Here is a 72,089-nt window from a genome sequence, read left to right as displayed (position 1 = left end):
GCGCCGGTCACTGACCTTGAGCCCTAGATCTGTCTCGGCCGTGGAGGTCAAGACGCGCCGCAGCCCTCTCGCGTCACTCCGGTCGCTACAGTTGGCGCCGACTCTTGCCGCCCTTCCGAGCCCCTTCCTTCGATCACTGAGCAGAGCCCCTTCTTCTCCTCTTCCGAGCACGGATTAGCCGACCAAGTTCCTTTGCCCTGGACCTGCCGAAGCCCTCCAAGCCGTGCCCTAGTTTTGTTTGGGGTGTTTCCGGCCAAGAGCAAGAAGGATTTAAATTCGATGTTTCTTCCTCATGCCCTAGCTGTTTCCTGTGGATACCCATTACATTGCCTCCTCACCGGATCTTGGACCAGGGGAGGACTCTTTTCTCTACATGGCTACATTTCTAGGCATCAAATTAAGAGGAAGCAAGGGATCATTGTTTTGTGGACCTCCTCTGTTATCGATCACTATCTGCTACCAATTCTTGAAGCTGTGAAGGTTTTGGGGTGAGGAGGTAAGGTTCTGTTGAGATGAGCTTTGGTATTTTAAATTAAAGTTTCAGTCAATCTTTTACTATATAATTGGATTTATGGATTGAGCTTCTCGGCAGGGATTGGTAGGGTTGCTGATCTACTGGAGTTGTGGTCATACCTCAAGGTCAGTGCTTTTCTAGTGATGTACCTTGGGTAATCTATTAGTATGTTGCTAAATTTAGTTTCTAAAGGATGGTAGAGTTTGTGATTGATGATATGGTTGATAGGTTGATTGGATTGAAGTGAAGGATTGTGGATTTAGTTAAACCTAATTAGATTATGAAATTAGGTTAATTGTTGCGATTAGGGTTTTCCCTAATTTGATTGGGGAGTTTATTTAGTTATTTACTGTATAAGTAATTAACTAAATACAGTATGTGATTTCAGGACTTTGTTTCGAGGCGAGCGTCTCGACGCGGGATAGCTTATCACGATCGACAGATTTTAAGGCGGGTACCTCTTGACTTATCTTTTATGATATTGTCATTGGATATGTATAGTATTTTATAACTACATGCAATGAACATGTTTGCCTTTGGTATGTCACTGTTTGATATCCATAGCATGTAGGATTTGTCACCTGTGATGTATCCGTGATTATATCTCGTGATTTGTTGCCATGATTATCTTGTTACCATGAGTATCTTAGTTTCTAGAGTGACATACCATGCTTACTGAGGTTAGGACTAGGATTTGGATTGTTGTTTCTGGCCTGTGTATCTAGATTATCTGATACTTAGGTTTTTGTGCTATATCAGATTTGTGTACCTCTATTTGTATATCATATATGATTCGGGTGTTTAGACCCTGATTCTTTGATCTGTGTATATTGTTGGTACATATGCTATGGAAGAGGGATATGATTTGGGTCTAGGTTGTTATACCTTAGAGGACTTGTATACCATAGATCCGTGGATTTGACTTACTGATACTGTGGTACCCATATTATGTATATATGGATTTTTCTATGCTGATCAGGATATTCCATACTTATTATGTTCAGGACATAGGGTTTTTGATATTCTATCTGACCTGTGTACTATAGATTTTGGTATGTGACCATCGATTTTACAGTACCCATTTTGTATATATGGATATGGTTATGTTGATCAGTTTTTGTTATGCATAGTGACATGCATCATGATTGCATGCTGTGCGATAGTCGACTCCATTGTTGTTGAGCACATCGCCAGTTACATGGATCTGCACACACCACCACTCATGGGTTAGTGGTCGATTCAGGCAGTGTGTGTTGCAGCAGGGACTTTGTTTGGCTACGTTGGTCCGCTCATGGGTAGTGTGACACAACGTGTTAGCCGGCAGGGATTCCTCCCCGTCATCGTGTACCGGGAGTTGAGAGCATTGAGCTCCCCCATTTATGATTTGGGGTCACAGGACAGGAGTACTCCGACAGCATCCCGTCCACTCGGTCACTCATCAGGAGCAGTGACGACAGAGTGCACGGTTGTCACAGCCCTACCCACTCGGTCTCGCCATTTGTGTGTGAGATGACTGATTGGCGTCAGGGGTGACCAGGACACATCATTGGCATCATATGCATTGATGCATTTATTTCTTGTGATTGTGTTTGCTGCATTTATTTGTTGCATTTGGTTGGATGCATATGTTTGACATGCATACAGGATTTAGGGCACTTTCGGTTTGACGACCCTTTTGTCTGGATAGGAGTTCCTGGTGAGTACAGCTTCCTTAGTTACCTTTCAGTTTTGCATCTTTCCTAGATATATGATTAGGAAGCTGTATTCCATGTTTATTGCTGTTAGATATATCTTACTAGGCATGTCTATTGGTATTCGCTGAGTTGTTGAACTCACCCCTGTGGACTCTATATTTTTCAGGTACTAGGTTATTTATGGTATCGCTTGGAGCATCCTGTCTGCTGGTCCCCACGTCACATCAGAAGACATATCGGTTTCACGTATGTTTTATTTGTTTATGTATCAGTTTGTTTAGCTCTATACTCCGGTTTTGTTTTTGGAGTGTTGATGTTGTTATGTGGTGTTTTGTATTTGTTATTGGTTGTGTAAGCCTAGCCGGCTAGCAGTTTTGTGTTTTGGTTTTGGTACAGCCGAGTGGGCTGCTTTATTTTTTTTACTGCGTGGTTGTGTCAGCCAGAGGCTGAATTTGATATTAACTGCGTGGTGTTTGTTTTCTTTTATTGTTATTATTCCAGCCGCATGTGGCTGAGGTATATAGTGCTTGTAGAAAAGTTTCAGATTGTCCGCCGTACAGGGGAGATGCTGCCGAAATTTCTTCGGACAGAGACTCCTCCGGGGCGTGACACGACGTCTGAGGTTAGAAGAGGAATACGGTAGAAGACCTAGAGGTTTTTGCTTGCAAAAGAAAAGGTATACTAGTATTTAATTTCCGCATCATACTAGTTTTATTTCTTTGTAAAAAATACCAAATACAAGAGGCATTGTGTTCGTTTATTTTTCTTTTCCTTGTGATTTGATTGTTCCTTTTGGTTGACCTAAAGTTATTTAAGGAAATTAAATATTAACTTTCCTTAAAAGGCTTTGTCTAGGCGGTGGTGGTTTTTCCCATATCCAAGAAGGCCATGTGCCTCACCATGCAGGCCTGGAAGCCAATTTTGGAAATTAATATTTAATGAAATTAATAACCTAGGTGATTTGGATCGAACGTGTTAAGTTCCGCAGGAGATCCAAGTCTAAACCTAAAAGAACAAATAAATTAAACTTAGGATCAAACGTGTTAAGTTCCGCAAGCGATCCAAGTTTAATTTAAAAGAACACATGGTAGCTAGGAAAAGGTTCAGACCTTTGTACAAAATTTTTGTACAGTGGAACCGTTAGGTTTTCCGAGTAGCAACCAACATCCCCTTCATCGACGCTCATTTCGGAAGAGCTTGACTCACAGTCGTCGTCTTGATGGCTTGCCATTAGAGCAAGTCCGGAGTATGCCTCGACTTCCGACTCCTACGACGTATCGCCCCACGTCTCCTTTAGGGCCTTTTGCCTTTGGATAGGCTTCTTACCCTTCTCCTTGTCCTTGTTCTTCAGCTTGGGGCAGTTGTCCTTGACGTGCCCTTCTTCGTCACAGTGGTAGCAGCGGATCGTCCTTTTCTTTTTCCACTGCGGATGGTTAGTAGATTTAGATTTACAAAGTTTCTTGAATCTTCTTACCATCATTACCATTTCCTTGTCATCGAGAGAAGATTCCGACTCAAGTTCGTCTCTCGAAACTTTGAGGGCGACGTTGTTCTTGGGTTGCTTCGAACATGCACATTTTGATTTGTACACTTCAAAAGTCGAGAAAAATTCTTCTAATGAAATTTTTTCTAAGTCTTTTGAGATGTAAAAGGCATTTACTAATGATGCCCATTTTGAATTTCTCAGAAATGAATTTAACGTGTACCTTAGCAATTCTTGGTTACTTACCTTTTCTCCGAGATTTGATAGTCCGGTGATTCTTGAGTGCAGATGCGCAACTGTCTCGTCTTCCCCAAGTCGCAGGCAGGTGAGCTGATTGCGAAGTAGATATCTTCTAGCGAGCTTGGCTTCGGACTTTCCTTCATGCAGCTCGAGGAATTTCTCCCAAAGTTCCTTTACTGAGTTGTAGTTGCCGATTTGAGTGACTTCTTGTGGCAGAAGAACGCTTAACAGATGGTATTATGCTTTGCCGTTCGCCACGTATTCAGCCAGCTCCTTTTTTGTCCATTGACATTTTTCCTTGCCCTTTGGAGCTACAAAGCCAAGTTCCATTGTTAAAATTAATTCAAAATCTGTTGTGAAAAATACCTGCATCAGTTTTTTCCAGGTTGCGAAATCCCCCTCATATTTCGGCGGGTGGATGCATGGTCCGACCATTATGTTTGCTTCGATTAGCGGTTAGTCATCCTGAAGCGCCTTGGCTCTGATACCAATTGTAGGACTGTGGCAGCCGGCTAGAAGGGGGGTTGAATAGTCCTGTAAAACAAAAATAAAAATACCCTTCTCGAACTTTCAACAAAACACTTGCATAAAATAAATTGAACAGAAACTAAAGAAAGGAAGAGGATAAAGGATTTACTTGGTTACAACCAAGGAGGTTGTTAATCCAAGGAATGTCGCACTAGTATCTCCATTGGGCGGAGAAGCCTCTTTCAACAGTGAAACCATAAAACAAAGAAGCTAATCTAAAACTGAAGCGTACATGCATTGGAAATGAATTGCTTTGAGTTCGTTCAAAAGCTTCTGGACCAAGGCTATATTTATAGCCTTGGTCGAGGCGCCCTGAGGGATTCGGGTGCCCTGAGGGGATAAAACTTTATCCCTCAATGTTCAGATCGAGTCAAAGCTTGATCTTGTGAAAAAGTCAACTCCGGGCGCTCCGGTACATTCCGGGCGCCTTGGAGGGGTCCGGGCGCCCCCTGGCGGGAAAGTCAACCCCGTTGACTTTTTCAGCCAGGGTCTTCTGCTCCGGTTCAGTTCACATCAGACCGAGTCTTTCGCTCGCTTGGTTGATCTCTGCTATCTGGAATAGGGCTCACCCGAACCCAACTTCCGGGCTTCTCGAGCAGGCTTCCGCTCCGGCTTCTCGTCCCTCGGAATCGTCGCATGGTTCCTTCTCGTCCGCCAGCGTACTCATCCGCAGTCTTCGTCCCTCAGTCGCACCCCATGTCGACCTTCTCGCTAGTTGCGTCTCTTGCTCCTCAAGCAGTCTTCCACTCCGGCTTTGTAACACCCACGAAATTATAAGATAGGTATATGAATATTATATTTCCTTAGAGCATAGAAATGAAAAGAATAAGAGAAAAAGGGAAAATAAGAACAAAAATATAGAATAAGAAGAGGTGAGGTCAAGGATTGAACCTTGAACCTCCCACATATGATGGAGATAAATTGATGCATGATAACCACTAGGATAAGGAGTAATATTTGGATGGAAAGAGATGAGAAATTTAATTAAAGGTGAGAAGGAAATAAAATAAAACTAAACAAAAAAGCAAGAGAAAACCAAGTGGCTTACCTTCTTTTCCTCTTGGTTAAGAAAAGGAGCAAGCAAAAGAAGAATTTTCTACTTCCCTCCCTCTCTCTATTTTCATGGAATTAAAGGAGTGGGGGAAAAGAGGAGTTGAGGGAATGAATGAAGACATGTTTCATTTGGCAAAGGGATAAATAGGTTTAGAGAAGAAAAACACGGGATTAAATTCTTTTTCTTCTTCCTCCTTCTCCCTTCTTCATTCTTCACCGAACCAAGAAACCCTTCCCTCTCCTCATTCCAATAGCTAAGTTAAGTTCTTCTCCAAGAAAGCTAATTTCCGAGAAGAAACCTTCAAGTTCTAGCCCTTCCAAGCAAAGGAAACAAAAAGAGGTACAAGAAGAAGAAGCTTCCTCCTTCCTTGGCACCTAGAACACTTTTCTCACTAAGGAAAACCACAAGCGAAAGGAGGTAAGTTTCCCTCACCTGTGGTACAATAGCTCTTGTTTGTTCTATGAAGATTCGGTTACATAAAAATCTAAGCAAACCTCATGAAGAATTTTGGCCAAGATAAGACCAAAGGAAGGACCTAGGAATTATAAAGATCTAATTTCGACATGCTTGATATGTTCTTGAAATATGTAATTTATGGTAGGGATTTATCCCATGTTTCTATGCTAGAATGTTTAGTAGAACTTAGATCCATGGTCCTAGATTTTCGGCCAAGCAAGAATAAAAGGATTAGGTAAGTTTAAGCCTCAAATTAAAACATGCTCCTTTGTTCTTATGATAGATGCCCTATGATAATGGTATTGTTAACATTTCTCCTACTTGTTATGTGGATTGGAACTTCATCTCAAGCTCATGAATGTTCGGCCATGATAGAACTAAGGGCTTAGAAGAGCTTTAACTTAAAACTAAGCATGCCATGTTTTCCCTAAGATAAGATATGAAGCTATTATGATATGCCCATGATTGTATGTTAAGTTGAACTCTATTTCACGTCTAAGAGGGTTCGGCCATGTTTAGATTTGAAACCTAGGAGAGTTTAAACAAGTCTAAGATACTCATGACCTTCTTGATGAAATGATATGAAAATGTTTTATGTTTATTTGTTGCATGGAAATTTGGTTATATGCTTGATAAGTTTCGGCCACATCATGATTTAGGGCCTAGGAAACTTAGAATCTAACTCAACTATGCTCATGTTATTCCTTGAAATATTTGCTATGAAAGTTGTTTAAGGTTCTCATGTTTTTAGGACACTTGAACCCTAGCTTTAAGTCCTACAAGTTTCGGCCACATCATGTTTAAGGGCTTAGGAAACTTAGAACCTAACTCAACTATGCTCATGTTATTCCTTGATGTAATTGCTATAAAAGTTGTTTAAGGTTCTCATGCTTTTAGGACACTTGAACCCTAGCTTTAAGTCCTACAAGTTTCGGCCATATCATGCTTAAGGGCCTAGGAAACTTAAAACGTAACTTAACTATGCTCATGTTATTTCCTTGAAATGTTTGCTATGGAAGTTGTTTAGGGTTCACAAGCTTGAAGGATAAATTTTTAACCCAATGTATGCTTGATAAGATTCGGCCATGATAAGTTGTAAGCTTAAGAAACCTAGAACTCTACCTAAACCATGATGTTTTCTTATGGTATATGGAATAATACTTGTTTAGGGTTCACATGTTGGTATGGAGGTTTTTACCTAAAACCTAATTTATAGGTTTTGGCCATTATAAGACATTAGGGCTTGAAAGCTAATTATGTTTCCCATGTACCTTGTATACCATGTTTATGAGATTGCTATGCTTCTATGTTTCATTATGCACACTTATGATCTATACATGATGGAAACTCTTATGCTATGCTGTGTGTTATTTATGATGAGCTGTGTGCCCAATTTATGCATGATATATGTGATGAGCTGTGTGCCCAAGTTTACATGCTATTTATGATGAGTTGTGTGCCCAATTTATACATGATATATGTGATTAGCTGTGTGCCCAAGTTTACATGCTATTTATGATGAGCTGTGTGCCCAAACTATGCATGTATTTATGATGTGCTGTGTGCCCAAATTTTACATACCATTATGATGAGCTGAGTGCCCAAAATTCTATATGGTATGATATGATAAGAAATACGATGTGCAAGAAATGATAAGAACCATGATATGTATGACATGCTACTTTACTTTATATGGCTTGTACCAAGGGTGGGCTCCATAAATGCCCCGGGGTCGATGGACTAAGAAACGGGCCTCGTTAGGGATGGGCTCCTAAGTGCCCCTAGGTCGATGGAGTAAGAAACAGGCCTAGTATGTATGCCTTGTAGGGTTCAAGACTTGCTACCTTGGACCTATATAGGACGCGCGCATTTATGTATGTGGTACAAGCCGGGGCCCTAACTATGTTATGATTATGTTTAAGTATGTATGAAATAAGTTTTCAAAGGACATGTTGCATATACTATTGCATGAATCATGTTTTTGAAAGTCATCTTGCATAACACATTATGATTATGTTACGATATACCATGATGCCTATGATTATGTTATGTTATGTTAGGATAAACCTTATGATTACGTTTTGATATGCTATGATCATGATCAAGTTATGATAGAATGCACTTTATGACTTTATGAGGATATGCCATGATACCATATGATTATGTTATGATATGATGCTTCTATACATGTTATGATGAGTTGTCTTTACGCTTTATGCATTGAAACTTTATTTATGCTATACGGTTTTTGTGAGTAGGAAAGGATCTTACTGAGCCTTGAGTGCTCACAGCTTACTTTCCTTGTACCACAGATAAGGGCAAAGAATGAATGTACTAAGGGAGCAGCAGGAGGGGGCAAGAAGGACGTGTGTAGTAGTGACTTGGCTAAAGAGGAAAACTTGCTTTTAATTAATAAGAATTATGTTCATGTTGTTTCCTTTACAACTCTATGACACTTCATCATGCTCTTTAGTATTATGGTTTAAGTTATGTTAAGCATGTTATGTGACTCATATGATAGGTAGTTGATGATGATGTGTTAAAAAAATAAAAGAAAGGTTTTAAAATATATATATATATATATATATATATGCTATAGATAAGACTTCCGCTGTTTTAAGAAGAAAAGATAAGTAACCCCCGTAAGCTTAAGCAGGAAGGGGCGGGGCGTTACAGGCTTCTCGTCCCTCGGAACCACCGCACGCTTCCATCTTGTCCGTCGGTGTACTCTTCTGCAACGCCTCATCCCTCGGACGCACCGTGTGCCGTCCTTCTCGCTAGCTGCGTCTTCCGCTCAACTATCTGTGCTCCTAAGCTCCTGCACACTTAGACACATGGTTAGAAACACATAGGACCTAGCTTAACTTGTTGATCACACAAAAACAACTTTGGGGTTCCAACAGATATGAGAGCCACTGATCATGTCTGCAATTTATTGCAGAGGTTCCAGGAAACCTGACAACTATATAAAGGGATAATCACTGTCTATATGGGCACCGCTGCAAAAGTAGCAGCTGTTGTAGTGGGAGATGTTTATCCTCTGATAGGAATAAGACATGGATTTTGAAAAATTGTCTTTACGTACCAAGTTTAGAAAGAACTAGATTTCAGTTTCTAAACTATTCAAAGAACTTGATATTCTATTTTTTGATAACAAAGTTGTTATTAAGATAAATAGGGAAGTTATCTATTCTGCCACGTGGTTTACAATTTTTAATCCAATAACTCCCACGATGCAACAAACGGTAATTAATAACACATCTTCTAACTCTAATAAGAGAAAGCAACCTATGGAAATGAACCAATCATATCTTTGGCATCTAAGGCTAGGTCATATTAACTTAAGTAGGATTCAAAGGATAATAGTTGATGAACTTTTGGGTTCATTGGTGGTGAAAAACTTTCCAACCTGCAAGTCTTACTTGGAAGGAAAAATGACCAAGAGACTTTTTAAGTCGAAGGGGTAAAGAGCCAAAGAAGTGTTGGAATTGGTTAATTCTGATTTGTGTGGACCTATGACTATCCAAGCAGGAGGTAGTTTCGAATATTTCATCTCTTTTATAGATGACTATTTGAGATACGAGTATATTTACTTGATGCGCTATAAGTTTAAGTGCTTTGATAAGTTTAAAGAGTACAAGACTGATGTGGAGAAATGTCATGGTAAAAGTATCAAGACACTACGGTAAGATTGTAGTGGCGAGTACCTCTTAGGAGAGTTTAGGAGTCACTTATCAGAAGTCGGGATTCAATCCCTATTGACCGCACCTGGTACACCCCAATAGAATGGTGTACTAGAACGAAGGAATAGGACTCTTATGGAAATAGTTAGATCAATGATAAGTTATTTAGAATTACCAAATTCATTTTGAGAATATAATCTGGAAACGGAAGTGAACATAGTACCTTCTAAAGTCAGAACCCTCTACTTCCATAGAATTGTAGAATGAATGTAAGCCTAGTCTGAAGCATATTCGGATTTGGGGTAGTCCAGCATATGTGCTGAAGGGAGACACTGATAAGTTGGACAAGAGTTCACTTGTTTGTGGGTTATCCTAGAGAAATGAAAGGAGGTTTATAGTCCTTAAAAATCAGAAGGTCATGTAAGCATCAATGCTCAATTTTTAGAAGAGGATTGTGTAATGAACCACAAGCCCATAAGTAAATTTGTTCTTAAGGAAATAATAAAGGACAGGTCTAATCTAGTACCAACTGTACAAGATGAAATATCACAAGAAACTGCAACACGTATCACAAATGATACACAATTGCACAAAGTGCCTCGTTGTAGTGGGAGTGTTGTTAGACAACTTGAAAGATTCATGTTTTGGTGAATCTTTGGAATAGATCCTTGGTGAACATGAACCTGATCCCCGGACATATGATGAAGCACTTCAAGATAAAGATGCAGCATCTTGGCAAATAGCAATGAATATAAAAATAGAATCTATGTATTCTAATAAAATCTGGGAGCTTGTAGAACCACTAAATGGTGTAAAAGTCATTAAGTTTAAATAGGTCTACAATAGAAAAAGAAGAACAGACGGGAAGGTGGAAACTTTCAAAGCAAGGCTTGTTGAAAAGGGTAAGGAAACCTTTACATCGGTAGCCATGTTTAAGTCTATCAGAATTCTTTATCTTTTGCCACTCATATGGATTATAAGATTTGGCAAGTGGATGTCAAGACAGCTTTCCTTAATGGAAGTCTTGAAGAAAGCATCCATATAAAGAAACCAGAGGGATTCATTGCAAAGGGCAAAGAGCATCTAATATGTAAGCTCGATCGGTCTATTTATGGACTGAAGCAAAGCTTCAAGGTCTTGGAACATCCGGTAGTAATCCAGTCTTTTTGATTTATTCAATGTACGGATAAATCTTGTGTATACAAGAAATGTGATGGAAACGTGGTAGTATTTCTTGTACTATACGTAGATGACATTTTTGATAGTTGAAAACAATATCATAATGTTGTCAGAAGTAAGGGTATGGTTACCGTCCAAGCAATTTGATATGAAGGACTTAGGTGAATGCGCACATATTCTTGGGATCAAAGTAATAAGGGATCGCAAGAAAAGGATGCTGAGCTTGTCCCAAGCATCATAAATCGATACAATCCTTGCTCGTTTTAGCTTGCAAAACTCCAAGCAAGGTTTTCTACTATTTAAGCATGGAGTAGCTTTATCTAAAGAGATGTCTCCAAAGACATCAAAGGAGATAGAGGACATGAAGGCAGCTCCTTATGCTTCGGCTGTCGGAAGCCTAATGTATGCTATGTTATGCACGAGATCAGATATCTATTTTTCCATGAGCATGGTTAGTAGATATCAAAATAACGCAGGACAGGGACACTGGACTGTCGTAAAGCATATATTAAAGTACCTTAGAGGGACTAGAGGTTATATGCTAGTTTACTAGGCAGATGATTTGCTCCCTATGGGTTACACAGATTCAGACTTCCAATCAGATAGGGATAATAAATAGTAAGTCAACCTCGGGGTTTTTTGTTTACTTTAGGAGGTGAAGCCAAAACAATGGAGGAGTATTAAGCATAGGTGCTTTTCCGGACTCCACCATAGAAGCTGAGTATACGGCAGCCTCTGAGGTGACCATAGAAGTTATATAGCTCAGAAACTTCATAATGGACTAAGACATGATTTCTTGTTTGCCCAAAAATTATTACAATTTATTTTAATAATAGTGGTGCAGTAGCAAACTCGAAGAAACCATAAGTCCATAAGGCAAGTAAACACAATAGAGCGCAAGTACCACCCAATACGATACATCGTATAATGAGGAGAAGTTGTTGCCGCCTAGATTGTATCAGGTGATAACCTAGGAGATCATTTCACTAAGGCCCTTAAGGCAAGAGCTTTTGATGGGCATGTTGAAGGGTTGGGAATTAGATGTATGGCATGGTATATGGCAGCATAGTCTTTTATTAAAAGTGGGATATTGTTAGAATGTATACTAAAAGCCTAGCTTTTTGTATAAACATTTACTTAGAAATAAGAATCATATTGGTCAAATATCTACATTTATAAGCTAAGTGTAGTTGTTCAATTAATTATATTGTAGATAACATAGTGTGTGGTGTCACACACAGAAGATAATGTTATCAATTCCTTATAAATTATAAACAGTAGCTCACGACTGAGATGGAAAGGAACAAACCATTGGAATAGTTATAGTGTAATTATGTATTAGTTTATCTTGACTGATAAATTACACTAGTACACTCTGAGTGTATTGAGCAGGACAATTTAAGGTAAGTTCGTTTTATACTGACTTAATAAAAGAACAAGACCTTTGTTATTATGGAAGTGTGTGCTCTTAATCCTGATATAGTAACAAGCACGTGTACTTAGTATTTATTTCTTTGACTTATCAAAGGGTGTGATTTAGCTCGATAAATCAAGAGGCCCGATAAGTTGGTAAATGATATTATTTATAGTGTGTGTTGTTGATTATAGAAGGAAATTATGTCCTAGGAATGTAGGTTGATAATGTCCCCAAGAGGTGCTCATAAGGATAGTTATGTAAACCTTGCAGGTGGACTTAGTCTGACATGACGATAAGGTTGAGTGGTACTACTCTTGGGGCTAGATATTAATTAAGTGAGTTGTCAGTAACTTATTTAATTAGTGGACATTCGATATCTTAAACACAGGGAGATTAACACACTCATGATATGAAGGAGCCCAAATTGTAATTTGGGATTGGTGCGGTAGTTCAATAATAATTCTTTAGTGGTATGAATTATTATTGATGAAATTAAGTTGAGTGTTTGGGGCGAACACGGGAAACGTAATTTCATTGGGAGACTAAAACTAATTCCTCCTCTCGGTTCCTATCGTAGCCTCTTGTATATAGAGAATTATACCCACCACATACCCACTTCCTACCCACCCTTAGGTGGCCGGCCAAGCAAGCTTAGAGCCCAAGCTTGGGTCGGCCAAAGCCAAGGGATTGAGCCAAGATTAGTGGTCGGCCCTAACTTGGAACCCAAGCTAGGTGTGGCCGGCCACATATAAAATAAAAGGGATTTTATTTAAAATCTTTCCTTATGTGGAACCCATGGTTTTAAAAGAGAGTTTAAATTTAAATCTATCCTTTTATTGTTTTCTTTAAAAGATTAAGAGAAAAGTTTGATATCTTTTCTTATTTGTAGTTAAAAGGAAGATTTTAATTTTTGATAAAACTTTCCTTTTATGAAACCATGTTCATGATTTAAAAGAGAGTTTTAAAATTAAATCTTTCCTATTATAGTTTCTACAAAAGATTAAGAAAAGATTTGATATCTTTCCTTATTTGTAGATTGAAAGGATGATTTTAATTTTAAAGATAACTTTTCTTTTTGAAAATCATCCACATATTTTAATAGACAGATTTTAATTTATAAAATTTTATTTTATAACCAACCATAAAGGAAAAATTATTAGAGAAATTTTATTTTAAAATATCCTGAAACAAATAAGGAAGTTTTAATTTTGTGTTTAAAACTTGTCTTATTTGGAGCTTGTGATGTGGCCGGCCTTGATAAGGGTTAAAAGGAAAGTTTAATTAAATTTTCCTTATTAACCAAAGGTAAGGAATATAAGGGAATTTTAATTATAATTAAATTTCATTATTTGTCATGACCAAAGAATATAAAAGAGGGGGTAGAGGTGCCCCACCTCATAACAACTCTCTTCTATTTTTCTCTCTCTTTTCTTCCTTGTTGGTGGCCGGCCATATCATCTCCTCCTCTTCCTCCTTAGTGGCCGAACCTCATCAATCTCTAGGAGCTTGTTTTGGTGGCCGGATCTAGCTTGGAGAAGAAGAAGAGAAAGGAGATTTTGTTTCCTAGTTTTCCTTGGAGCTTGGTTGGTGGCCGAGACTTATAATCTCTTTGAGAAGGTTGCCTGGCCGAAACTTGGAAGAAGGAAGAAGAAGGGTTTGGGTGGTTCTCATCTCGGTAGATCGTCGCCCACACGACGTTCGAGATAAGAAGAAGAATACGTTAGAAGATCAAGAGGTTGTTGCTTACAAAGAAAGGTATAACTAGTAATTGTTTTCCGCATCATACTAGTTTTTCTTTGTATGAATTCCAAACACAAGAGACATATAATTCTAGGTTTTGAATTTGTGATTTGAGTATGTTTTTTTTTTTTTAGAATTTGTGATTCGATTGTTCCTTTTTGGTTAATCAAGAGTTACAAAAAGGAAATTAAATATTAAATTTCGTTGAAAGGCTTTGTTTAGGAAGTGGTGGTTGCTCCCATATTCAAGAAGGCCTAGTGCCTCACCATGTTTAACCTGGAAGCCAATCTCTGAAATTAATATTTAATTGAATTTGTAACATGTGTGGATTTGGATCAATAACGTTAAGTTTGGTTTGCGATCCAAGTCTAAACCTAAAAGAAAATATATGTTAAATTTGGAATCAATAATGTTAAGTTCCGTTTGTGATTCCAAATTTAATTTCTAAAGAACACAATAGGTTGTTAGGAAAGGTTCGACACTTGTACAAAATCTTTGTACAATGGAACCGATATGATATTTCGCATAGCAACCAACAATTGGTATCAGAGCTAGGGTTTGCCTCTGTGTGTTTGGTTTTCAGTTTAATTATGCACATGTCATACATAATTTAGGCAGGATAATAGTAGGATGTGCTAACTTTATGGTTGCAGGCTCCAACTGTTATGGATTATAGATATTGTGTGTGATTGGACTCTTGGACATGTCAAGGGCATTTTATTGTGTGTGCATGATTGTAATATTAAATACCGTAGTAGCTGTATTAGTTATTAGGATTTTACATTTTTGTTTCGATCCAGATTACATGTAGATTCCTTTGTAGAATATAGGATCGATATATGTAAAATTATATTTTTGTCGCGGATCGTATCCTTGCGAGGCGTGGTACCATTTGTGGACTAAAGGCACAGCGGAAAAAGAAGCAAGATAGATGCGGCGACTAGACCCGATTGCGGTGGCTAAAGATGACATCAGCTAAGGTTGGCTGCACACGGAGGACAGTGATGGAAAAGACCATAATAGTTGAAAAATTAATTTTCAAATTTATTGCTTTTATTTACTATGATGTGTGTGTGAATAGTTTAAAATTCCTCACCTTATATAACTAAGTGAGAGAGGGATTAGTAAATAAATTCCACGGTCTCCATTACTGGTTTGTAAGTGATGCGACAAACATGCGTGTTGGCTATGAGTGCCTCCCTCCCCATCGGATGAGTTTGTTTGTACATCACTAGATCAAACTTTCATTTTGGATGATTATAGGAATTTAATTAGGAGCGTGTGATCTTATCCATCGGAAGGGGCATAATCATATTTAATGGACTAAGTATCAAGTAATGGTATATACACTTAGGCACATTTAATAGTATCCTCCCCATCGGAGTCACTACTATTATTTGTGTGACCGTAGGAAAACCAACTATTAATTTGTCATAAAGATAGGTTGACAAGATAATAAAATTAAAACCCCATTTTACAAATATTGAGATTTTGTATACGTCCACACTATCGTGGAATACAAAATTCACGGTGTTTGGGGTAATTTTATTTGTCAAGTTGACAAGATAATAAAATTAATGGGTAAAACCCCTCTTACAAATGTTTGAATTTGTATACGTCCACATTATCATGGCATACAAAATTCACGGTGTTTGAGGTAATTTTATTTGTTAGGTTGACAAGATAATAAAATTAATGGGTAAAACCCCTCTTACAAATGTTTGGATTTGTATACGTTTACACTATCGTGGCATACAAAATTCACGGTGTTTGAGGTAATTTTATTTGTCATAAAGATAGGTTGACAAGGTTATTAATGGGTAAAACCCTCATCTTACAAATGTTTGAATTTCTCTACGTCCACACATCATGGCATTCAAAATTCACGGTGTTTGAGATGTTGGTGAATTTAAATGATTTTGTTTTGAGGAATCAATATTATTTTAAATTCAAAGTTTTGTCCAAATATTTGATCAAAGACAGACTAACTATTAATTTTATTTTTCATAAAGTTAGGTTGACGAGATAATAAAATTAATGGATAAAATCTCCTCTTAAAGATCGAATTTGTATATGTCCACACTAACGTGGCATACAAAATTCACGGGGATTTTGAGGTGTTGGTCTTGACCAAATATTTTTGTGATTCTTAGGATTTCAAATGTTAGTCAATCCCGTAGTTGTCATACTATAGAATAGACTTAGTAGCCCCAATTATGATTAGAAACAAAACTTGGACTCTAAGGTGGACTGTCCTCTCAGAAATGAGAACAATAAAAGTGTATTTTATTCATTTGTTGTTGAAACATATTTAGTAGTGTTATCTATTGATACCTGGTGTGTAGATACTATAGGACCATGGCAGCCGGCTAGAAGGGGGTTGAATAGCCCTGTAAAACAAAAACAAAAATACCGTTCTCGAACTTTCAACAAAATTCTTGCAGAAAATAAATTGAACAGAAACTAAAGAAAGGAAGAGGCAAAAGGATTTACTAGGTTACAACCAAGGAGGTTGTTAATCCAAGGAATGTCGCACTAGTATCTCCTTTGGGCGGAGAAGCCTCTTACAGTAGTGAAAGCGCAAAACATAGAAGCTAATCTAAAACTGAAGCGTACAAGCGTTGGAAATGAATTGCTCTGAGTTCGTTGAAAAGCTTCTGGACCAGGGCTATATTTATAACCTTGGTCAGGCCGCCCTGAGGGTTCCGGGCGCCCTGTGGCGATAAAACTTTATCCTCCAATGTTTAGATCGAGTCAAAGCTCGATCTTGTGAAAAAGTCAACTCCGGGCGCCCCGGTACGTTTCGGGCGCCTTGGAGGGGTCCAGGTGCCCCGGTACATTCCGGGTGCCCCGGGCGGGAAAGTCAACCCCGTTGACTTTTTCAGCCTGGGTCTTCTGCTCTGGTTCCATTCGGCTCAGATCGAGTCTTTCGCTCGCTTGGGTGATCGCTGCCATATAGAATAGGGCTCACCCGAACCCAACTTCCGGCCTTCTCAAGCAGTCTTTCGCTCTGGCTTCTCATCCCTCGGAATCGCCGCGTGGTTCCTTCTCGTCCGTCAGCGTACGCATCCGCAGTCTTCGTCCCTTAGTCGCACCCCGTGCTGACCTTCTCGCTAGCTGCCTCTCTTGCTCCTCGAGCAGTCTTCCGCTCCGACTTCTCGTCCCTTGGAACCATCACACGCTTCCTTCTCGTCCGCCGGTGTACTCTTCCGCAGCGCCTCGTCCCTCGGATGCACCGCATGTCGTCCTTCTCGCTAGCTACGTCTTTCGCTCGACTACCTGTGCTCCTAAGCTCCTGCACACTTAGACACAAGGTTAAAACACACAGGACCTAACTTAACTTGTTGATCACACCAAAATAACTTTGGGGTTCCAACAATCTCCCCCCTTTTAGTGTGAGCAACCCAAGTTAAGCTTGGGTAAAAATAGACATAATATAAAATTAACTAAATTTACAATAAAGTGCAAAAATAAAACAAGTTAAATTTTAGTCTACCTCCCCCTAGACTTATACTTTTCCTTCTCCCTCTTTGATCGCATAAAAAATAGGGTTCTAAGAAAAAATCTAAGGGTAAAAACTTAGAAAATTTTGAGATCCTTAAAAAATTTTCAATAATAAACAATCTCTGTAAAAAAAATTTTAAGAAAAATTTTCTAAGTGAAATTATAAGAAAAAAAATTCTAACTTAGACAGCTTTGAAAATTCTAATTTAAGTAGAAATTTTTAATTTCAGAACAACTTTTAAATTAAGCAAAAAATATTTTCTGGAAATTTTTAAAAAATGTTTGAAAAACTTTAAAAGCATTAATTAATTCTAATTTTAATGCTTTGACAAAAAGTTAATTAAACATTTATTTCAATATTTTGGCTTCCAGGTCGTGGCAAGGCACTAGGCCTTCTTGGTTATTCGAGCAACAACAACTTCCTTAGACAAAACCTTATAAACAAATTCAATGTCTAATTTTCTCACTGAAACTGCTAATTTCATTTAAAATTTAGAGTAAGCAAGATTTAGGAGCTCAATATAGGTTTAAGGCAGCTGGATTAACTAAATATTTCTTAGATACATATTTTCTTGAAATATTCCTAATTCATCTCTGGTGATATCTATAATACCAATTTAAATTTTTAAATTTTCTAAAATTAGATGAGCATGCATGTTTTTTCAAATTATCTACTTGAATTTTCAGATCTTTATTTTCTGATTTCAATTTCTCATTTTCTAATTTTGATTTGTCTAATTCTTCTAAGGGACAGGACTTAACTAGAATTACTTTTAAATTTTTATTTTCATTTTCTAATTTGCAGCAATCTTTTGTTAGAAGTTTAACGAACTTAAACATTTTGTCGGGAGGAAGAGATCGTACCTGACCTACCTTATTGATCTCGTTGTCCGTTTCTCCCCCTAAACTGCTGCTTTCTTTCGACGTGGTCCCCCTTCATCGATGCTCTCGATGCTTATTTCGGAAGAGCTTGCCTCGCAGTCACCGTCTTGATGGCTTGCCATTAGAGCAAGTCCGGAGAATGCCTCGACTTACGACTCCGACAACGTATCGTCCCACGTCTCCTTTAGGGCCTTTCGCTTTTGGATAGGCTTCTTACCCTTCTCCTTGTCCTTGTTCTTCAGCTTGGGGCAGTTGTCCTTGACGTGCCCTTCTTCGTCGCAGTGGTAGCAACGGATCGTCCTTTTCTTTTTCCCCTACGGATGGTTAGTAGATCTAGATTTACAAAGTTTCTTGAATCTTCTTACTATCATTACCATTTCCTAATCATCGAGAGAAGATTCTGACTCAGGTTCGTCTCTCGAAACTTTGAGGGCGACGTTGTTCTTAGGTTGCTTCGAACCTGCACATCTTGATTTGTGCACTTCAAAAGTAAAAAAAATTCTTCTAATGAAATTTTTTCTAAGTCTTTAGAGATGTAAAAGAGATCTACTAGTGATGCCCATTTTGAATTTCTCGGAAACGAATTTAACGTGTACCTTGGCGAGCTGATTGCATATGCGCAACTTGGTAGTTCTTATGAATTTCCCAATATGTGCCATTTAAGATTAGAATCAATACCTTCAATTTTGGCACATTTTACTCTTCCAAAGAGTAACTCATAATCCTTTTCATTCTCAAAGGTTAATAATAACCTTGAAAATGCTCCTTGAGTGTCAATTTCTTCAAAGTTGGGTTAACTACCCTTCTTCTTAGAGTTGACACTCTCTAACCCATCTATGGGGTAGAGAAGATGCTCCTAGGAACCCAACACCTACCGGTGCTCCTTGGATGCTCTAGGTATTCACTAGGGATGACTTCCCTAGATACCTTCCTAGTGACCTTGTTTGGCTTCTTGGAGGCCTTGGTCACTTTTTCTAGGCCAACTCTAGGGATAGCCTCCCTTGTTACCTTGTTTGTGACTTTCTTAGACTTCTTAGAAGCCTTAGTCACATTTATTGCAAAAATACTCTTAGGGATGACTTCCCTAGTATTCTTGACTTGACCACTAGACCTAGGGTTAGTTCCATAACTATATGGAACCCTATGGTACAAAATTTTATCCTTCTTAGCCTTAGGTTTGTATCCCTAACCTCTATGGCCATTGGATGACTTTGATACTCCTAGACCTAGATTTTGCTCATTTTTCCCTTTAACGATATTTTCCATCCTTTTTAGGGTCTTTTTTAGTTTGTCAAGTCTTGACCTCAAGACTTGATTTTCCATCAGTAAGTCCTTAGATTTTGATTTTTCATTACGTTCATGAGCATTTTGGTTTCTAGGCTTGTAACTATTGTCCTTAGAGTTATTGCCTAGATTTTTGTCTACCTTCCTAAACCTAGGTGTGGTAGTCTTAGCATGATAAACTACATGTTTTTCCTTAACGCTATCATGCTTCCTATTTTCATGGTAAATAGCATTAAAATGATATAAGTTAGAACTATCATGCTTTTTACCATAATTTAAAGGGGTAGACTCAATGAAAGTTACCTTTCTTTTTACCTTGGAGGCTCCCCCTTGACTTGAGCTTCCTCCATGAGCCTTGACCACCTTCTTCCCCTTAGGGCATTGACTTCGGTAATGCCCCTTTTGGTTGCAAGAAAAGCACACAATGTGCTCCTTGCTCTTCTTTGTTCCTGGGATCGTCTCCTTTGGCTTCTCCTTGCCCTTTTTTGTCACTTGGCCCTTCTTCTTGGCCAAGTTGGGACACTTGCTCTTGTAGTGCCCATTCTTCCTACACTCAAAACATATAATATGATTTTTATTATTAATTGAACTATTTATACCTTCTTGTGTAGGGATGACACTTTTTCCTTTGGATCCGGAGGTAGAGGCTTCCTCTTGATCCGCAAATGATTTTCCTCCTATAGATTTAGCTTGACTTGTGGAGGTGGAAGCTTCTTCCTCCACTTCTTCTCTTGACCCGGATGTAGAGGCTTCTCCTTCTTCTTGATCCGGTGTCACCAAGGATTGCTCCCCCTCAATCCTAGATGTGGAGGCTTCACCTTCTTTTTCATCCTCTTGTACATGAAATAAGGAATATACTCCTTCCTTGCTCTTTTGATTGCACACCTTTGAGGATGAAGCTTCGTGGACTTCCTCTTCTTCGGAAGTTGAGCATCTCTCAACTTCGGAGTCTTCCTCCTCTTGTACTTGATCCAATGAGTCACCCTCTTTGGATTCTTCTTGATCTTGTACAGTGGAGGGGATCGCCCCTCCACTAGCTTGGCTTGTTTTGTTTGCCCCTTCCGGCAATGACTCCGGTGAAGAGCGACCTCGCTCTGATACCACTTGTTGGGACCGAAAAGTAGCTAGAGGGGGGGGGGGGTGAATAGCTTGTAGCGTGCTCGGTGCTTAGCGTTGATTGTTTCTTCAAGAATGCACAGCGGAAAATACAGAAACAAAAGCATACAACGCTAACAAGGTTGGTTTACTTGGTATCCACCTCACAAGAGGTGACTAGTCCAAGGATCCACACCTACTCACGCACCCTCCACTAATAAACCCTCCTTTATGGTAACTACCAAAGGCGGAGAAGCCCTGCAAGACTCTCAATACAAGAAGAAAGGGAATGGTAATGAAATACAAGCACAAGCTTACAATGAGTACAAAAACCCTAACCCTAGCTTTCTTCTTCTTTGCTTTTGATCCGCTTCTTGACTTGGAAGACTCCAAGAACCTTCAAGAACTGGCGATCTGGAGCTTGGAGAGAGCTGCGGAGGAGTTGGTGAAGACCTAGGGTCTGTCGTGGAAGCGGTGCCGAAGGAAATGAACGCCTGCGGCTTAAATCGACGCCAACGGTCGAATCCCGATCGATTGGATTGCTCCCAATCGATCGGGGAGGCTTTGGATTGATCCACGGATCGATCCAGAGCGCCTCTGTGCTCTGAAAATTCGCTTGGATCGATCGGCTGATCGATCCAGGGCTTATCGCGACATACAACACCTTCCCAATCGATCCACTGATCGATTGGGATCTCTGAATCGATCGACTGATCGATCCAGAGGCATTCTGTACGCTCGCGACTTCCTCCCAATTGATCCACTGATCGATTGGGACGAAGGCTTCTCGCAGGGACACCCCAATCAATCGACCGATCGATTGGGCTCCAGCCAATCGATTGGCTGATCGATTCGGCTTCTGGTTTTTGCCCAAAACCAAGTCCCAAGCCTCCCAAACCAACACCCGGTCACCCTTGACCTGTTGGTTCATCATGCCTAGCATCCGATCACCCTTGACCTGCTAGGATTCCCTCACCAAGTGTCCGGTCACTCCCTTTGACCCACTTGGACTTCTCTTCATCTTGCCAAGTATCCAGTTACTACCTTGACCTACTTGGACTTTCACCAGATGTCTGGTCACTCCCTGACCCGTCCGGATTTCCCCGTGCCTGGCTTCACTCACCAGGACTTCCAATCTGCCTAGCTTCACTCACCAGGACTTCCAATCTGCCTGGCTTCACTTACCAAGACTTCTCTTCTGCCTGGCTTCACTCACCAGGTCTTTCACCTAGCTTCACCTTCTAGGATTTTCCTTACTGCCTAGCATCCCAGTTAGGACTTCCCAGTCAAGTATCCGGTCATCCTTGACCTACTTGACTCTTCTTCAATCAACCTTGTATTGTCAAACATCGAAACCCAAGACTCAAGCTTGGTCAACAAGGTCAACCTTGACCTGAGAGATGTTGCACCAACAATCTCCCCCTTTTTGATGTTTGACAATACCACAATAATACTTACAATACCACATGTAAGTTAGGTTAATCCCATAGCCTAAACCTTCTTCTTGTCACTTGGTAATGGAAGCATAAGTTAAGCTCTTCATTCTCCCCCTAAGAGGGCAAACTCCCTCTTAGATAATGAGAGCCTAACTTACCCCCTTTCATAAGTCCTTTCATTCTCCCCCTATTGGCACACATCAAACCATGCCCCATTTTTGGGCACACACCAACAAATCCATTGTTGAAAACTCTCCCCCTGAAGAGTTGCTCATCGGTGATCACAACTTCACTCGTTGTGATCAACACGATAATGAAGGTCTCATTCCCTTCATTTTCACCAATGCTCGCTCTGGAGCATTAACAAGGGCTAATGACCCACATGAAGGTCCCATACCCTTCATTTGTCCTTAATCCTACATTCTCCTTCAATTTAGTTAAATTCCCATCCTTGAGCATTATCCACTTGAACAACTTGAACAATGAGGATATCCACTCCCCATTAAAGTTCAAACGCTCAACCTTGAGCATGTTCTGAAAAGAAGGTTAAGCACCTTCCAAGGTTCATGAAAAATAATTTTCATGTCTTTAAAGAGTCCCTCCCCCTAAAAACATGGTGGTAACTTCTGTCATTGCACCAACAATGACTTGGAATCCCTAAACCTTTAGGAAACCCAATTTTTGAAGTTTTGAGGTTCAAATATTCAAAATTCAAAGCAAACCTCAACCTAGACTTCAATTTAGTCTTCCTTAACCAATCCATCCTTGTTTTCAACATGAAAACACCCTTTTTATGTATACAAATGTATTTTGAGGGGTTTGGAATGGTTACCTAGACTAAAATAAGTTCAAAATGCTGAAATCAGGCCTTCCCAGCCAAAATCAGCAACTCGGATCGATTGGAGTTGGGTTCCAATCGATTAAACCATTCTGAATCGATTTACTGATCGATTCAGGAGGGCTGGATCGATCGGTGGATCCATCCAAACGGCTTCTGTTCGCAGAAACCCTGCTCTCAATCGATCGCCCGATCGATTGAGACCCTTCAATCGATCGGGTGATCGATTGAGGTCTGAAAGTTGCTGAAATTCAATTTCAGTCAACTTCAGAAATCCCTAGAAAATTCTATAAAATTCCAAAAATCATAAAAATTTGTGTAGACATTGTTTAGGGCATATATTATTATGGAAAAATAGTTTTCTATGAAAATACTTAATGTTTTCAAAGATTGACACAAGCTTGAAAACTTGCAAAAAAACTTTAGTGTTTTCTTCAAATTTGTGTCTAACTATTCAATGATGATTACTATCAAAAGATAGCCTTCACCAAGGTTTTCCAAATGTTGGGTTTTTCGGGCCGCGAAAACCACTTTTCACGTCGCGGAAACCCCGAATCATCCAAAGCCGTAGATCCATGCAAGGAAAAAATTCGAAGACAATACAAGTACGAGTTTCAAAACTTCTAGATCTACTCCTAGATCTATGTGTTAAGAAGTATACCTTGAAGCGTGCCCTTTCGCGTTCCCGCTCGTCCAAGGAATTGCCGGATCTCTAGACCGTCAAACGTCGGTCCTCTAGAAGTATCCACACGGACACGTAGGTGGAGAAAACCTCACACAAAGGTGTGCTAGCACCTTGGTAAGATTCGGCCAAGCAAGGAGGAGAGGGAGAGGGAGAGCTTGAGAGGAAGAAGGAAGAAGATACACACTTGAATGGAAAAATGAATTCACATTCAAACCAAAAGTGGCCGGCCACTTCCAATAGTGTAACTCCCCATTAAATGCAATTAATGTGAAGTTATTAAGAAAATGGCTTTGTAACTTCCATGAGGTGGCACCCATGATGATGTGGAGTAACATCATTGGTCCACTTCAATGCCAACTCACCAATGAGGTGGCATAAAGTCAAGTCTAACTTGACTTTTAATCTTCCTCTCAAGTCAAGTCAAACTTGACCAAATCTCTTCCATGGTTGATCGAATCCAACCATTTGATTCAAGCCAACTTAATATAATGAATCTAATTCATTTAATTAAATTGATTCAATGAGTCAAAATCTAAATTAGACTCATTGAACACATGAATCAACTTAAGTCGAACTCAAGTTAGCCTAATTAGGATTACTCTTAATCCAATTTGATTCATCAAATGAATCTAATCCTCTTGGTTCATCATATGAACCTAATCCCCATCTAATTGTCCTAAGTGTGTGACCCTATAGGTTCTTGTAACGTTGGCAATGTCCTAAACCCATTTAGAAGCATAAGTAATGAGCGGTATCTAGCAACACATCATTACTACCCAAGTTACAAGAATATCGAGATCCGACATCACCTTGTGACTACTAATTGTGACTCCTCACAATATATGCCAAGTGTCCTTCTATCCTAGACATCTAGATTGATTATTATGAGGCATAGACCGTGTCATCCTCTAATCAATCTAAATCTTGAACTCCAAGTAGACACACTAAATCAAATGAGCTAAATATCCTATATTGACTCATTTGGGCATGGCCATGCACTTCGTGGTCTCACTCTATCAAGAATACTGATGTCACTCCCGTCATATAGGAGGGATAGATCCCATCTACATCACTCACATCCCTCCGCATAATTTGTTACATACCCAGTAATCTCCTTTATAGTCCACCCAGTTACGGGTGACGTTTGACGAAACTAAAGTACATAACTCCTTATGTAGGGATCTACGGTGACTTTAGGTCTAAGGACTAGTAGTCATACTAATAGCCACAAGAGAAAGTATATGACACTCATATAACGATCCATGATACTTTCACATGGCGGGTCATTCAGTATACATTCTCTAATGTATACCCATGTGTCAACTTGATATCTCTATATCCATGACTTGTGAGATCAAGTCATCGAGTTGACCTACATGCTAGTCTTATTGCATTAACATTGTCCCTGAATGTTAATACTCGACTAGGAATGATTAAGAGTAGTGTTCCCTATATCATCTCACTATCGGTTCAACTAACCGATTGATATAGGTGAGAACCATCTACTCAAGGACATTATTATACTTAGTTTATTTGACACCAATACAAGTAAGTATAATAACCAAAATCCAAAAGCCTTTATTAATATACAAGAATATGATCCAATGAGTCCATACAATCATCAAATGATTGGCTATAGAGCTCTAACTAACAATCTCCCACTAGCACTAGTGCCAATCAGTATAGGCTCTAAGGCCTAATGACCTAGTGTGACCATCATGCTTTCTCTGTGCCAAAGCCTTGGTCAAGGGATCTGCGATGTTAGCCTCTGTAGGTACTCTGCAAATCTTCACATCTCCTCTATCGGTAATCTCTCGAATGAGATGGAAGCGCCGTAGTATGTGCTTGGTCCGCTGGTGTGAGCGAGGTTCCTTCGCCTGTGCTATAGCTCCATTGTTGTCACAATAGAGCTCAACTGGGTCAGCGATGCTAGGAACCACCCCAAGTTCAGTGATGAACTTGCGGATCCAAACTGCCTCTGATGCAGCAATGTACTCGGCTTCTGTTGTAGAATCAGCTACTGTATCCTGCTTCGAACTCTTCCAGCTGACAGCACCACCATTAATGCAAAATACGAACCCCGACTGCGATCTATAGTCATCCTGGTCGGTCTGGAAGCTAGCATCACTGTAACCCTTTACAGTTAGCTCATCATTGCCTCCATATATTAAGAAATATTCTTTAGTCCTTCTTAAGTACTTAAGAATATTCTTGACCGCTATCCAGTGACTTTCACCTGGATCTGACTGGTATATGCTCGTCATGCTCAAAGCATACGAGACATCAGGTCGAGTATATAGCATGACGTACATGATCGATCCTATGGCTAAGGCATAAAGGATCTGATCCATGCGGTCTCTCTCCTCTCTAGAAGAGGGACCTTGAGTCTTCGAAAGACTCACGCCATGTGACATTGGCAGAAATCCCTTCTTGGAGTTCTGCATGGCAAATCGAAGGAGTACCTTGTCAATGTATGTACTCTGACTTAGGTCAAGCAATCTCTTAGATCTATCTCTATAGATCTGTATCCCTAGAATACGAGATGCCTCACCTAAGTCCTTCATTGAGAAGCAACTCCCTAGACAGGTCTTGACAGACTGAAGCATAGGGATGTCCTTCCCAATGAGTAGTATGTCATCCACATACAATATGAGGAAGATAACTATATCCCCTACAACCTTCTTGTAGACACAAGGTTCATCTTCATTCTTGATGAAACCAAATTGTTTGATTGCATCATCGAATCGAAGATTCCAGCTCCGAGAAGCTTGCTTTAGTCCATAAATGGACCTATGCAGCTTGCATACTCTACTAGTATGCTGTGGATCTACAAAACCCTCAGGTTGTGTCATGTACACATCCTCGAGCATGGTAGGCTGCAATAGCAAGCATGATCCGAATGGATTTAAACATCGCTACTGGAGAAAAGGTCTCATCATAGTCAATACCATGAATCTGCTTGAAACTTTTAGCTACCAAGTGACCCTTATAAATAAGTCCATCCATGTCAGTCTTTCTCTTAAAGACCCACTTGCACCCTATGGGTTTTACCCCTTCAGGTGGATCAACCAAAGTCCAAACTTGGTTGGTGTACATGGATTCCATTTCGGATCTCATGGCCTCTAGCCATTTCTCGGAATCTGGTCTCATCACAGCTTCCTGATAGGTGGTAGGCTCATCCTCTATGAGCATAACGTCATCATGGTCAGACAAGAGAAATGAATATCTCTCAGGCTGACGACGTACCCTATCAGACCTGCGAAGAGGTATGTCTACTTGAACCGGTTGTTGTTCCTCAACTCCTTGTGGAAAAACATCATCCACAATACTTTGTGGTTCCAGTTCAATTTCCATCGAGGCATCAGTGCTATTGTTCGCATCTTGAACTTCTTCAAGATCGAACGCGCTCCCACTAATCTTTCTAGAAACAAAGTCCCTTTTCTAGAAAGACCCCAGTCTTTGCCACAACTACCTTGTGCTGACTGGGAATGTAGAAGTAATATCCCTTAGTTTCCTTGGGATATCCGATGAAATAGCACTTGTCGGATTTGGGTCCTAATTTGTCTGAGACTTGACGTCGAACATAAGCCTCACAACCCCAAATCCTCATGAAAGACACCTGGGCATCTCTCCCAGTCCATATCCTATATGGTGTCTTTATCACGGCCTTGGATGGAACTCGGTTGAGTATAAAAGCTGTCGTGTCTAGAGCATAGCCCCAAAGGTATGTCGGAAGATCAGTGTGACTCATCATAGATCGTACCATATCTAATAGGGTACGATTGCTTCTTTCGGATACACCATTCCACTGTGGTGTTCCAGGAGGAGTGAGTTGGGATAGAATCCCACACTCAGCTAAATAGTCATGAAACTCATGGCTTAAGTATTCACCACCTCGATCTGATCGAAGTATTTTAATACTCTTGCCAAGCTGGTTCTGTACTTCATTCTTGAATTCTTTGAACTTTTCAAAGGATTCGGACTTATGTGTCATCAAGTACACATAACCATATCTACTGAAGTCATCAGTAAATGTGATGAAGTATCTATAACCGCCTCTAGCAGCGACATTGAAAGGGCCACATACATCACTATGTATGAGTCCTAACAAATCAATCGCTCTCTCGCTGTGCCCACTAAAGGGAGTCTTGGTCATCTTGCCTCGTAGGCATGACTCGCATATCTCATATGATTCAAAATCAAATGAGTCCAGCAAACCATCCTTATGGAGCTGGGATAAGCGCTTATCATTTATATGACCTAAGCGACAGTGCCAGAGATAAGTTTGGTTCAGGTCATTTGACTTGAACTTCTTGGTATTTATGTTATAAATAGGGCTCTCAAGATCTAGAATGTAGAGTCCATTTATCAAAGGTGCACTACAATAGAACATATCGTTTAAATAGACAGAACAACATTTGTTCTTTATTGTAAACGAGAAACCTTTCTTGTCTAAACAAGAAACTGATACAATGTTCTTAGTCAAAGCAGGCACATAACAACATTCATCTAATTCTAATACAAGCCCAGAGGGCAGAGATAAACAGTAAGTCCCTACAGCAACAGCAGCAACCCGTGCTCCATTGCCTACTCGTAGGTCCACCTCGCCCTTTGTCAATGCCCTGCTATTTCTCAGCACCTGCACATCAGTACAAATGTGAGAAGCACATCCAGTATCTAATACCCATGATGTAGAAATAGATAGATTGACTTCTATAACATATATACCTGAAGTGGAAGTCTCACTTTGCTTCTTCTTAAGATCCTCCAAGTATACCTTGCAGTTCCTCTTCCAGTGCCCGGTCTGACCGCAGTGGAAGCAGGTAGCATTCTTGGCGACCCCTCCTTTAGGCTTCAGTGCCTTGCCTTGGGGCTTTCCCTTGCCTTTGGGCTTGCCTTTGCCCCTATGCTTCTGGACCATCAGAATGGGCTTAACCTTCTTAAGGTTAACCTCAGTAGTTCGTAACATACTAAGGAGCTCGGGCAGTGGCTTGTCAATCTCGTTCATGTTATAGTTCAGAACGAATTGACTATAGCTATCCGGTAAGGATTGCAAGATTAAGTCAGTGGTCAGCTCTTGGCCAAGTGGGAACCCCAGTCTTTGTAGGTTCTCTATGTACCCAATCATCTTGAGTACATAAGGACCTACGGGAGCCCCGTCTGACATCTTGCACTGAAACAGTGCCTTAGAGATCTCAAATCTCTCATGCCTCGCTTGTCCCTGATATAGTTGGCGAAGATGCTCAACCATATCATAAGCGCCCATCAACTCGTGTTGCTTCTGAAGCTCAGAGTTCATGGTCGCGAGCATTAGACATGACACATCTAATACGTCATCTTGATGCTTCTTGTAAACATCTTTAGCAGCTCGCGGGGCATTGGCAAGAGGAGCCTCCGGAATGGGCTGCTCTAGAACGTACAGCTTACGTTCCTGAGTGAGAACTATTCTCAGGTTCCTGTACCAGTCCAGGAAGTTTGCTCCGTTGAGCTTGTCCTTCTCAAGGACAGATCGCAGGGAGAAGGTGTTCGTATTTGACGTCATGGTTATCTACAACAGAATAAAAGCAGAAATAAATATCATATTCTTTTAAAATCATTTATTTAGGCCTTTAATTAAATGATGCTCCCACTAAATTCTATAATTCTTGTGGGACAAGATCCACATCATACTAACCCTTGAGTTAGCTTTGGCTAATACGCCCAAGGCTTAGTATGATCGGTAGGTAACGATTACCAATTACATCTCTATGCAACTCTTGTTTATAAAATTAATATCCGCATTTATATTAAAACTCGAGTAAGCTTTGGCTAATACGCCCGAGAGTTAATATAGATGTGATTTTGACCTATCTTTTCCAACCGTTGGAAGAATGCCTATAGTTGACTCGATCTAACCGAGCAACTAGGAATACTCAATCTAATTGAGTTTGTATTCACCCATGCATTGATAGGCGGGACCAAGATTGTCCCTCCGTACCCTACCAAGATAATATGTATTGCTCTGCTTTGGTAGATTCAACAATAAATGTGATCGAGGTAGTGATAGGTATCACGGCACGGTTAGGCATTTAGAGTTGGTTCGATCGAGATCTAATCTAATCGAAAAGGATGCATCTTGTGCACGACTTAGATCTAATCTAATCGCAAGGGTGCATCATGTGCACGACTTAGATCTAATCTAATCGTAAGGCACTAATTAATTAATTACTTATTAAACATGCATCATATACATAAGCAATTAACTAATTAATCTATTTGTGATTTAGTCATGGCCCACTATGATCTTCTCAAGCCAATGAGAAGATCTAATGGTCAACCTAGGGTCAACAGCTTCTCCAAGCTCCTCCCTTTGACCACCTTGTGTTGCTCGTGCCCGCCTTGGAACTCCGTCTCGTGTGGACCCTCCACCGCTCCAATTTGTACATTACAATTTGAAACTCGAGTTACATTCGAGTCTAAATCTAATTTACAACCAGAATATATGAGAAAGGCACGACGCGCAGGTCGCGGAAAAATAAAAACATACAACACGCGCAAACACATAACGGCACGCAGGCCGTATTATGAATTACCACACAATCCAATCATATTGGGTTTTTGGGCCATGACTATCACAAAATTAATATATAATTCAAAATTATATATTTTCATAATTTTCTATAATTTTAAAAATAATTTTTTACAATTTTTACGAGTAAAATTTCCCGGCGGTCCCGTTCAGCGGTTTCGGGCGCAATCGCGGAACGGGGGCAGCGCCCCTACCCGCGATCTAACCATCGCGAGGGTTCCTTTGCGATCCAACAGCACCAAAACTCGCTGTCCCAAAACGATTTGGGTCGAGACATTGCCGTTTCGGAAAAATCTTCCCGGTAGGTTCGTTTTTAGCGATTTCGGGTGCAATCGCGGAGCAAATCCCCTTGCGGGGTTAGGGGCAGTACCCCTACCCATGATCTAACCATCGTGAGTTGCTCCTTTGCGATCTAATGGCACCCAAGCCCGCTGTCCCAAATGAATTTGGGGCAAAATGAAGCCGTTTAAGGAAAAACTTCCCGGTAGCCGAAGCCTACAAGTACCGAGATACTTGTGCTTCGCTTCTACGGAAAAATTACCCATAAAAACATAAAAACTAAATTTTTACAGAAAATCACAGAAGGTTTAGTTTTCATAAAACCCAAAATTAAATTCGTACAAGCCTTGAACGTGGCTTTGATACCACTGTTGGGTTTTTCGGGCCGCGAAAACTGCTTTTCGCGTCGCGGAAACCCCGAATCACCCAAAGCCGTAGATCCGTGCAAGAAAAAAATTCGAAGACAATACAAGTACGAGTTTCAAAACTTCTAGATCTACTCCTAGATCTATGTGTTAAGAAGTATACCTTGAAGCGTGCCCTTTCGCGTTCCCGCTCGTCCAAGGAATTGCCAGATCTCTAGATCGTCAAGCGTCGATCCTCTAGAAGTATCCACACGGACACGTAGGTGGAGAAAACCTCACACAAAGGTGTGCTAGCACCTTGGTAAGATTCGGCCAAGCAAGGAGGAGAGGGAGAGGGAGAGCTTGAGAGGAAGAAGGAAGAAGATACACACTTGAATGGAAAAATGAATTCACATTCAAACCAAAAGTGGCCGGCCACTTCCAATAGTGTAACTCCCCATTAAATGCAATTAATGTGAAGTTATTAAGAAAATGGCTTTGTAACTTCCATGAGGTGGCACCCATGATGATGTGGAGTAACATCATTGGTCCACTTCAATACCAACTCACCAATGAGGTGGCATAAAGTCAAGTCTAACTTGACTTTTAATCTTCCTCTCAAGTCAAGTCAAACTTGACCAAATCTCTTCCATGGTTGATCGAATCCAACCATTTGATTCAAGCCAACTTAATATAATGAATCTAATTCATTTAATTAAATTGATTCAATGAGTCAAAATCTAAATTAGACTCATTGAACACATGAATCAACTTGAGTCGAACTCAAGTTAGCCTAATTAGGATTACTCTTAATCCAATTTGATTCATCAAATGAATCTAATCCTCTTTGTTCATCATATGAACCTAATCTCCATCTAATTGTCCTAAGTGTGTGACCCTATAGGTTCTTGTAACGTTGGCAATGCCCTAAACCAATTTAGGAGCATAAGTAATGAGCGGTATCTAGCAACACATCATTACTACCCAAGTTACAAGAATATCGAGATCCGACATCACCTTGTGACTACTAATTGTGACTCCTCACAATATATGACAAGTGTCCTTCTATCCTAGACATCTAGATTGATTATTATGAGGCATAGACCGTGTCATCCTCTAATCAATCTAAATCTTGAACTCCAAGTAGACACACTAAATCAAATGAGCTAAATATCCTATATTGACTCATTTGGGCATGCCCATGCACTTCGTGGTCTCACTCTATCAAGAATACTGATGTCACTCCCGTCATATAGGAGGGATAGATCCCATCTACATCACTCACATCCCTCCGCATAATTTGTTACATACCCAGTAATCGCCTTTATAGTCCACCCAGTTACGGGTGACGTTTGACAAAACTAAAGTACATAACTCCTTATGTAGGGATCTATGGTGACTTCAGGTCTAAGGACTAGTAGTCATACTAATAGCCACATGAGAAAGTATATGACACTCATATAACGATCCATGATACTTTCTCATGGCGGATCATTCAGTATACATTCTCTAATGTATACCCATGTGTCAACTTGATATCTGTATATCCATGACTTGTGAGATCAAGTCATCGAGTTGACCTACATGCTAGTCTTATTGCATTAACATTGTCCCTGAATGTTAATACTCGACTAGGAATGATTAAGAGTAGTGTTCCCTATATCATCTCACTATCGGTTCAACTAACCGATTGATATAGGTGAGAACCATCTACTCAACGACATTATTATACTTAGTTTATTTGGCACCAATACAAGTAAGTATAATAACCAAAATCTTAATGCCTTTATTAATATACAAGAATATGATACAATGAGTCCATACAATCATCAAATGATTGGCTCTAGGGCTCTAACTAACACCAAAAGCATTTTAAAATCATTTTCAAAACCAATATCCCACCATGTTCCTTGGGCATAATGCACATGATTGGTACATTTGCTTTCCCAATGATGGGAAAACACATAACTATGTGTTTTGATGAAACAAAACATTAAATCAACATCTTGATTTTTGTTCATCATCCTAACATCTCACTTGTATCTAATGTGCACTAAAACACATACAAGTCATCTTATAGGTCTTTGTGAGATGTAAATTTTGGTTTTGCCCTAATCTAGGGATCATGCATATCTATCTAGGCATTTTGCGTGGTGAACATCCACCAAGGATGTTACTTGTTGATTCCACTTGTGTATAAATACCACTTGTTGGTATACAACTTGTTGATATACCACTTGTTGGTATATCTTGTATATAAATGTCATTTGTTTATACCACTTGTTGGTAAACACATTTGTCCTTAATTTTAAGGAAATCAACATAATGCATGATAATGTTATGGCATACATCAAAATAAAATAGCTTTCGAAAGAAGAATTCCTATAACTACATGATGTATGTATGACATGACATGGTATTTTTGTATTTTTCATAATAAAGGAATGAATGCAAAATACAAAACTAAATATGATGTCATGACATATATGGGCAAACAATCATGGCAAGATTTTGCATAAATAAAATGCCTAGATTACCTATCTAGGTGTCCTTAAACTTAGCTAACTTAAAATTAAACTTTAGATTGCCCATAAGTGCTTCAAGAAAATGCCAAAACCTAAATTGGCATTTCTAATTCCCTTGATTAATTTATGCCAATTGAAATTAAGCATATTCCTCAAATGTTGGTATATTTCATTTTTCACAAGAGTAGCCCTTTTAAATTAGGAACATTTCTAAAATGCCTTTAATTTCCTAAGAACATACCAAAATCCCAACTTGGTAGTTCTTATGAATTTCCCAATATGTGCCATTTAAGATTAGAATCAATACCTTCAATTTTGGCACATTTTACTCTTCCAAAGAGTAACTTATAATCCTTTTCATTCTCAAAGGTTAATAATAACCTTGAAAATGCTCCTTGAGTGTCAATTTCTTCAAAGTTGGGTTAACTACCCTTCTTCTTAGAGTTGACACTCTCTAACCCATCTATGGGGTAGAGAAGATGCTCCTAGGAACCCAACACCTACCGGTGCTCCTTGGATGCTCTAGGTATTCACTAGGGATGACTTCGCTAGATACCTTCCTAGTGACCTTGTTTGACTTCTTGGAGGCCTTGGTCACTTTTTCAAGGTCAACTCTAGGGATAGCCTCCATTGTGACATTGTTTGTGACTTTCTTAGACTTCTTAGAAGCCTTAGTCACATTTATTACAAAAATACTCTTAGGGATGACTTCCCTAGTATTCTTGACTTGACCACTAGACCTAGGGTTAGTTCCATAACTATATGGAACCCTATGGTACAAAATTTTATCCTTCTTAGCCTTAGGTTTGTATCCCTAACCTCTATGGCCATTGGATGACTTTGATACTCCTAGACCTAGATTTTGCTCATTTTTCCCTTTAAGGATATTTTCCATCCTTTTTAGGGTCTTTTCTAGTTTGTCAAGTCTTGACCTCAAGACTTGATTTTCCATCAGTAAGTCCTTAGATTTTGATTTTTCATTACGTCCATGAGCATTTTGGTTTCTAGGCTTGTAACTATTGTCCTTAGAGTTATTGCCTAGATTTTTGTCTACCTTCCTAAATTTAGGTGTGGTAGTCTTAGCATGATAAGCTACATGTTTTTCCTTAACGTTATCATGCTTCCTATTTTCATGGTAAATAGCATTAAGATGATATAAGTTAGAACTATCAAGCTTTTTACCATAATTTAAAGGGGTAGACTCAATGAAAGTTACCTTTCTTTTTACCTTGGAGGCTCCCCCTTGACTTGAGCTTCCTCCATGAGCCTTGACCACCTTCTTCCCGTTAGGGCATTGACTTCGGTAATGCCCCTTTTGGTTGCAAGAAAAGCACACAATGTGCTCCTTGCTCTTCTTTGTTCCGGGGATCGTCTCCTTTGGCTTCTCCTTGCCCTTTTTTGTCACTTGGCCCTTCTTCTTGGCCAAGTTGGGACACTTGCTCTTGTAGTGCCCATTCTTCCTATACTCAAAACATATAATATGATTTTTATTATTAATTGAACTATTTATACCTTCTTGTGTAGGGATGACATTTTTTCCTTTGGATCCGGAGGTAGAGGCTTCCTCTTGATCCGCAAATGATTTTCCTCCTATAGATTTAGCTTGACTTGTGGAGGTGGAAGCTTCTTCCTCCACTTCTTCTCTTGACCCGGATGTAGAGGCTTCTCCTTCTTCTTGATCCGGTGTCACCAAGGATTGCTCCCCCTCAATCCTAGATGTGGAGACTTCACCTTCTTCTTCATCCTCTTGTACATGAAACAAGGAATATACTCCTTCCTTGCTCTTTTGATTGCACTCCTTTGAGGATGAAGCTTCGTGGACTTCCTCTTCTTCGGAAGTTGAGCATCTCTCAACTTCGGAGTCTTCCTCCTCTTGTTCTTGATCCAATGAGTCACCCTCTTTGGATTCTTCTTGATCTTGTACAGTGGAGGGGATCGCATGAATCTTTGCCAATTTGCTCCATAGCTCTTTGGCATCTTCAAATTCTCCTATTTTCTCCAAGATGTTGCTCGGCAATATATTGACCAAAAGCTTGGTCATTTTGTCATTGGCCTCACATCTTTGGATTTGGTCTTGGCTCCACTTGCTCCTCTTGAGTACTTTGCCCTTGGAATTTGTGGGAGCTTCAAAACCTTCCATGAGAGCAAACCATTGCTCTATCTCCACCATTAAGAAGTTTTCGATCCTTGATTTCCAAAGATCGAAGCTTGTAGATGAATATAGTGGAGCCACCCTAGTGTCAAATCCAAGTCCATCTTGGAATTGCATCTTGAAGTTTAGCTTGATAAAATCTTGAACTTGAAGACTTTGCTCCAACTTCTTCACCCTCTAGCTTGGCTTGTTTTGTTTGCCCCTTCCGGCGATGACTCCGGTGAAGAGCGACCTCGCTCTGATACCACTTGTTGGGACCGAAAAGTAGCTAGAAGGGGGGAGGGTGAATAGCTTGTAGCGTGCTCGGTGCTTAGCGTTGATTGTTTCTTCAAGAATGCACAGCGGAAAATACAGAAACAAAAGCATACAACACTAACAAGGTTGGTTTACTTGGTATCCACCTCACAAGAGGTGACTAGTCCAAGGATCCACACCTACTCACGCACCCTCCACTAATAAACCCTCCTTTATGGTAACTACCAAAGGCGGAGAAACCCTACAAGACTCTCAATACAAGAAGAAAGGGAAAGGTAATGAAATACAAGCACAAGCTTACAATGAGTACAAAAACCCTAACCCTAGCTTTCTTCTTCTTTGCTTTTGATCCACCTCTTGACTTGGAAGACTCCAAGAACCTTCAAGAACTGGCGATCTGGAGCTTGGAGAGAGCTGTGGAGGATCTGGTGAAGATCTAGGGTCTGTCGTGGAAGCGGTGCCAAAGGAAATGAACGCCTGCGGCTTAAATCGATGCCAACGGTCGGATCCCGATCGATTGGATTGCTCCCAATCGATCGGGGAGGCTTTGGATCGATCCACGGATCGATCCAGAGGGCCTCTGTAAACTGAAAATTCGCCTGGATCAATCGGCTGATCGATCCAGGGCTTATCGCGACATACAGCACCTTCCCAATCGATCCACTGATCAATTGGGAACTCTGAATCGATCGGCTGATCGATCCAGAGGCATTCTGTACGCTCGCGACCTCCTCCCAATCGATCCACTGATCGATTGGGATGAAGGCTTCTCGCAGGGACACCCCAATCGATCGACCGATCGATTGGGCTCCAGCCAATCGATCAGCTGATTGATTCGGCTTCTGGTTTTTGCCCAAAACCAAGTCCCAAGCCTCCCAAACCAACACCCGGTCACCCTTGACCTGTTGGTTCATCATGCCTAGCATCCGGTCACCCTTGACCTGCTAGGATTCCCTCACCAAGTGTCCGGTCACTCCCTTTGACCCACTTGGACTTTTCTTCATCTTGCCAAGTATCCAGTTACTACCTTGACCTACTTGGACTTTCACCAGATGTCTGGTCACTCCCTGACCCATCCGGATTTCCCCGTGCCTGTCTTCACTCACCAGGACTTCCAATCTGCCTAGCTTCACTCACCAGGACTTCCAATCTGCCTGGCTTCACTTACCAGGACTTCTCTTCTGCCTGGCTTCACTCACCAGGTCTTTCACCTAGCTTCACCTACTAGGATTTTCCTTACTGCCTAGCATCCCAGTTAGGACTTCCCAGTCAAGTATCCGGTCATCCTTGACCTACTTGACTCTTCTTCAATCAACCTTGTATTGTCAAACATCGAAACCCAAGACTCAAGCTTGGTCAACCAGGTCAACCTTGACCTGAGAGATGTTGCACCAACAATCTCCCCCTTTTTGATGTTTGACAATACCACAATAATACTTACAATACCACATGTAAGTTAGGCTAATCCCATAGCCTAAACCTTCTTCATGTCACTAGGTAATGGAAGCATAAGTTAAGCTCTTCATTCTCCCCCTAAGAGGGCAAACTCTCTCTTAGATAATGAGAGCCTAACTTACCCCCTTTCATAAGTCCTTTCATTCTCCCCCTATTGGCACACATCAAACCATGCCCCATTTTTGGGCACACACCAACAAATCCATTGTTGAAAACTCTCCCCCTGAAGAGTTGCTCATCGGTGATCACAACTTCACTCGTTGTGATCAACACGATAATGAAGATCTCATTCCCTTCATTTTCACCAATGCTCGCTCTGGAGGTCCCATATGAAGGTCCCATACCCTTCATTTGTCCTTAATCCTACATTCTCCTTTAATGTAGTTAAATGCCCATCCTTGAGCATTATCCACTTGAATAACTTGAACAATGAGGATATCCACTCCCCATTAAAGTTTAAACGCTCAACCTTGAGCATGTTCTGAAAAGAAGGTTAACCACCTTCCAAGGTTCATGAAAAATAATTTTCATGTCTTTAAAGAGTCCCTCCCCCTAAAAACATGGTGGTAACTTCTGTCATTGCACCAACAATGACTTGGAATCCCTAAACCTTTAGGAAACCCAATTTTTGAAGTTTTGAGGTTCAGATATTCAAAATTCGAAGCAAACCTCAACCTAGACTTCAATTTAGTTTTCCTTAACCAATCCATCCTTGTTTTCAACATGAAAAACACCCTTTTTATGTATACAAATGTATTTTGAGGGGTTTAGAATGGTTAGCTAGACTAAAATAAGTTCAAAATGCTGAAATCAGGCCTTCCCAGCTAAAATCAGCAACTCGGATTGATTGGAGTTGGGTTCCAATCGATTGAACCATTCTGAATCGATCTACTGATCGATTCAGGAGGGCTGGATCGATCGGTGGATCGATCCAGACGGCTTCTGTTCGCAGAAAGCCTGCTCTCAATCGATCGCCCGATCGATTGAGACCCTTCAATCGATCGGGTGATCGATTGAGGTCTGAAAGTTGCTGAAATTCAATTTCAGTCAACTTCAGAAACTCCTAGAAAATTCTACAAAATTCCAAAAATCTTAAAAATTTGTGTAGACATTATTTAGGGTATATATTATTATGAAAAAATAGTTTTCTATGAAAATATTTCATGTTTTCAAAGATTGACACAAGCTTGAAAACTTGCAAAAAAACTTTAGTGTTTTCTTCAAGTTTGTGTCTAACTATTCAATGATGATTACTATCAAAAGATAGCCTTCACTAAGGTTTTCCAAAAGCATTTTAAAATCATTTTCAAAACCAATATCCACCATGTTCCTTGGGCATAATGCACATGACTGGTACATTTTGTAATACCCACTAAGCTTGTAAGATAAATATATGAATGTGGGATTTTTCCTTAGAAAAATAATAGGAAGTGAGTTGAAGCAAAAAGAAATAAAATGAAATAAAAATAGGAAGAGGTCAAGGATTGAACCTTGAACCTCTTATATTATATTTCATAGAATTAATGGGTAATAACCAGTTGGGATAGGAATAATATGTTGATAACGAAGGAGGGAAACTCATGATAAAGGTAAGAGTAAAAGCTAGCCAAAAGAAAACAAGAAAGGAGCAAGAGAAAGGCAACTTGTCTTCCTCCCTTTCTCTCCTTCTTCCTCTTTGGTTTTGCCGAAAACTTAAAGAGGGATTAAGGGGATTCATTCCCCCTTATTTCACCATGAATGATAAGGATAAATAAATAAATAAAAATAAAAATAAAATAGAAAAAAAAATCTAAGGGAGAAGGAAAGCAAAAACTAAGTTTGCTAACTCTTCCCCCTTAACATAAAAGAGAATATGTAAAGGGAAAATTCTATTTTCTCTCATTTTTCTCATTCTCTCCTCTCCCTCACCGAAACCTCAGTTCCCCCTCTCCTCCATCTTCGGCCCCAAGCCAAGGTTTTCCCTAAGAAAGCCTAAGATACAAGGAGGACTTAGCAAAGGAATCAAGGGAAAGGAACTAGAAGAAGAGACTACTTCTTCTTCACCATACCTTAGATCCACAAGCGAAAAGGATGTAAGCTTCCCCTCACCTGTGGTACAAGGCTTTTATGTGCTTTTCGGATTTTATGAAGATTTTAAAACCTAGAAACAAGTTTGAGAAAATTCGGCCAAGAAGAGCTTTCAAAATCTAATGGTGTTTAAACTAGTCTTCACTACATGATAGATTTTTCTATGCTATGTAAAGGGGTTCTTCTTCATGCTTTTATACCTATATGATGCTTGATCAGAGGAGTACTGAACCCTAGAATTTCGGCCAAAAATATTCTTAAGAGGCTAGGGAAATTTATTGTTTTACCCAACTAGTACAAGGTTCTCCCTATGAAATATTAAGGATCATGTATTAGTTTTCTTCCTTAGAAGATATTTGAAACTAAAAGAAAACCCACTCATATGATTCGGTCAAGAAAGGGTTTAGGGTTAGGAAGACCTTTAAATTTAAATAACCATGCTCATGTGATAGAATACAAAGATCTTAAAGGATTTGTATGCTTGAATATTGCTAGAATTTCATGAACTCCTTCTTAGGGTTTTTCGGCCATGATGAGATGGATAGCTTAGAAAAGCTTAAACAAAATTTTAATATGCTCAAGACCTCTGTTCTATTTAGATATGAAAGTTGTTTAATGCCCTCATGCTTAATTAGGGTGTAGAAAAATTAGTTGCATGACATATAATATGTATGACCACAAGGAGTCCTAGCTTATTCATGAACCAATTTGTATATATGTTTCTTAGTAACTTTTGCCATGAAACTTACATAGGTTTTTCACGCTTTAGGCCACTTAAAAACCTAGCTAAGGAATGGTAGGTTTCGGCCATGAGAAAAAAAAAATAAAAGAAAAAGAGAAAAAGAAACCTAGAAAGCCTAAGACACAATTCATATGTATACTCATTATGCTTGTCCTTATACATGCTATGAAACTTGTATAAATTCTCATGCTTTTAGGCTATTTGAAGCAAGTTTATATTCTGTGAGTTTCGGCCAAGTAGGGTTTAAAAGACCTAGAGGCCTTAGAAATGAAACCAAATGTGTTAAAAGTACTTCTTATGAAAATAGGATAATGTGTTGATTGTTTCACATGCTTGTATAATTTTTCCATGACCTAAATGAACCCTTGAATGTTTCGGTCATGAAGGAATAGATGCCCTAGAAACCCTAGGACTTAAATTAAATATGCTCATGTCACTCTACATGAAATATGATAAGTAGAAAGCCAAGGTTCAATTGCTATATGTTGTTTTATGACCTAAAATGATGCTAGGGTATGTTTCGGTCATAACTATTGTATGATGCCTTGTATGAATTTATAGATAAGGTTAGTCCAAGTTCACATGCTTGTATGCTTGTTTGTAGCCCTAATGAGAACTTGTTAAATTTCGGCCATGACATATGTTAAGGGCTTAAAGAACTTAGGAACTAATTCAAATGTGTCAAATGTGTTTACCTTGTTCCTTGGTAAAAATGTTATAAATATGATTTAAAGTTGTCCATGCTTTTATGTCATATGGAACCTTGTTTCACACCTTAAGGTTTCGGCCACATGAAATTAGGGACTTGAAGAACTTAGAAACTAAGTTAATCATGTTTATAATGCTTCCTATGAAAATGTTATGATGATAATTTAGGTGCCATATGCTTGGATGTTGTGTTTAACCTAAATTAAGCTCTAAAGGGGTTTCGGCCACAAGGGTTTAGGAAGCTTAGAACCATGATGAATATGATACCATGTTTCCTATGATAGGATAATCACAAGATACACCCTTATGCTTAATATGTATGCTTGTGATTTATGACTTATGATATGATATGCATGCTTTTATGATATGATATTCTTTGTGCTAAAAATATACATGCTTATGTTATGATATGTGGTTAAATTATGCATGCTTTAATGCTATGTTTAGTGCTTAAAATATGCATGCTTTCATGATATGCTATGTGGTTAAATCATGCATGCTTGATGATATGCTTTATGCTTAAGATATGCATGTTTTTATGATCTATGCCTAAGTGATGCATATTGTTATGACATGATGTATGCCTAAGTGATGCATGCCTTTATGATGAGATGTATGCCTAAGTGATGCATACCTTTATGACATGATGTATGCCTAAGTGATGCATACCTTTATGATATGATGTACGCCTAAGTGATGCATACTTTTATGACATGATGTATGCCTAAGTGATGCATACTTTTACGATATGATGTGTGCCTAAGTGATGCATGCTTTTATGATACATGATATGTATGACATGTACTTTACTTTATATGTGAGTGGCTTGTACCAAGGGTGGGCTCCATAAGCGCCCCGGGGACTAAGGACCTCGTTAGGGATGGGCTCTTAAGTGCCCCTAGGACTAAGGGCCTAGTATGTTTGCCTCGTAGGGTTCAAGACTTGCTACCTTGGACCTACAAGGTTGTGCAATATGTAAGTGGTACATAGCCGGGATCCCCCTTATGTTGAGATTACTTTCAAGTATATATGTAAAAGAAAATGGTTTTAAAGATCATGAGACATACACATGTTTTTCAGATACATGTTTTCCAAAATCATATTGCATACACCTTATGATTATGCTATGTTTCATGTTATGCTCTTGATTATGATATGCCATGATAAGGTATGATTATGTTATGTTCATGCTATACCTTATAGACATGTTTCGGCCATGGATTTGTTGATGCTTGATATATAGATTTCGGCCATAGATATGATGATGCCTTGATGTACATGTTTCGGCCATAGTATGATGCTTTGATATACATGTTTCGGCCATGCTTTGATATACCATAATACTTGTTTGTTATGCCATGTCTAGCTATGTTTTATGCAATGCACTATGTATATGTTTCGGCCATGGTGATGCTTGATATGCTATGACTAGTTGTGATTATATTATGATGCATGATATGCTTGAATAGAATGCTATGTTATGCCATGATTAGTTGAGATTATGACTTGTTGATGCATTCTTGATTATGTGCTGATTGTTGGTTTTAGTGAGTAGGAAAGGAACTTACTGAGCCATGAGTGCTCATAGCTTACTTTCCTTGTACCACAGATAAAGGAAAAAGCTGGATGAGTTAGAGGAGCAGCAGGAGGGGCAACGAAGATGTGTGTGGCAGTGGCTAGGCAACCAAATAAATAAGAACCTGCTTAAAGTTTCTTTAAAGAACTATGCATTGGTATTTTATGACTTGTGATACCTAAACATGTGTGGCTTGACATTATGGATCCACTGGATTTGATGTTATAATTTTGATGCCATGTGATAGTATAGTTCAAAAGAAATTTAAAAGAAAAGTTTTATTAAAACTATGAAAATTATTTTAAGTCTTCCGCTGTTTTAAAAAGAAAAATTTATACGTAGAGTATCGTAGCCCAGTCCCTTAGGGTAGCAGGGAAGGCGGGCGTTACACATTTGCTTTCCCAATGATGGGAAAACACATAACTATGTGTTTTGATGAAAAAAAAACATTAAATCAACATCTTGAGTTTTATTCATCATCCTAACATCTCACTTGTATCTAATGTGCACTAAAACACATACAAGTCATCTTATAGGTCTTTGTGAGATGTAAATTTTGATTTTGCCCTAATCTAGGGATCATGCATATCTATCTAGGCATTTTGAGTGGTGAACATCCTCCAAGAATGTTACTTGTTGATTCCACTTGTGTATAAATACCACTTGTTGGTATACAACTTGTTGATATACCACTTGTTGGTATATCTTGTATATAAATGTCATTTGTTTATACCACTTGTTGGTAAAAACATTTGTCCTTAATTTTAAGGAAATCAACATAATGCATGATAATGTTATGTCATACATCAAAATAAAATAGCTTTCAAAAGAAAAATTCCTATAACTACATGATGTATGTATGACATGACATGTTATTTTTGTATTTTTCATAATAAAGGAATGAATGCAAAATACAAAACTAAATATGATGTCATGACATATAATGGGCAAACAATCATGGCAAGATTTTGCATAAATAAAATGCCTAGATTACCTATCTAGGTGTCCTTAAACTTAGCTAACTTAAAATTAAACTTTAGATTGCCCATAAGTGCTTCAAGAAAATGCCAAAACATAAATTGGCATTTCTAATTCCCTTGATTAATTTATGCCAATTGAAATTAAGCATATTCCTCAAATGTTGGTATATTTCATTTTTCACAAGAGTAGCACTTTTAAATTAGGAACATTTCTAAAATGCCTTTAATTTCCTAAGAACATACCAAAATCCCAACTTGGTAGTTCTTATGAATTTCCCAATATGTGCCATTTAAGATTAGAATCAATACCTTCAATTTTGGCACATTTTACTCTTCCAAAGAGTAACTTATAATCCTTTTCATTCTCAAAGGTTAATAATAACCTTGAAAATGCTCCTTGAGTGTCAATTTCTTCAAAGTTGGGTTAACTACCCTTCTTCTTAGAGTTGACACTCTCTAACCCATCTATGGGGTAGAGAAGATGCTCCTAGGAACCCAACACCTACCGGTGCTCCTTGGATGCTCTAGGTATTCACTAGGGATGACTTCCCTAGATACCTTCCTAGTGACCTTGTTTGACTTTTTGGAGGCCTTGGTCACTTTTTCTAGGTCAACTCTAAGGATAGCCTCCCTTGTGACCTTGTTTGTGACTTTCTTAGACTTCTTAGAAGCCTTAGTCACATTTATTGCAAAAATACTCTTAGGGATGACTTCCCTAATAATTCATACCACTAAAGAATTATTATTGAACTACCGCACCAATCCCAAATTATATTTTTGGGCTCCTTCTTATTATGAGTGTGTTAGTCTCCCTGTGTTTAAGATGTCGAATGTCCACTAATTAAATGAGTTACTGACAACTCACTTAATTAATATCTTAGTCCAAGAGTAGTACCACTCAACCTTATCGTCATGTTGGACTAAGTCCACCTGCAGGGTTTAACATGACAATCTTTATGAGCTTCTCTTGGGGACATTATCAACCTAGATTACTAGGACACTGTTTCCTTCTATAATCAAGAAGTCACACTATAAGTAACATCATTTCCCAACTTATCGGGTATTTTGATTTATCGAACTAAATCTCACCCTTTGATAAGTCAAAGAAATAAATATTAAATATATGTGCTTGTTATTATATTAGGATTAAGAGCACACACTTCCATAATAACTAAGGTCTAGTTCTTTTATTAAATCAGTATAAAAAAACTTACCTTAAATGGTCCTGCTCAATACACTCTAAGTGTAATAGTGTAATTATATAGTTAAGATAAACTAATACCTAATTACACTACGACCTTCCAATGGTTTGTTCCTTTCCATCTTAGTCATGAGCTACTGTTTATAATTTATAAGGTGCTGATAACATGATCCTCTGTGAGTGACACCACACACCATGTTATCTACAATATAAATTAATTGAACATCTACATTTGGTATACATAAATGTAGACACTTGACCAATGTGATTCTTATAAATGTTTATACAAAAGCTAGGCTTTTAGTATACACTCCAACAAATAAAACATGGATTTTGAGAAATTGTCTTTATGTAACAAGTTTAGAAAGAATTAGATTTTAGTTTCTAAACTATTCAAAGAACTTGGTATTCTATTTTTTGATAACAAAGTTGTTATTAAGATAAATAGGGAAGCTATCTGTTCTGGTACGTTGGTTGACAATTTATAATCCAATAACTCCCACGATGCAACAAACGATAATTAATAACACATCTTCTAAGTCTAATAAGAGAAAGCAACTTATAGAAATGAATCAATCAATCTTTGGCATCTAAGGCTAGGTCATATTAACTTAAGTAGGATTTAAAAGAATAATAGCTGATGAACTTTTGGGTTCATTGGTGGTGAAAAACTTTCCAACCTGCGAGTCTTACTTGGAAGGAAAAATGATCAAGAGGCTTTTTAAGTCTAAGGGGTAAAGAGCCGAAGAAGTGTTGGAATTGATTCATTCTGATTTGTGTGGACCTATTACTATCCAGACAGGAGGTGGTTTCGAATATTTCGTCTCTTTTATAGATGACTATTCAAGATATGAGTATATTTACTTAATGCGCCGCAAGTCTAAGTGCTTTGTTAAGTTCAAAGAGTACAAGGCTGATGTGGAGAAACGTCATGGTAAAAGTATCAAGACACTACGGTAAGTTCATAGTGGCGAGAACCTCTTAGGATAGTTTAGGAGTCACTTATTAGAAGTCAGGATTCAATCCCAACTGACCGCACTTGGTACACCCCAACAGAATGGTGTACTAGAACGAAAGAATAGGACTCTATGGAAATAGTTTGATCAATGATAAGTTATTCAGGATTACCAAATTCATTTTGAGGATATACTCTGGAAACGGAAGTGAACATAGTACCTTCTAAAGTCAGAACCCTCTACTCCCATAGAATTGTAGAATGGGCGTAAGCCTAGTCTGAGGCATATTTGGATTTGGGGTAGTCCAGCATATGTCTGAAGGGAGACACTGATAAATTGGACAAGAGTTCACTTGTTTGAGGGCTATCCTAGAGAAATGAAAGGAGATTTATAGTCCTTAAAAATCAGAAGGTCATTGTAAGCATCAATGCTTGATTTTTAGAATAGGACTATGTAATGAACCACAAGCTCATAAGTAAATTTATTCTTAAGGAAATAATAAAGGACATGTCTAATCTAGTACCAACTGTACAAGATGAAATATCACAAGAAACTAAAACACGTATCACAAATGATACACAATTGCACAAAGTGCCTCGTCGTAGTAGGAGGGTTGTTAGGCAACTTGAAAGATTCATGTTTTGGAGAATCTTTGGACTAGATCCCTGGTGAACATGAACCTTATCCCCGGACATATGATGAAGCACTCCAAGATAAAAATGCAGCATCTTGGCAAAGATCAATGAATATAAAAATAGAATCAATGTATTCTAATAAAGTATGGGAGCTTGTAGAACCACCAAATGGTGTAAAAGCCATTGAGTTTAAATAGGTCTACAATACAAAAAGAAGGATAGATGAGAAGGTGGAAACTTTTAAAGTAAGGCATGTTGAAAATGTTGGGTTTTTCGGGCCGCGAAAACCGCTTTTCGCGTCGCGGAAACCCCGAATCGCCCAAGCCACGGATCTCGTGCAAGGTAAAACCGAACGAAAATACGAGTACGAGTTTGAAAAACTTTAATCTACAGTAGATCTACATAAGGATAAACCATTTATACCTTTGATGCGATGCCCTTCGCGTTCCCGCTCGTCCAAATGATGCCGGATCTCAAGACCGTCAAGCGCCGGTCCTCTAGAAGTATCCACACGGACACACTAGATGGAAATGACCAAAAAACCAAGGTGTGCTAGCACCTATGTGGTTCGGCCAAAGGAGGAGAGGGAGAGGGAGAGCTTGAGAGGGAGAAGGAGGAAGATGCACACAAGTGAATGAAAAATGAATTTCTTCACCCAAAACAAAGTGGCCGGCCACATTTCAAAATTCACATTAATTGCATTAATTGCAATTAATATGAAACCATTAAGAGAGTGGCTTTGTCACTTCCATGAGGTGGCACCCATGATGATGTGGAACATCATTATTGGTCCACCTAATGCCAACTCACCAATGAGGTGGCAAAAGGTCAAGTCAAAATTGACCTTTGGTCTTCCTTCTCAAGTCAAGTCAAACTTGACTCAATCTCTACAATGGTGGATCTAATCCAACCATTTGATTCGAGCCAACTTAATATAATGAATCTAATTCATTAAATTAAATTGATTCAATGAGTCAAAATCTAAATTAGACTCATTTAACACATGAATCAACTTGAGTCGAACTCAAGTTAGCCCAATTAGGATTACTCTTAATCCAATTTGATTCATCAAATGAATCTAATCCTCTTGGTTCATCATATGAACCTAATCTCCACCTAATTGTCCTAAGTGTGTGACCCTATAGGTTCTTGTAACGTTGGCAATGCCCTAAACCCATTTAGGAGCATAAGTAATGAGCGGTATCTAGCAACACATCATTACTACCCAAGTTACAAGAATGTCGAGATCCGACATCACCTTGTGACTACCAATTGTGACTACTCACAAAATAATGACAAGTGTCCTTCTATCCTAGACATCTAGATTGATCAATATGAGGCATAGACCGTGTCATCCTCTAATCAATCTAAATCTTGAACTCCAAGTAGACTCACTCGATCAAATGAGCTCAACATCTAATGTTGACTCATTTGGGCATGACCATGCACTTCGTGGTCTCACTCTATCAAGAATAGCGATGTCGCTCCCGTCATATGGGAGGGATAGATCCCATCTACATCACTCACATCCCTCTGCATAATTCGTTACATATCCAGTAATCGCCTTTATAGTCCACCCAGTTACGGGTGACGTTTGACGAAACTAAAGTACATAACTCCTTATGTAGGGATCCATGGTGACTTCAGGTCTAAGGACTAATAGTCATACTAATAGCCACATGAGAAAGTATATGACACTCATATAACGATCCATGATACTTTCTCATGGCGGGTCATTCAGTATACATTCTCTAATGCATACCCATGTGTCAGCTTGATATCTCTATATCCATGACTTGTGAGATCAAGTCATCGAGCTGACCTACATGCTAGTCTTATTGTATTAACATTGTCCCTGAATGCTAATACTCGACTAGGAATGATTTAGAGTAGTGTTCCCTATATCATCTCACTATCGATTCAACTAATCGATTGATATAGGTATGAACCTTCTACTCAAGGACGCTATTATACTTAGTCTATTTGGCACTAATATAAATAAGTATAATAACCAAACAAATGCCTTTATTAATATACAAGAATATGATATACATGAGTCCATACAATCATCAAATGATTGGCTCTAGGGCTCTAATTAACAGAAAAGGGTCAGGAAATCTTTTCATCGGTAGCCATGTTTAAGTCTATCCGAATTCTTTATCTTTAGCTACTCATATGGATTATGAGATTTGGCAAGTGGATGTCAAGACAGCTTTCCTTAATGAAAGTCTTGAAGAAAGCATCCATATAAAGCAACCAGAGGGGTTCATTGCAAAGGGAAAAGACCATCTAATATGTAAGCTCAATCAGTCTATTTATGGACTGAAGCAAAGCTTCAAGGTCTTGGAACATCTGATAGTAATCCAGTCTTATGGATTTATTCAATGTACGAATAAATCTTGTGTATACAAGAAGTGTGATGGAAACGTGGTGGTATTTCTTGTACTATACGTAGATGCCATTTTTGATAGTTAGAAACAATATCACAGTATTGTCGGAAGTAAGGGTATGGTTACCGTCCAAGCAATTCGATATGAAGGACTTAGGAGAATGTGCACATATTCTTAGGATCAAAGTAATAAGGGATCGCAAGAAAAGGATGTTGTGCTTATCCCAAGCTACATATATCGATACAATCCTTGCTCGTTTTAGCATGCAAGACTCCAAGAAAGGTTTTCTACTTTTTAGGCATCGAGTAGCTTTATCTAAAGAGATGTCTCCGAAGACATCAAAGGAGATAGAGGACATGAAGGCAGCTCCTTATGCTTCGGCTGTCGGAAGCCTAATGTATGCTATGTTATGCACGAGACCGAATATCTGTTTTGCCATGGGCATGGTTAGCAGATATCAAAATAACCCAAGACAGGGACACTAGACTGCCGTAAAACATATATTAAAGTACCTTAGAGGGACTAGAGGTTATATGCTAGTTTACTAGGCAGATGATTTGCTCCCTTTGGATTACACGGATTCAGACTTCCAATCAGATAGGGACAATAGTAAGTCAACCTCGGGGTTTTGTGTTTACTTTAGGAGGTGAAGCCATAACAATGGAGGAATATTAAGTATAAGTGATTTTCCGGACTCCACCATAGAAGCTGAGTATACGGCAGCCTCTGAGGCGACCATATAAGTTATATAGCTCAGAAACTTCGTAATGGACTTAGACATGATTTCTGGTTTGCCCAAAAATTATTACAATTTATTGTAATAATAGTGGTACAGTAGCAAACTCGAAGAAATCATAAGTCCATAAGGCAAGTAAACACAATAGAGCGCAAGTACCACCCAATACGAGACATCGTATAACGAGGAGAAGTTGTTGCAGCTTAGATTGCATCAGGTGATAACCTAGGAGATCCTTTCACTAAGGCCCTTAAGACAAGAGTTTTTGATGGGCATGTTGAAGGGTTAGGAATCAGATGTATGGCAGGGTATATGACATCATAGTATTTTAGTATAAGTGGAAGATTATTAGAATGTATACTAAAAGCCTAGCTTTTTGTATAAACATTTACTTAGAAATAAGAATCAGATTGGTCAAATATCTATATTTATAAGCTAAGTGTAGTTGTTCAATTAATTTATATTGTAGATAATATAGTGTGTGGTGTCAAACACAAAACATAATGTTATCAATTCCTTATAAATTATAAACTGTAGCTCACGACTGAGATGGAAAGGAACAAACCATTGTAATAGTCGTAGTGTAATTAGGTATTAGTTTATCTTGATTGATAAATTACACTAGTACACTCTGAGTGTATTGAGCAGGACCATTTAAGGTAAGTTCTTTTTATACTGAATTAATAAAAGAATAAGACCTTTGTTATTATGGAAGTGTGTGCTCTTAATCTCGATATAATAACAAACACGTGTACTTAGTGTAGGTCCCTTTGGAGGCCGGCAAGAGGGAAGGGGTGAATTGCCCTACAAAATAAAACCAACAACCCTTCTCGGATATTCAACTAACTTAAAAGAACTTGTAATTAAAAAGGCAGAGACTAATTAAAACAGAAAGTAGACACAGAGGAATTACTTGGTTTGCAATCAGAGGATTGTTAATCCAAGGCAAAGAAGGCGCACTAATTGATTCTCCTCTGGGCGGAGTAGCCTCTGTTGTTGTAGGAACTTATCATCTATCTCTGCCTTCTGGGCTTGTATTAGAATTAGATGAATGTTATTATGTGCCTCCTTAATTTCAGTTTCTTGTTTGGACAAGAAAGATTTCATTTATAATAAAGAACAAATGTTGTTCAGTTTATTTAAATGATATGTTCTATTGTAGTGCACCTCTGATAAACGGACTCTATATTCTAGACCTTGAGAACCCTATCTATAACATTAGTACCAAAAGGTTCAAGTCAGATGACATGAACCAAACCTATCTCTGGCACTATCGCTTAGGTTATATAAATGGCAAACGCTTATCCCAGCTCCATAAAGATGTTTTGCTGGACTCATTTGATTTTGAATCATATGAGACATGCGAGTCATGCCTTCTAGGCAAGATGACCAAGACTTCCTTTAGTGGACACAGTGAGAGAGCAACTGACTTGTTACGACTTATACATAGTGATATATGTCGCCCTTTCAATGTCACTGCTAGAGGTGGTTATAGGTACTTCATTACATTTACTGATGACACATAAATCAGAATTCTTTGAAAAGTTCAAAGAATTCAAGAATGAAATACAAAACCAGCTTGGCAAAAGTATTAAGATACTTCGATCAGATCGAGGTGGTGAATACCTTAGCCATGAGTTTCGTGACTATCTAGCTGAGTGTGGGATTCTATCTTAACTCACTCCTCCTGAACACCACAGTGGAATGGTGTATCCGAAAGGAGGAATCGTACCTTATTAGATATGGTACGATCTATAATGAGTCACACAGATCTTCCTATGTATCTTTTGGGGCTATGCTCTAGACACAACAACCTTCATTCTCAACCGAGTTCCATCTAAGGCTGTAATAAAGACACCATATAGGATATGGACTGGGAGAGATGCCCAGGTGTCTTTTATGAGGATTTGGGGTTGTGAGGCTTACGTTTGATGACAAGTCTCGAACAAACTGGGACCCAAATCCGACAATTGCTATTTTATTGGATATCCCAAGGAAATGAAGGGATATTACTTCTATATTCCCGGTCAACACAAGATAGTTGTGGCTAAGACTGGGGTATTTCTAGAAAGGGATTTTGTTTCTAGAAAGACTAGTGGAAGTACGTTCAATCTTGAAGAAGTTTAAGATATGGACCATAGTACAGAAGCCTCAACGGAAGTTGAATTGGAACCACAAAGTGTTGTGGATTATGTTGTTCCACAAGAACTTGAGGAACAACAACCAGTTCAAGTAGACATACCTCTTCGCAGGTCTGATAGGGTACGTCGTCAGCCTGAGAGATACTCATTTCTCTTGTCTGACCATGATGACGTTGTGCTCATAGAGGATGAGCCCACCTCCAATCAGGAAGCTGTGATGAGCCCAGATTCTGAGAAATGGCTAGAAGCCATGAGATCCGAGATGGAATCCATGTACACCAACCAAGTATGGACTTTGGTTGATCCACCTAAGGGTGTAAAACCCATAGGGTGTAAATGGGTCTTTAAGAGAAAGACTGATATGGTTGGACTTATCGATAAAGGTCACTTGGTAGCTAAAGGTTTCAAGCAGATTCATGGTATTGACTATTGATATGGGTTAGGTTTTGGGGTCTCCCGATGAGGAAAGAAAAGGAAGAAAGAAAAGCAAAAAAGATAGGTTAATATCGACCGGCACATACCTCCTCGGCAAAGTTAGGTATAATATCGATCGGGACATACCTCCCGGGTAAGCTAGTCTAATATCGACCGGGACATATCTCCTGGGCAAAGTTAGGTATAATATCGACCGGGACATACATCCTGGGCAAAGTTAGATATAATATCGATTGGGACATACCTCCCGGGTAAGTTAGTCTAATATCAACCGCGACATACCTCCCGGGTAAGCTAGTCTAATATCGAACGGAACGTACCTCCTGGGCAAAGTTAGGTATAATATCGATCGGGACATACCTCCCGGGTAAGTTAGTCTAATATCAACAGGGACATACCTCCTAGGTAAGCTAGTCTAATATCGACTGAGACATACCTCCCTGGCAAAGTTAGGTTTAATATCGATCGGGACATATCTATGACAGAAAATATATATTGCTTTGGAGGGAAATGCGTTTTCATATTATGTTGCAGGTACTAAACGACAAAGAAGGTACATCTGGGGTACGAAAAATATTCCTTAAAAATCATCTACCACAAGTACGTAGCTGACGTCATCTCATAACGAACTCTAACAAACCGGGGTCCACTTCATGACTATGGAGGTTATATGAAGTGGTATAAAAAGGGGAATCCTCTCCGTTGGCAAGGAAAGGTGACAAGTTCACATCATCCTGCAGACTCATAACCCTAATTTTCTGAGCTACTGTTCATCTTCTTCTTCCTTCATCCATACTGAAAGAGATCACTGACTTGAGCGTCGGAGGGCCTAGCCAGGGATTCCCACCCCGGTTTTAGGTCACTGATGATAGTGTTGGTTGGTTTCTTGTGCGTAGGAGGTCTTGGAAGCTTCGGACCTGGGTTTCCCCTCTTCAGATTTGGTTTTATTTTTCGTGATTAGGTCTTCATACGAGGAAAGCCTCCGGTGACTCTACTTTTTCCCGATCCGCTTTGGGTTTCTCGGATTGGTATTCGGCAGACTTTATTCTTCATTAGCACGGTGGGTTTCCCTCTTCCGGGTCTCCGTCATGTCTAGCTTCTCAGACAGGATCAAATTTGGCGCCGTCTATGGGAAATTCACCTGAATCTGAGACTACCTGATGGAAGAGGCCGGAAAATCAAACCTGCTTACTATTAGTCGGGAGGATTTGGATTTTCTCATCAACTCCCACGTCCAAAAAGCCTTGCAGCAGCAACAACAACAACAACTTCAAGCTCATACTGGAGCTACTCTGCCGACATCTCATAATCCGGCAATATTGACTACTGAGCATCGGAAAGGAAAGGAACTAGAAGAAGAGGAGCATGCGTATTTTCCTCCAACTACTGTTTCTCCGACGAGGCGTCCCCGAGCTTTCCTTCGCACTCCTATGGAGCAAGGAGGAAGAATGCCTATATTCCAAGAATCCTCTGGTGAAGCACCCGATAAAGAAAAGCGTAAGATCAAAATGATAACTAGTGATAGTTCACCTGAGAAGGTCATCTCCCCATTCTCTCAAAGTGTACTGGATGATCCGCTTCCTAAGCGGTATCAAAATTTACAGATCGGGGAATATACTGGAACAACAGATCCAGAAGATCATCTGTTGAAATTCGAGAATGTAGCATTATTACAACAATTCTCTGATGGAGTGAAGTGTCGGATGTTTCTTACTACCCTCGGAGGAGCTGCACAGCGCTGGTTTAAGAGATTACCAGAAAAATCTATTCGAAGATTCAAGGATTTCAAGAAAGTCTTTCTACACCATTTCTCTAGCAATAAGAGGTATCATAAAACTCCTTGGAGTTTGTTTTCAATCAAGCAGGCGTCTAAAGAATCTATCCGAGCGTACATCAAAAGGTTCAATCGGGTAGCTATTGATGTGCCTAATGCTACTACTGAAATATTAGTAAGCGCTTTCTCTCAAGGTTTGAATGATAATGATTTCTTTAAAAATTTGGTAAGAAATCCTCCTGTTAATTTTGATTCCTTGATTGAGCGGGCCACTGAGTTTATTAATGTAGAAGAAGCTCAAGCTGCTTGTAGAAAGGAGGGTGTCACCTCTTCTCCCGCCCAAATTAAAGAGAAAGCTCCAGCCCCTGTGCCTCCACCAAGAGGTCCTAGAATAACTCATCCACCTCATCGACAACCCGAGTACCGTCCACAAGCTGTACAACATGTGGAGATACAGCCGAAGGCACCAAGGAGGTGGTGCACTTATCATAAGACTAGCAGTCATCATGCTGAAGACTGTTTTGTTTTAAGAAATAGACGGGTCAATAGAGAGCGATATCAGAGACAGAACTACTATCGACAACAATACCCCAGGCAGCAAAGTCCACCCAAATTGGAATATCGTCCGGTCGAGATTCGACAGGAGGCAATACCAGTCCCCGCCGGTACTAGTCAAGTAGCAGAAAAAGCACCTTCTGAAGTTGTGATGACTTGACAGGAAGAAAATAGAAACAATGCTGCTCGAGGCAATATCAATATGATTGCGGGCGGACCCACTGATGGGGATTCTAATAGAGCCAGAAAAGCACATGCCCGAAGATTGGAGATTCATGCGGTAGGGTGCAGCATGGAACGAGCAGCCGGCCCTGAAATAAGTTTCGGGCCCAGAGATCTTGAGGGGGTAGAAATACCTCATGATGACGCTTTGATCATCAAAGCTGTGATAGCCAACTACGCCATTGCTCGTACCTTCATAGACACGGGTAGTTCCGTCAATATTATATTCAAGAAGGCTTTCGATCAACTACAAATTGATCCTAGTGAATTTCAACAAATCGTTACGCCTCTATATGAATTCACGGGCAATGAAGTACAACCTTTAGGTCAAATAAAGTTGGCCATTTCGCTAGAAGAAGAGCCTCTGATGAGAACCAGGCGATCTTATTTTATGGTGGTAGACGCTCCATCCTCTTACAATGTGACATTGGGTCGACCTGCCTTAAACGAGTTTAGGGCAGTCGTTTCTACTTTTTGTCAGAAGATCAAATTTCCTGTGGATGATCAAGTTGGAGAAGTATGGGGTGATCAGAAGACAGCTCGAAAATGTTACGTAGAGATAATTCGAGCTGAAGCTAACACCGTTCGAAAGATTCAAAGGATGGAGGTTAACGCCATTAGGGAAAAACAACCCGCCCTGGTTTATGAAGAGAAGGAAGAAATTCAGATCCAGGCCGGTCGATCTGAAGCTATTACATATATCGCGACCGATCTTGAGCCTACTCTGAAGGCTGCATTAGTACAGTGTTTGAAGAATAATAATGATGTAGTTGCATGGACTCCCAAAGAAGTCTCGGGCGTTTCTCCTACCGTCATGGAACATTCCTTGCATGTCTTCCCAGATGCTCGCCCGGTCATGCAAAGAAAAAGAAGTTTTAGCACGGAACAAAATCAAATCATCAAAGAAGAAATAACCAAACTTATGGAGGCAGGATACATTAGGGAGGTACATTTTCCAAGCTGGTTGGCTAATGTGGTGTTAGTCTCTAAACCAGGAAATAAATGGCGAGTCTGCATTGACTTTCGGGATCTCAACAAAGTTTGCCCGAAGGACTATTATCCGTTACCCAGGATTGATCAACTTGTTGATTCCACCGCCGGATGCGAGTATATCTCTATGCTGGATGCTTATCAAGGTTATCACCAATTTCCTTTGGCCAGAGAAGATCAGGAAAAGGTTATTTTTATAACATCTGAAGGTACTTATTGCTATAATGTTATGCCCTTCGGACTAAAAAATGCAGGAGCAACTTATCAAAGGCTTATGAACAAGGTTTTCCAAAAGCAGATTGGTAGAAATATGGAAGTATATGTTGATGATATCTTAATTAAGTCTCTTTAAGAGCTGCTGATCTATGCAGGGATATAGAGGAAACTTGCGAGACTTTAAGACAATATGGGCTCAAGTTAAATCCAAGCAAATGCTTATTCGGCGCAAAGGGAGGAAAATTCCTGGGATATATGGTGTCCGAACGGGGGATAGAGGCCAACCCGAGCAAGGTCAAGGCATTGCAGAACATGGAGCCACCACGCAACATGAGGGAAGCTCAAAGATTGACAGGCCGAATCACAGCCTTGTCTAGATTTATTTCTAGATCGGCTGATCGTAGTTTTCACTTCTTTAAAATACTCAGAAAGGCTAATAAGTTTCAATGGAGTGAGGAGTGTGATAAAGCTTTCCAAGAATTGAAAGATTATTTGGCTACTCTCCCTGTGTTGGCTAAACCTATAGTGGGAGAAACTCTGTGGGTATACTTGTCGGCCAATGAAAACGCCGTAGGCTCTGTGCTAGTTAGACAAGAGGGAAAGGAGCAACAACCTGTATATTTTTCTAGCCATTTATTAAAAGGAGCTGAGGTTAGATACACTACCCTAGAAAAATTAGCTTATGCTCTAGCATTGACTGCTCGGAGATTGCGCCCATATTTCTTGGCACATGAGATTATTGTATTAACTAACAGCACTCTTGGGCGAGTGTTACTCAACCCAGAGGCATCGGGACGGCTGATCAAATGGACAACTGAACTTGGAGAATATGACATCCAATATCAACCTCGCTCGGCCATCAAGGCACAAGCTCTAGCAGACTTCATCATAGAAGTTCAAGGCCCTGAGGAAGAAAACACCTGGAAGGTTTATGTAGATGGTTCTTCAACTAGACAAGGTAGCGGAATTGGTGTTCTTCTTATATCACCAAGGGAAGACAGATTGCAACTCTCTATCAGGTTGAATTATAGAGCTACCAACAACGAAGCAGAATATGAAGCCTTAATAGCCGGCTTGCAAGCTGCTCGGCATATAGGGGCAGCTCGAGTCCTTATCTATTCCGATTCTCAATTAGCAGCTCTACAACTATCAGGTAATTTTGAAATCAATAATGATAGGCTTAAGTTATATGCTGAAGCATTTGATAAGTTGAAATCCCAGTTTCAAGAAGTAAATATACAAAAGGTTCCTAGATCTGAAAATCAAGTAGCAGATGAATTGGCTAAATTGGCTTCTGCTATAGTACCATGGAGTTTAGATAGGCTCGTGGAACAAACTCTGTTAGTATCTTGTATTGAAAGACACGCTGAAGCAGAGATTCAAAGCGATTGGAGGGCTCAGATCATATTATACTTGCAGCAAGGTATTCTTCCCATTGATGTAGAACAGGCAAGAGTATTTAAGAAGAGGGCCGCTCAATACACTATGGTGGGAGAACAGTTATATAAAAGGCTTTTTCCAGACCTTTGCTTAAATGTGTTGGCACAGAAGATATACAGTTTATTTTACGAGAAGTTCATCAAGGTTCGTGTGGTAGTCATATAGGGGGAAGATCTTTGGCTCGTAAAATTCTGTTAGCAGGATATTTTTGGCCCACTTTACATGAAGATGCTAACAAGCTGGTGAGAACTTGTGTTTCTTGTCAAAAACATCAAAATATCTCACATCATCCTACACAGTTATTGAGAACATCTATAGTTGCATGCCCCTTTGATCAGTGGGGCATGGACATAGTAGGACCGTTTCCTATGGCAGCTGCGCAGAGAAAATTCTTATTGGTAGCAGTGGATTATTTTTCTAAATGGGTGGAGGCAGAACCACTTGCTCGAATTACTGAAGATGCAGTTATTAAGTTTTTATGGAAAAATATAATCTGCAGATTTAACATTCCTCATAAATTGGTCTTTGATAATGGAAGGCAATTTCAAGGGGATAGGATTTTAGATTGGTGCAACAGTTACGGCATTATTCAGGCCTTCACTTCTGTAGCTTACCCACAAAGTAATGGCCAAGCAGAAGTAACTAATAGGGAGATTATTAGAGGTCTAAAAACTAAATTGGATCATGTTGGAGGTAGCTGGGTAGATGAATTACCTAGTGTTCTATGGGCTTATCGTACTACACCCCAGACGCCTTTTCAATTAGTTTATAGAGGAGAAGCAATAATTCCCATCGAAGTGGGGGTAGAGTCTGATAGACGGCGATTATATGATGAGGACAATGAAAATCGACGACTTATGGAGCTAGATTTGATAGAGGAAATAAGAGATAAAGCAGCTACCCGTCTTGTATCATATCGACAACGGATGAGGCAAAACTATAACAAGAGAGTGATACCCAGATTTTTCCAAGTAGGGGATTTGGTATGGAAATGAATTAAACCTATTGGAGATGTCAGTAAGCTGGCACCGCAATGGGGAGGACCTTACAAAGTGGTAGAAAAGCTCGCATCAGGTTCATATTATCTTCAAGATGCTGAAGGAAGAATTTTGGAGCGCCCCTGGAGCGCTAATCATTTACAGCCTTATCAAACCTGACCAGATCTTACTATTTAAGAATGTGTTCACAATTATTTGAAGCCCCTGGTGAACTGAGGACAAGTATACCTACAGTTTATGTACCCTATTTCTTTAAATAAAAACCAGGCAAGGCAAATATCATCACCGGAAATAAGTATGGTTCATACAGATTGATGAATATCAACAAACCAAAAGTCGATCGGGAAATTCTATGAAGTAACTCGGTCGGGTCTTCATAGGAGGAACCGGAGACTCTAAACTATCTCAGAAGCAAAAGTCGATCGGGAAATTCTATGAAGTAACTCGGTCGGGTCTTCATAGGAGGAACCGGAGACTCTAAATTATCTCAGAAGCCAAAGTCGATCGGGAAATTCTATGAAGTAACTCGGTCGGGTTTTCATAGGAGGAACCGGAGACTCTAAACTATCTCAGAGCAAAAGTCGATCGGGAAATTCTATGAAGTAACTCAGTCAGGTCTTCATAGGAGGAACCGGAGACTCTAAACTATCTCAGAAGCCAAAGTCGATCAGGAAATTCTATAAAGTAACTCGGTCGGGTCTTCATAGGAGGAACCGGAGACTCTAAACTATCTCAGAAGAAAAGGTCGATCGGGAAATTCTATGAAGTAACTTGGTCGGGTCTTCATAGGAGGAACCGGAGACTCTAAACTATCTCAGAAGCCAAAGTCGATCAGGAAATTCTATGAAGTAACTCGGTCGGGTCTTCATAAGAGGAACCGGAGACTCTAAACTATCTCAGAGCAAAAGTCGATCGGGAAATTCTATGAAGTAACTCGGTCGGGTCATCATAGGAGGAACCGGAGACTCTAAACTATCTCAGAAGCAAAAGTCGATCGGAAAATTCTATGAAGTAACTCGGTCGGGTCTTCATAGGAGGAACCGGAGACTCTAAACTATCTCAGAAGCCAAAGTCGATAGGGAAATTCTATGAAGTAACTCGGTCGGGTCTTCATAGGAGGAACCGGAGACTCTAAACCCTCTCAGAAGCAAAAGTCGATCGGGAAATTCTATGAAGTAACTCGATCGGGTCTTCATAGGAGGAACCGGAGACTCTAAACTCTCTCAGAAGCAAAAGTCGTTCGGGAAATTCTATGAAGTAACTTGGTCAGGTCTTCATAGGAGGAACCAGAGACTCTAAACTATCTCAGAGCAAAAGTCGATCGGAAAATTCTATGAAGTAACTCGGTCGGGTCTTCATAGGTGGAACCGGAAACTCTAAATTATCTCAGAAGCAAAAGTCGATTGGGAAATTCTAGGAAGTAACTCGGTCGGGTCTTCATAGGTGGAGCCAGAGACTCTAAACCATTTCAGAAGAAAAAAGCGAGTGGGAAATTCTATAGAGCAACTCGAACGGATCTTCTAAACCATCGCAAGTCACAAGAGATCTTATTATTTCAAGACCCAATCAACCGAGATTACGCGGACATGAGGCTGGAATTCAAAAGGGATGCTATACATATGATACATTATCTATTTGGAGGCCTATCCAGTTAGAAGTCTTTATTTAAAATTCGCCTGGGATAATATATTCAGCTCGGAACTCAAGAATCTTACACAGCTCTCTATCCCGAGATCAATTGAAATTATGCATTCTTTTGGAATTATGAAATATACTAGATTTTGTCGGTAGAAGAATTCATCAGGACAGGGATTAACTTCACCAGATAAGCCAAGAATTCTTGAATAAAGTTTATACTCAGAAATCAAAAATATTTCAGAAGGGACATTCTCAAAGCAGCATGATAAAGAAGCAAGTAAGTATCAAAATTTTCTTATGTACTGCAAGTACTTAGTTACACCGCTTTAATCACACTTGTTTTTCCTATAGTACAAATCTTTTATAAATGATCTCTTTAAACATTCGGAAAGGGGCCTTTTAAATCCGCGGGCAGTTCTTCATTAAGCCTGCGGCGATTTATGAAAGAAAGGGGAGGTTCTTGGGGTAGATAACCACCCTCTCTTAATTGTTGAAGAACTCCCGATACAGAATGGTTTAGAGCACCTACTATCCTACGAACAAATTCCCAAGCAAAGGCTGAAGACTTCAAATAAGTCTGGCGCCATTCCTCCCACCGGTTCTTCTCTTGCTCCTTATAACTTTGAAAATCAGCTTGTAGCTTGGTATTCTGATCTTTCAAAGCATTCTTCTCTGATTTAAGCTGCTCCAATTCCTTCTGAAGCAGTGATAATTCAACCTCTTGAGCTTTCCTCTACTCTTGTTCCTGTAGGAGAATGAAATCATGAGAGGCTAAGTCCTGAGCTTGGTCAGAAAGACAGGCATTATGGTGCTTCTCTACTTTCTCTAAAATAAGGCTTTTTTGAGAAGCATCTGAGAGAGCTTTCTCTTTCAAAGCAATCTCTAGTCGAAGACCAGAGTGTAACCTCTCCACCTGTAATTCTAACGTCCTTCTAGCCAGCTCTTTGTCTTTCAACAGTTGCTGACATTCTTCCAATTCTTGTCTCAAGGTTCCCAATTGTTGATTTTGTAAGGCCACCTTCTCTTGCAACTGAGCCATATCATTGTTAGAAGAAGGTGAAGCAGCCTTCAATGTCTCCAATTGAGCTTTCAACTTATTGTTCTCATGATCCTTAGCTGTAAGTAGTTGATCGATATGTAGACTTGTGGCAAGAAACTAAACAAGAGGATAAGGTAAGTTAAAGATGAAGATACAAAGTTGATAACACATAACTAAGAATACTTACAGCCACTGCCTGACGACTATGGCGATCAGCTCGATATGGGAGACTAAGGCCTCGTAGTTGCTCATAACCCTACATCCAAGATTCGGCCAATAAACCTTGTAGTTGCAAAGTGCCATAGCTAGGTGGACTAGAAGGCTGTCCAAATTGAGAAGGTAAACCTGCGGCCAATTTAAATAAAGGACGGGGGATAGAGGAAGCAAGAGGTGGAGAAGAAGAGGAGGCAATAGAAGGAAAAGGGATAGTAGAAGCAAGAGGAGCAGGGGAGGAACTAGATGGAGTAGAAGGTAGCAGTGTAGGAAGGGTTGTTGCAATGGTGGGAACACTAACAGTTGAAGGACTGACACTTGGAGAAGATCGCCGGCAGGGTGTCCATTTTGCTCGAGGCCTAGAAGCCAAGGGAGGCAAGGCCAATGCCAAGGATGTAGAAGACACAGGAGGGATAATGGCCATATCAGAAGCAGAAGCAGGAGGAGCTGAAATAATAGAAGAAGAAGGGATAAGTAGACCGGGCCTCATCATCCGAAGAACAGGATTAGAGATAATATTGGTGGGAGTTATCGGTGCCTTACCTCTCTCAAAAGAAATAGGCACCGGAACAAGAGGAGCTTGCATAAAAGTGCCAAAGAAATCGCCAAAGGGAGAGTCCTTAGTGAGATTTGGCTTTTTAACTAAGGTAACGAAAGACTCTTCTTCCTCCTCTTCCATGAGTGCAACACCCTCTGCTCGTCGTTCTTCTTCGGAAAGCAAGCCCAAAGTAGAGGGATTAGGATCAGAGTGGCGAGCAAACAACCATTTTTCTCCAAGATTATTGACAAAGGACTTAGTCATAGCAGAATTCTTGTACATAAAAGCCAGAAGAAGAGCATCGGCTGAAATACAGGGGATGAACATCATTATCAAAGAGATATGCTAATCAGCAAAGGCGAAGTGAAATAATTATACTCACCAAAGGAACTATCCAAAGGAGTGTCAATGTTGCCTATCCCGAAGGGAAACATCAAGCCCTCTTCAATTAAATGTGGCAAACTGAATTTCGCTCCTCGCAGTTTGGGTAGAGCAGAAGCAACAGAGGGATCGTTAAGAAGATCGTGGGTGTCAGGAAGTGGAGGTAAATCATGTATTCATTGGATAGGAAACGGAGGGGGAGAAGGGAGACGCATGTAGAAAAATTTACGATACCATTCACCTTGAGGAGGAATGCAGTTAAACAGAATGGCCTTGGGACGAGACTGGAACTTGAAAACGCCAACATCTACTCGGCGAGGAATGAAGAAATGATGAAAAAGACGGGAGACAAGGGGAAATCTAACAGTTTTGATACCCCGATGAAACCCATTAGAATAGAAAAAGATTGAGGGACAAACTGGTTAAGCGGGATATCAAAATACCGGCTGACATTGCAGAAAAAAGGATGAAGGGGAAATCTAAAACCTTGTAATACTTGGTCCCTGAAGATGGAGACACATCCTAAGGGGGGAAGATGTGGACCCTCATAAGGAGCAGGACAGATGATATAGGAAGGAAAACCATAGGTCGACTGTAAGTCCACTTATTCTATATCTATGAGGTCAGAAGAGCATGAGAGAAACCAAGCAGGAGAAGAAACCGCCATAGGGAGAAGCAATCACCGAAAAAGGAATCAAGAAAGAAGACGAAAGATGAAGAAAAACAGGAGAAAACTTCGTAGACCTTTATCTCTCTTTTTTGCCTTGTGCTAAAACCCCTAAGCTGAAACGGCAAGAGGGAAGAAGGAGAGTAAAAGGTGCTTCGAGTATTAGTCGTCGTAAATAGGTAATAATATCGAAGAATAAAATCAAGAGAAAGAAGTAAAGTTACCTCGAAAAAGGTGTGAGTTTCCTTAGAAATACCCTTAGGAAACCCTGACAAGGACAGACAGAAATTAGTATAATAACTATACGTTTAAGGCGTGGGCATAATAAAATGGAAGTTGAACATAAGATAGTAGTTAATAAACAAGATCCATAGATAAAAATCGGACGGTTTTGATAAACCGGCCGAGATAAAGATCACTCAAAATATGTTGGCCAAGGGTTTATTATAAGGCAAATAATATACACTATAATGAAACCCCATGAGAACCAATTACTATGTGGAAGAAGACATATAAAGACACAAGGGTAAACCGGCCGAGTAAAATAAAATTGACCAATATTAAGAATAACATAATAAAGCTGTGTTAAATCAGGCGAAATATGACTAAACTATGAAATAGCGGGTGATATTTATCGATCCTAATATATATATATCGACCAATCATTAAGAGACGAGCTGTCAGGAAAAAGGGGATGATGACAAACCAAGCAACATTGAACACATTCATACAGAATAGGTAGCTAGTGAGGATAAGCCTATCAATCAAAAGGGGATAATCAAAGTCACACGAGCTTATCATTACAGAATCTCAATAACTTGAATCTAAGTTAGAGTCAACCTAGGGTACAGATCAGGAGGTTTGTTTTCAATTAGTTTACGCTTATTTAAGAAATTAGGAGGAGGGTCACGGGATAAGTAACTCTCTTCTCTTAATTGCTGAATTGCCCCTTGAGCTCCTGCAGTAAAAGCAAACAGAATAGATCTCACGATCGGTCTGTTGAACTCGGGAGATTCGATCATGGCCGTGGCTCTTTCTTTGTAACGAACATCCTCATTCCCTTTGTAGACTACCAACGCCATCTGAGAAGTCTTTAATTCATCTTCTTTGGCAGAAGCCTCTCGGCTTTAGCCGAATCAAGGGAGGTGGTCAGAGAGACTACTTCATCCTCTTTCAGTTGCAGGGTTTTGAGCTTCTTAGTCAATTCCGCTTCATAATTATCCTTCAGCTCGCCAAGTTTGGAAGTCAATTCTCGGTTGAGGTCCGTAACTGATTTAAATTTTGCCTGAAGACTTTCAATTTGCACTTCGAATTGTTCCTTGGCGGCAGCAGAAAACGCAGTAGAAGATAATCCAACAACCTCTTGCTTTAGCTTATCATTCTCCGATCTCAACCTCTTGTTCTTAGTGTATAAGTTGTGTAGTAGTCGAGAGAAACCCATATTTTCTATCCATCGCTGGAAATATAATGAAAAGTCATGAGATAATAGTTGAGAAATAGAAAATAGGCGTTAATAAGCATATCTGATTCTCCTTGTGAGAGAAGCGATCAATTGCCTCAGGAATAGAAAGCTCTTCAAAAAGGGGACGAACCTCATCCCAAGAGCTGGCAAAAGAACCCCCTAATAAGATGGGGAGAAGAGGAATGGCAGAGGAACCGGCTGAGAAGGAAGAAGTAGGGATAGAGGGGGGAGCAAAGATTAAGTAAGAAGAAGGCGAGGAAGGCAAAGACCCAGAAGTTGGTATAGACAAAGGAAAAGTAAAAGAAACATCCCCAGAGGCGCTGGTACTAGAGAAAGGCTGTTGGAGTGTATACTGAAAGCCTAAGCTTTGTAAACATTCATTATGAATAAAGAATCACATTTGGTCAAATTGTCTACATTTGTTTGTAGTTGTTCATTTAATTTATATTGTAGATAACATAGTATGTGGTGTCACATACAGAAGATGATGTTATCAGTACCTTATAAATTATAAACAGTAGCTCACGACTAAAATGGAAAGGAACAAACCATTAGAAGGTCGTAGTGTAATTAGGTATTAGTTTATCTTGACTATATAATTACACTAGTACACTCAGAGTGTATTGAGTAGGACCATTAGAGGTCGTTTCTTTTATACTGACTTTATAAAGGAACAAAGACCTCAGTTATTATGGAAGTGTGTGCTCTTAATCCTAATATAATAACAAGCACATATATTTGATATTTATTTCTTTAATTTATCAATGAGTGAGATTTAGTTCGATGAATCAATAAACCCGATAAGTTGGGAAATGGTATCACTTATAGTGTGTGTTGTTGATTATAGAAGGAAACTGTGTCCTAGAGATACTAGGTTGATAATGTACTCAAGAGGAGCTCATAAAGATTGTCATGTTAAACCCTGCAGGTGGACTTAGTCCGACATGATAATAAGGTTGAGTGGTACTACTCTTGGACTTAGATATTAATTAAATGAGTTGTCAGTAACTCACTTAATTAGTGGACATTCGATATCTTAAACACAGGGAGACTAACACACTCATAATAAGAAGGAGCCCAAAAATGTAATTTGGGATTGGTGCGGTAGTTCAATGATAGTTCTCTAGTGGAATGAATTATCATTGTTAAAAATAAGTTGTGTGTTCGAGGCGAACACGGGATGCTTAATTTTATCGGGAGACCAAAACCAATTCCTCCTCTCGGTCCCTATCGTAGCCTCTTATTTATAGAGTTCTATACCCACCTATACCCACCTTCTATACCCACCCAATAGGGGTCGGCCAAGCTAGCTTGGGAACAAGCTAGGGCCGACCTAGGTATAAGATTGGGTGGTCGGCCCTAGCTTGAACCCAAGCTAGAGGGCCGGCCAAAATAAATTAAAAAGAATTTTAATTTTAATTTTTATTATGTGGAAGAAATAATTTATTAAAGAGAATTTGAATTAAATTATCTCTCTTGTAAAATTTACAAAAGATTAAAGAAAGAGATTAGATCTCTTTCCTTATTTGTAGATTGGTGAGATATTTTATTTTCTCTTTAAAAATTATTCACATGTTGTAAAATTAAAATTATGGAAATTTCTTTTATTAACCATGAAGAGATTTTTGAAGAGAAATTTTATTTTTAAAATTTCCGGAAACAAATAAGGAAAGTTTTAATTGTTGATTAAAACTTGTCCAATTTGCTTCCCATTGATGTGGCCGGCCATTAGAGATTAATTGGGGAAATATTATTTTATTTTTCTCAATTAAATCATGTCAAGGGAATTAAGGAAATTTTATTGTAATTAAATTTCCTAATTTGCCTAGGCCAAGGAATATAAAAGAAGGGGTGAGGGTGCCTTCACAAGAAACAACCTCTATTGTTTTTTCTCCCTCTTTTGTTCCTTGGTGTGGCCGGCCATCCTCTCTTTCTCTTCCTCTTGTGGTGGCCGAATCACCTTCTTCCATTGGAGCTCTTGTGGTGGCCGGATACTACTTGGAGAAGAAGAAGAAGAAGGAGAGAAAGCTAGAATCTCTTGGAGCTTTGTTAGTATTTTGTTTTTTCTCCTTGGTGAAGTTTTCCTTTGTGGCCGAACCTTGCTTGGAGGAGAAGAAGGTGGTTGGTGGTTTCTCATCTCGGTAGATCGTTGCCCACACAACGTCCGAGGTTAGAAGAGGAATACGGTAGAAGATCAAGAGGTTTTTCTACAAGGTATAACTAGTAATTTTTTTTTCCGCATCATGCTAGTTAAATACAAGAGGCTTACGTTCTAGAATTTCGAATATGTTTTTCGATGTTGTGTTCTTTTGTTTTTTCTTTTCCTTGTGATTTGATTGTTCTCTTTGGTTAACCTAAAGTTATTTTAGGAAATTAAATATTAGCTTTCTATAAAAGGTTTTGTCTAGTCGGTGGTGATTGCTCCCATATCCAAGAAGGCCATGTGCCTCGCCACGTCAGTACTGGGAACCAATTATGGAAATTAATATTTAATGGAATTAATAACTTAAGGAGACTTTGGTCGAACGTGTTAAGTTCCGCAGGAGATCCAAGTCAAAACCTAAAAGAACAAATAGATTAAGTTTTGGATCAAACGTGTTAAGTTCCGCAGGCGATCCAAAATTTAATTTAAAAGAACACATGGTAGCTAGGAAAAGGTTCAGACCTTTGTACAAAATTTTTGTACAGTGGAACCTATAGGTTTTCCGAGTAGCAACCAACAATTGGTATCAGAGCTAGGGTTTTGCCTCTGTGTATTTGGTATTTAGTTTAATTATGCACATGTCATACATAATTTAGGCAGGATAATAGTAGGATGTGCTAACTTTGTGAATGCAGGATCCAACTATTATGACTTTTAGTTATTATATGTGTGATTGGACCCTTGGACATGTCAAGGGCATTTATATGTGTGTGCATGATTGTATTAAAATAAAGCAGGAGCTGTATTTAGTTTTATTAGGATTTTATTTTTGATCTAGATACATGTACATTCCTTTTATGGAATATAGGATCAAAAATGTAAAATTCTATTTATGTCGCGGATCGAATCTTGCAAAGCGTGGAACCTTCTAAGGACCAGAGGCGCAGCGGAACTAGGAGTAAGATGGATGCGACAGCTAGACCCGGTGGCGGTGGGCAAATATGGCAGCAGCTTGGGATGACAACACACGGAGAACAACTAGAGATAAAAGACATAATAGTTGAAAATTAAATTTTCTATTTATTGCTTTTATATTGTACTGTCTGTGCATGTTAGTTTACAAGTTTAGTAGGCTAGCATAGTTAAAATTCCTCGTTTATAAATAACTAAGTGGGAGAGAGATTTTAAATAAATCCCATGGTCTCCATTACTGGTTTGTAAGTGATACAAACAAGCTTGCGTGTTGGCTCTGAGTGCCTTCCTCCATAACGGATGAGCTTGTTTGTGGATCACTAGAACAGACTTCCATTTTTGGATGACTATAGGAAATTAATTAAGAGCGTGTGATCTTCCCCAACGGAAGGGGCATAATCTTATTAATGGACTTAGTGTCAAGTAATGGTATACACTTAGACACATCTAATAGTATCCTCCCCAACGGAGTCACTACTATTATTTGTGTGACCAAATAATACCAACTATTAATTTTATTTGTCAAAAATTTAGGTTGACAAGATAATAAAGTTAATGGGTTAAAACCCTCCTTTTACAAATGTTGAATTTGTATACGTCCACACTAACGTGGCATACAAAATTCACGGTGTTATGAGGTGTTGGTTAATTTAAAATAGTATTGTTTGAGGAATCAATATTATTCTAAATTTAGAGTTCTGACCAAAAGTTATTTGTGATTCTTAGGATGACTTTCAACCCACTGTCCATCATACTTCAACAAAATAGACTTACTGGACCTAATTACATAGATTGGAAAAGGAACCTGGACATTGTTCTTACTGCTGAAAGCTATAAATTTGTACTGACTGAGCCGTGCCCTGAATCTACCCAAGAGGAGATTAAATATTATAGGAAATGGTTAAAAGCAGATGAGATGGCGCGGTGCTAAATTTTGACTTCAATGTCAAATGTATTGCAACATCAGCATAAAGATTTACCAACAGCTTATGATATTATGAACAATCTCAAGGAACTCTTTGGTCATCAGGATAGGGCTTCTAGACAAGAAGCTATGAGAAAGATAATGACAGCCACCATGCAAGAGGGTACTCCTGTAAGGGATCATATCCTAAAGATGATGGCTTATCTGAACGAGATACAGATCCTTGGAGGAGAAATTGATGGGGAAACCCAGATCGATATGATCCTCCAAACGCTACCTAGAAGTTTTGAGCAGTTCCGCCTGAACTATAATATGAATAAGAGGATTTATTCATTAGGGGAACTACTGACAGAACTTCAAGCGGCAGAAGGATTATTTCGTCACAATTCTCAAATTCACTATACTGAAAATGGTTCTACTTCTAAACCGAGAGGAAAGAAGAAGAAGAAACAAGCTGGTTCAGCAAAGAAAGTGAATAAATCTCAGAGTACGGGATTTAAAGCAGAAGTGAAGAAGCCGAAGGGCAAGTGCTTCATCTGTAAGCAGGCAGGACATTGGAAGGCGGACTGTCCTCGTAAGAACCAAAACAAAGGTATATCTCATGCTCTAGTTGTTGAAACATGTTTAGCGGTGTTATCTACCAGCACCTGGTGTGTAGATACGGGAGCCACTGATCATGTCTGCAATTCCTTGCAGGGGTTCCAGGAAACCCGACGACTATCTGAAGGGGAGATTACCGTCTACATGGGCAATGCTACTAAGGTGGCAGCTGTTGCAGTGGGAGACGTCTACTTATCTTTTAGTAGAAATAAAAACTTGGTTTTAAGAAATTGTCTTTATGTACCCAATTTTAGAAAGAATTTAATTTCAGTTTCTAAACTGTTTTTAGATGGATATTCAGTTTCTTTCAGTAACGATGTAGTTATTAAAAGAAATAAGTGATTATCTGTTCTGGTGCATTAGTTGGCAATTTGTATACTTTAAATCCAATTTCTTCCACAAAGCAAAACATGGAAATTTATAATTCATCTTCTAACTCAAATAAGAGAAAAGAACCTTCAGAAATGAACCAAGCATATTTTTGGCATCTAAGGCTTGGTCATATTAACTTAAGTAGGATTCAGAGGCTTATAGCCGATGGACTTTTGGGTTCATTAGAGTTGGAAAATTTTCCAACTTGTGAATCTTGCTTGGAAGGTAAAATGACCAAGAGGCCTTTTAAGGCCAAGGGGTATAGAGCCAAAGAAGTGTTAGAATTGGTTCACTCTGATTTGTGTGGTCCTATGTCTGTCCAGGCAAGAGGAGGTTTTGAATATTTTGTCTCTTTCATAGATGATTATTCAAGATACGTATATATTTACCTAATGCGCCGCAAGTCCGAGTGCTTTGATAAATTCAAAGAATACAAGGCTGATGTGGAAAAACGATTAGGTAAAAGTATCAAAACACTACGATCTGATCGTGGTGGCGAATACCTCTTAGGAGAGTTTAGGAATTACTTATCAGAAGCTGGGATTCAATCCCAATTGTCTGCACCTGGAACACCCCAACAGAATGGTGTAGCAGAACGAAGGAATAGGACTCTTATGGAGATGGTTAGATCGATGATGAGTTATTCAGAATTACCAAATTCATTTTGGGGATATGCTCTGGAAACAGCAGTATACGTTCTGAACTTAGTACCTTCTAAATCAGTTTCTTCTACTCCCATAGAATTGTGGAATGGGCAAAAACCCAGTCTAAGACATATTCGGATTTGGGGTAGTCCAGCACATGTGCTGAAACAAGATGCTGATAAGTTAGAATCTCGTGTGTTTGTAGGATATCCCAAAGGAACGAAAGGTGGTTTATTTTATAGTCCTAAAGACCAGAAGGTCATTGTTAGCACCAATGCCCAGTTTTTAGAAGAAGACTATATAATGGATCACAAGTCCAGTAGTAAAGTTGTTTTAGAAGAACTTAGAGAGGACATGTCTACTTCAGTACCAACAGTACAAGATGAAGTACCACAAGAGACTGCAACACGTGTCACACATGATACACAACCACGCATGGTGTCTCGTCGTAGTGGGAGGTTGTAAGGCAACTGAAGATTCATGTTTTGGGAGAGTCTTGGACTTGATCCGGGTAAACATGAACCCGATCCCCGAACATATGACGAAGCACTCCAAGATATAGATGGAGATCTTGGCAAAAGGCAATGAATTCGAAATAGAGTCTATGTATTCTAATAAGGTGCGGGAGCTAGAACCACCCGATGGTGTAAAAGCCGTTGGATGCAAGTGGATCTACAAAAGGAAAAGAGGGACAGACGGGAAGGTAGAAACCTTCAAAGCTAGGCTTGTTGCGAAAGGGTACACTCAGAAAGAGGGAATCGATTATGAGGAAACCTTTTCACCGGTAGCCATGCTTAAGTCTATCCGGATACTCTTATCCATTGCTGCTCATATGGATTATGAGATTTAGCAAATGGATGTCAAGACAGCTTTCCTTAATGGAAGTCTTGAAGAGAACATCCATATGAAGCAACCAGAAGGATTTATTGAAAAAGGTAAAGAGCATCTAGTGTGTAAGCTCAATCGGTCCATTTATGGATTAAAGCAAGCTTCAAGATCTTGGAACATCCGGTTTAATGAAGTAATCCAGTCATATGGATTTATTCAAAGTCCGGATGAGTCTTGTGTATATAAGAAGTGTAACGGAAACGTGGTGGTATTTCTTGTACTATACGTAGATGATATTTTGTTAATTGGCAACAATGTCAAGGTATTATTAGACGTAAGGGTATGGTTGTCCAAACAATTTGATATGAAGGACTTAGGAGATTGTGCACACATTCTTGGGATCAAAGTTATAAGGGATCGTAAGAAAAGAATGTTGTGTCTATCCCAAGCTTCATATATAGATACAATCCTTGCTCGTTTTAGCATGCAGGATTCCAAGAAAGGTTTCTTACCTTTTAGACATGGAGTAGCTCTATCTAAAGAGATGTCTCCAAAGACATCAAAAGAGATAGAGGACATGAAAGCAGTTCCTTATGCTTCGGCTGTAGGAAGCCTAATGTATGCAATGCTATGTACGAGACCTGATATCTGTTTTGCCGTGGGCATGGTTAGCAGATATCAGAGTAACCCTGGACAAGGACATTGGACTGCGGTAAAGCATATATTGAAGTACTTGAGAAGGACTAGAGATTATATGCTAGTTTACCAAGCAGACGATCTGCTCCCTGTGGGTTACACGGATTCAGATTTCCAATCAGATAGGGATAACAGTAAGTCTACATAAGGCTATGTGTTTACTTTAGGAGGTGGAGCCATTTCATGGAGGAGTGTTAAGCAGAAATGCGTTTCGGACTCAACCATGGAAGCTGAGTATGTAGCAGCCTCTGAGGCAGCTAAAGAAGCAGTATGGCTCAGGAACTTTCTAATGGACTTAGATGTGATTCCTGGTTTGCCCAAAATCATCACAAGTTATTGTGATAATAGTGGTGCAGTTGCAAACTCGAAGGAACCACGAAGGCAAGTAAATATATAGAGCGCAAGTACTACCTGATACGAGATATCGTGAAGCGAGGAGAAGTTGTCATCGCCAAGATTGCATCAGTGGATAACCTGGCAGATCCTTTCACTAAGGCCCTTCCGGCAAAAGCTTTCGATCGGCATGTGGAGGGAATGGGAATCAGATGTATGGGAGAAGATATGGCAGCTTAGTCATTAGTATAAGTGGGAGATTGTTGGAGTGTATACTGAAAGCCTAAGCTTTGTAAACATTCATTATGAATAAAGAATCACATTTGGTCAAATTGTCTACATTTGTTTGTAGTTGTTCATTTAATTTATATTGTAGATAACATAGTATGTGGTGTCACATACAGAAGATGATGTTATCAGTACCTTATAAATTATAAACAGTAGCTCACGACTAAAATGGAAAGGAACAAACCATTAGAAGGTCGTAGTGTAATTAGGTATTAGTTTATCTTGACTATATAATTACACTAGTACACTCAGAGTGTATTGAGTAGGACCATTAGAGGTCGTTTCTTTTATACTGACT

Source organism: Zingiber officinale, chromosome 9B, assembly GCF_018446385.1.
Source record: "Zingiber officinale cultivar Zhangliang chromosome 9B, Zo_v1.1, whole genome shotgun sequence".
In the NCBI taxonomy this organism is placed as follows: domain Eukaryota; kingdom Viridiplantae; phylum Streptophyta; class Magnoliopsida; order Zingiberales; family Zingiberaceae; genus Zingiber; species Zingiber officinale.
The sequence above is the reverse complement of the archived record's forward strand: the minus strand, read 5'-3'. Positions refer to the sequence as shown.